The sequence below is a fragment of the Haliotis rufescens genome, unplaced genomic scaffold (assembly GCF_023055435.1).
Source record: "Haliotis rufescens isolate VD_foot unplaced genomic scaffold, xgHalRufe1.0.p SCAF_13, whole genome shotgun sequence".
Lineage (NCBI taxonomy): Eukaryota > Metazoa > Mollusca > Gastropoda > Lepetellida > Haliotidae > Haliotis > Haliotis rufescens.
Genome location: NW_025963813.1, coordinates 11,155,634 through 11,209,531, shown reverse-complemented (window position 1 = coordinate 11,209,531; position 53,898 = coordinate 11,155,634). Strand labels below are relative to the sequence as shown.

General features: G+C 40.2%; 2 protein-coding genes across 6 annotated transcripts; one reads left to right on the top strand and one right to left on the bottom strand.

Moving 5' to 3' along the window:
- Positions 1-1,880: 1,880 nt before the first annotated feature.
- Positions 1,881-30,645, bottom strand: LOC124139085. Of its 5 annotated transcripts, none has more exons than XM_046506094.2 (12): positions 30,418-30,645; positions 26,653-26,943; positions 25,631-25,861; positions 24,705-24,839; positions 23,973-24,638; positions 20,869-21,318; positions 18,529-18,661; positions 14,298-14,413; positions 11,963-12,097; positions 8,134-8,227; positions 6,737-6,792; positions 1,881-4,331 (listed from the first exon to the last, which is right to left on the bottom strand). In XM_046506094.2, the coding sequence occupies exons 1-12, from the start codon at positions 30,548-30,550 to the stop codon at positions 2,389-2,391; spliced, it is 4,383 nt and encodes a 1,460-aa protein (XP_046362050.2). In that variant the 5' UTR covers positions 30,551-30,645; the 3' UTR covers positions 1,881-2,388. The 5 variants fall into 5 exon arrangements, with proteins under 5 accessions (XP_046362050.2, XP_046362049.2, XP_046362048.2 ...); XM_046506093.2 differs by having other exon boundaries at positions 23,973-24,839; positions 26,653-26,748; positions 26,809-26,943; XM_046506092.2 differs by having other exon boundaries at positions 23,973-24,839.
- Positions 30,646-31,049: 404 nt separating this feature from the next.
- Positions 31,050-50,314, top strand: LOC124139084. Its single transcript, XM_046506091.2, has 5 exons — positions 31,050-31,477; positions 36,027-36,296; positions 38,202-38,217; positions 40,210-40,312; positions 49,748-50,314. Exons 1-5 carry the CDS (start codon positions 31,336-31,338, stop codon positions 50,195-50,197), a joined length of 981 nt encoding a protein of 326 aa, XP_046362047.2. The 5' UTR covers positions 31,050-31,335; the 3' UTR covers positions 50,198-50,314.
- Positions 50,315-53,898: the final 3,584 nt, after the last annotated feature.

Here is a 53,898-nt window from a genome sequence, read left to right as displayed (position 1 = left end):
TTGTTTCTCTTTTTCCTCCTTGCCATCTCAGGTAATTTAACCCGGTTGACTCTTCTCAATAATCAGTCTCAATGTGTACTGATCTGATCCTTGCTCGAAGAAAGTGGCATATTTAAAAATAAAGAACATACCAACATTTCTGAATACCGTATTCGACGTAATAAGCGCCCAGGGCGCTCTCAAAATTAGAAATAGGGGGCTCTTATTAGAGTGTTATTTTGGTGAGAGAAAAAACAGAGTTGAAAGATAAATTTCGTGGTTAATGCTGACAGCCTGAAATGTTAATGTACGACAGATATATTTTTCCAGAATTAAATGCCCATAATTAAGGGTGCATATAGCACACGAGTGCGTATTATACGCGAATAAATAAGTCTTGTGTACATTGATCAATCGGAAGGGGTGCTAATTGGGATTGTTCACTAGCCAATATCTTAGCAAATGTCGCCGTGGGCGCTTATTACGTCGAATACGGTAATAACATTATATATACACATCCCACAAAAGGAACATTATATATACATATTCAAACAATCAACACAAATTTAGCTAAACTGAGGCTAAAAGAACCTTTACCTCTCGGTTGATTTATCATGTTTTCATTTAAATTGAAAATATCTTAAGTTAGAAATATTATATCCAATGAATTATATTAAATACACAACTGCTGCATAGTCAGTGCTTAAAGAGTAATTCTTCATGGTTTTATTTCTTAAAATATAATTTGTTTTAAGCTCCAAAACATTCTTTAGAAAATGTTGTCATAATTCAAACTCCTTATGGGTATCTTTGACACCTTATCTTTGAAAATCAATAAATTTGCCTTTTTTCTGCACAAATCATGGTGTGGTTGCAAATTCGTTTCTTTCCCCTGTCTTCATTGAAACAATATATTTTACACAAAATTACTTTTTAACAATAGTGCTCTGAGAGCACAACATCCCCCGCATGATTTTTTTTAACGAGTCAAATGAAGGTCCGTAAAACAGGGGCAGTAACTCTGTCAAAATTAGTCGAAATGAAACGGGACTGCGATATGCTTATTATCAACATGTCGACATCTTGTGTGTAGAGTGTCAGGGATATTCTCTGGAAACTGTAGGAGGAGTTGATTTCACAAGCTTAGTACCCTCTCTCATAATAAGGCAAATGAAGCTCCGTAAAACAGGGGCAGTAACTCGTCAAAATTAGTCGAAACGAAACGGGACTGCGATATGCTTATCATCAACATGTCGACATCTTGTGTGTAGAGTATCAGGGATATTCTCTGGAAACTGTAGGAGGAGTTGATTTCACAAGCTTAGTACCCTCTGTGGGACGGACAGACGGACGGACTGCGCCACGACATAATCCCTCTTCGGCCATTTCTGGCCTGGCGGGGGATAAAAACTGTTGCAGGAATGAGCTATGGTTAAACCGACAACACCAAGAAGTTATCAACAGTTATTTCAATTACATAAAAAAACAAACATGTTATACACATTTTTCATTTTCCGGTTCACGGGTCCACGGTGACATCGACCCGCCCCTTACTTAAAAGCAGTCCACAAAATAAACTAAACATAAAATTATTTATTTTTATCATGTCTCCCACAAGCAATATAGACCCTCTTATATATAAATTCCATATCTACATACTATCAGTGATCAGGAAACCAGCTGCAGTTTCAACTCCACAGCAGAATGACTTTTAAATAAATAAATAAATAAATAAATAAATAAAATAGCTATTTATTTTTATTTCGGCTGACCTTGTGCGGAAAACCTGGAATAAATCTGTGGAACAAAAAATGTGGCCTTACAAATTAACTATCGCAGATAACCTACATTACGACATGTGGAATGAAATGGATGTTTTATTTCTTTTTTGGGACAAATTCATCACTTAATGTAAAAGACAGCAATAATAATGTATGTATGGAATAGTCTGCCAAAAAGTTCATAAAAATAGAAGACCTTATTCATCTTAATTGATTAGTGATTGATTAATGTAAACTTTGTCTTGAAAATATGTTAGATTGCATATTTGTTTCAAAAGCTGCTATCAGGAAATGATCTTCAAATGAACCTTGGCAAAGTTTGTGTTATAATTCCTGCATCATGGCACGCTGACAAGAAAACAAGACTGGTCTGGCCTCATGGAACAGTATGGGGGGCACCAGCAATGCTAAGCAAACTGTGACATCAGAAGAAGCACCACTGTTACCATAATCACAACATCTATGAGTGATTCACTAATATTGTAATAAAATACCTTGAATGCCTCACGAAAATATTGTATGTCACATTTACTTCTTAAATCTTTGAAATCCCATCTAATTTGGGTACATATTGGATAGCCATTTCAATCTCTTCGGACACAATTTAACAACTTCACGTAATCAGACTTCATGGATCATCATCATCATCATCATCATCATCAGATGCATCATCATCATCAGATGTGTGGTCACCACTACATTGACTCTCTGAGAGCTCATCAGGTGTACCTTGGGTGTAGTTATAGTCACTCAAATACACACTCCCCTCAGTTATCTCCCCTTGGAAGAGGCTGCCATCTTGTCCAGGATTTGATGGACACCAAGATCCAGCAGCTTGACCAAGACTCTCCTCGTGATAGCTGATGGTCAGCTTAGGAAAGCTGACAGTGTTGTCTAGATCTGGCATTGCCTGTAACGACATTGATCTGTCCAGTGTACGGAAACTGCTTCCTCCACTCAAATCAGTGGGCCTGGCAGTTGATGTGTCCAGTGTACGGAAACGGCTTCCTCCACTCAAATCAGTGGGCTCGACGGTTGGTGTGTCTAGTGTACAGAAGCTTCCTCCACTCAAATCAGTGGGCTCAGAGACTTGAGTTAGAGACTGGTAGTATGAGTCTGAGAACACTTCACTCCCAGAAGACATCTCTGATGCAGAGGTTTGTCTGTTGTTACTGCTGATGTTGCCTCTGCCCCGAGTCACAGGTTCCTGTTCTCTTTTGCCAAGGACTTTACTAGACGTGACCACCATTAGCTCACCAGACTTCCCCTTCTTGCCAAGAGTTTCAGAGTCATCCTCTTCTTCCTTCATAATGTCTGAAGGCATGATCACATTCATACATGCTATCTTGTCATTTTTCTTTGGTGTACTGGTAGTAGGGCTTACTGGCTGGCTGGAAAAAGATGTAGCAAAGTGCTTGAGAAACTCAGCCTCTTGTTGCTTGTCTTTGACTGACAGTGTCATTGGGAATACATACCGTCTATGAGTTGGGCTGACTGGAGATCTTATTTGGCTTTGCCTGGTTGTGTCTTCAGGAATTCTCCTTGCTTTGGGTACAGGATTCCTGTTCTTTGAAACCATTGGACGTCTCCCCTCTGTCTGTGTGAGGAGCTGTTGTACAAAGCCCTGAGACTCAGGTGGTATTACTCCTCCTTTCTTAAAAGCAGGTCTGTTATCCTTAGCGGGATCAGAAACATCACCAGGTGCTGTGTTCTGAGGGACTCTATTAAGATGTTTAGTCTGCAGATTCGCTGTTTCCTCTCTTTGGGTGGATTTGGTTTTCTTTTTAGGGGATTTTGAATTCACAGCAGATATGTCTGTCATATTGGTATTGGGGTTACCAGGACGTCCATGGGGCTGATATTTATTTGGTCCAGGCGAATCAGATCTCATCTGAGATGAATTCAAAGCTGTGGACACAATTTTTGTTGGATTCTGGGACTCATTTTCGATCTCAACCAAACACTGCCTTGTGAGATTCTTTGCAACAATTTCCACAGCCTCTTGGGCAAGTGCCTCCCTGTCAATAGAAGCTTTTCCTTGTTTTAAGCTAGCTTTGTATTTCATTGTCTCAATATATTCTTGTTCACCTTTCGATGGTGGAGGGTAGAATGGCCTAGCTCTTTGTTCCGAGCTGAGATTCTCATAGAAGTTTTCAATGTTTCCACTGGAGACGTCTTTGAACGCTGACACATCATTGTAAACTCCTGCAGGTTTATTTGGGTGAGTGCTGACATGTTCTGGAAGGGAGTCCATCGGGATGTAATCAAACTCTTTCTGTTCATAATTCTTACCCACATTTTTGTAGGGGGGACTTGGATATTTCAAGAATTTGCCTTCATACCCATCTGAAGCATGGCCACTTTCATAGCCTCCTCTTGGGTTCTTCTCTTCCTGGGGGAGGTCAAAACCATCAAAGTCAACATAATCATGTTCAGTAATCTCGACAAAGGATCCATCGTTACTGACAATGCTTGCGTTGGCGATATCAGCTTTGTCTTCTGGCCTCTCCATGGGTACAGGCTTCCCATCTGTCTTGTGGGGTTTTGTTTTCTTCTCCGTTTGCAGTGTGCCTTCAAGAAGAAATAAATTATAGATTAAGTAAATGATGTTTTCCACCACTGCCACAGCAGTATTCTAGATATATCCTCCGGGTCATATATGATTGATAATAGTAAACACTATTTTGGGATTAACAGGACACTTTAATCACACTTACTGGAGTCACACGTGAGTAGGCTTGTCATGGTGATTAAATTAATTTGTGTAGAGCGCTTCATTGAGAAGCGCTGACTGCACCCATCTCGCATACAAGTGATGCTAGGCTGTTTTTATTACACGTTACCTCTCAGGTTTGAAATTGCAGGAACCTGATTGATCTTGCTTGGGTGAGGTGAAATGGGGTTTAAGATCGCGTCCAAGATTATTGCACTTATATAGCGACGTGCATGTACGTGGGTGTGTTTGTGTGGCTGCTTGTACTAGTCCGGACTGATGCCGATTTATAGTGCTAGCTCACTGAGAAACCATGCCGCAGTTTAACATGAATACCCCACTCAGACACAGTATACTGACTCCGAGCCGACCAGTCCTTGTTTTAGCCAACAACAACTACCGTCTTTTAACGTCTTTTGGTATGACACGGCCGAGGATCGAACCCTGGACCTTCTGCTCTCCAGGCGGACACTCTACCACTAGACCACGGAGGCGGTCATCTTGCTTGGGAAAATCAATAGGTGATTGTTGTGGTACAGTGAACCAAGTGACATTACTTGTTTGTTTGTTGTTAAATGCTGCACTCAGCAGTATTTCAGCTGTATGATGGCCAGACAATCTAGTGATTGATATCATGAACATCGATCTACACAATTGGGATAGGAACCGTGAAGTTCCGGGGTAGAATAGGTCTTCAGCAACCCATGCTTGTCGTAAAAGGGGACTAAGTTTGTCGTAAAAGGCGACTAACAGGATCGGGTGGTCAGGCTCGCTGACTTGGTTGATACATGTCATCGATCCCAATTGCGCGGATCGATGCTCATGATATCAATCACTGGATTGTCTGGTCCAGACTCAATTATTTACAGACCGCCGTCATATTGGGATAGGACCCGTGATGATCCGGGGTAGAATAGGTCTTCAGCAACCCATGCTTGTCGTAAAAGGTGACTAAGCTTGTCGTAAAAGGCGACTAACAGGATCGGGTAGTCAGGCTCGCTGACTTGGTTGATACATGTCATCGATCCCAATTGCGTGGATCGATGCTCATGATATCAATCACTGGATTGTCTGGTCCAGACTCAATTATTTACAGACCGCCGTCATATAGCTTGAATATTGCTGAGTGCGGCGTTAAACAGCAAACCAACCAACCAACCAATTGGGATAGGATGACAGGCATCAACCAAGTCAGCAAGCCTGACCACCCGATCCCGTTTGTCGCCTCTTACGACAAGCATTGTTGCCTTTTATGGCAAGCATGGATTGCTGAAGACCTATTCTACCCCGGATCTTCAAGGGTCTTCTGGCATGAAGAAAATCTGAGGTTGATAATGTTGACCTATCATACCGAAGTTTCAACTTCCAAGATAGGGTGCTTTCTGAGGAAATACATATTGTCAAATATTTGTTTTAAATGTAAATGTACATTTGTGTATTTCTCGAACAAACAGCTTTGGTCATTTCTATCCTTGGAATGGCCTCTAGAATCTGTGCCCAACACTTTTAAGTCCTCAAGCCCAAACATGGCTCCTAGCATCATTTTCAGTGTATTCTAATATCACCATGCAGACTATGTTATCAGGTGAGCATCTTAAACCGAACAGAATTTTACTAGACTCAGGCTTTGGATTTGTGGCTGAAGTCGTGGACTGCTTCTATTGTAAGAATGACACTATTCGAAATAAATAAAATAACATTTCAGGGGTACTGATTGAAATACAAACAGAAAAACAGGAACAGGGATCCAGAGAACCTAGTAATTCCAAGGGGGCACCGGTGGCCTAGTCGTCGCGATTCGCTGTGCAGAGTTGCGTCCCTTGGGCACGCCAGAAACCTATGATTGTGGGTTCGAATCCCGGTTCACCCCGATTATGTTTCTAGGTTTGTCGGCACCATACCCGTGCTCGTTTCACCGAAGTGGTAAACGTCTGAGACTTGCATCACTCCCGGCTTTCCTCCCACATTAAGCTGACACGCCGCGATATAACTGGAATACTGTTAAATGCGGCGTTTAACCCAACTCACTCACACACTCACTCACTAGAAATTTCAAAAACATGTTGTCACTGTAAATATGAACACTGCCTTTATTCATCATACAGAAAATTGAGACTATACACATTCATAGTTTCAGAGTAAGTCCCAACCTCATTTTACACCACTCAGCAAATTTCCACGACATTGCCCCAACCTATGGGGCTCATCTATTTTCCAGCACATTCATTGTGAGACCTGACAGATTGTTTTCTACAAGGATTACCTTCCTTTTTCCATTGGTTTTCTCCTAAGGAATCAATCTTAGCTTTACGCAAGGACCTGGAAATAACAAAGGTCATATAAGAATGTAAAACACAATTAATAGGCTTTGTGAATTTTATCGGAAAATGTGTGAATCACAAGACATCCATTCTTCCTTTGACCTTATCCTCCAAGCAGCTTTGTGAATCTCATAATTATCAAATAACTTGACAGAGGCTGTTGTGAGCAATTTATTGGTGTCACAAAATCAACCTGCATCTGTAAACTGGATTTTGAAAAGGCAAAACAGTGATCGATAACATGAGCATCAATCAGTATGACTAATCATTGGATCACATAGCAGAATTAGGGGTTGTATATAGAGATTATTATACGAGCATGTGTGTCAAATGGATTTTATGAAACAAATTGCAGAATATTTTTATTTCCAGAGTGATAGTGAGGGTAATACATGAATTCTAACACAATATTGTAAAATCAGTACAACACATATGTAACTGAAGCAGAGTTTCCCTTCTTGGACACTGACTGGTTGTCATCCACAATGTCCTATTATCAAATAAGGTCAATGGATGTCAATTATCTCTTGCAGAGTCACTGATTTTAGCCTCACTACATTAACATGGTAAGTAGAGCAAGTAAATTTGTCGAAAATGTGTTATATATATTGTTATAAAGGATAGGTACGTGATACATCACAAAGAAGAATGAAGAACGAAGCATGGTTTATTTCACAATTAATTATTGTTCTATCATGACGTCATTTCTGAAGATTTGAACATGCGCTCGCACTGATGTTATTTTTCAGAGGGAAGTGTCTAGTAGTATGTAGCTGTGCAATGTAGATAACCGCAATCGCTGAACGATCGCATCCAAAAGTGGGAGAGATATGACAATCAGAATTGGGAAAAAAGGTACAGATAATTAATGTGCAAATTGTGATAATATGCGGGAAATACCAAATTCCCCCCCCTCATAAAATGGATTTGTCGTACATTGCCACAGTTGGATTCTATTCAGGGAGTCATCACTGTTCAAATATGGGTAATATTTCTAAAGCTTGTTCATTTTATTAACATCCTGCGCCTCTCATGGTTTATTCTCCGTGCAGTGTTTTATAGTACGATAAACAACTCCCACTCGTCGTTTATTTCTTAAATTAGTGAATGAGTGAGTATGGTTTTACGCCGCTTTTAGCAATATTCCAGCAATATCACGGCGGGGGACACCAGAAATGGGCTTCACACATTGTACCCATGCTGGGAATTGAACCTGGGTCTTCAGCGTGACGAGTGAACGCTTTAACCACAAGGCTACCCGACCGCCCCTATTTCTTAAATTAAATATCCCCAATGACATGTTGAGTTGTGGTGTTGATCTCCAACACTATACACCTACCTTCTCAGGAGGCACAAGGCAAGCCCTATGACGAGCATCAGGAGAATGATTAATATGATGATGGGGCCGATGTATTTGCCTACATTTATTGAACCTGAAACCAATTGACAGTGTCAATAGAAAGAGCGTTATCAAGAGCAACATCAGCCATTACTAAAGCTGAAAAAAATCACTCATCAGTGAACAGTAAAGTACGGTTATAACGAACACGCTTTTAACGAACTGACGGATATAACAAACTTACTTTTTGGTCCCGACTATTGGCTGTTGTTATGCTGTATATATGCTTATAAGGAACTACGGTTATTACGAACTAAAATTAGTAGTCCCTTTGAGTTTGTTATAACCGTAGTTTACTGCATGTTGTTATGCTCATGGTAGTCTTGTGGGATGTTGGCTATGGAGTGATGCAATTTAACCTGAAAGTTTACTGGCACGGAAAGTGATTACTGTATTCGACGTAATAAGCTCCCTGCTCTAATAAGCGCCCACAGTGATAATTGCTAACAAATTGACCAGTGAACAATCCTAATTAGCACCCCTTCCGAATGATCAATGTACGCATGACTTATTTATTCGTGTATAATATGCACTCGTGTGTTATATGAACCCTTAACTGTGGGCAATTAAATTCTAGAAAAATATATCTGTCGTATATAAACAGTCAGGCCGTCAGCATAAACCACGAAATTTATCTTTCAACTTTCAACTTTTTCCACCAAAATAATATTCTAATAAGAGCCCCCTATTTCTAATTTTGAGAGCGCCCTGGGCGCTTATTACGTCGAATACGGTACATATAACTGAAGCTCTACAATCACAGAACATCCATTTAAGGACAAAAACCGATTGTGAGGTCTTGACTTAGAATGTCAGCCCAGGGTAGAGGGATATTGGAGGTTGTGTGTTAGGTGTAGATGTTTGGTATAGTGTAGGCAGTAGGGTGCAGTTTGTTTGTTTGTCTGTTGTTAAACGCCGCACTCAGCAATATTCCAGCTATATGACAGCGGTCTGTAAATAAGAGTCTGGACCACACAATCCAGTGATTGACATCATGAGCATCGATCTATGCAATTGGGGTATGACGACATGCATCAACCAAGTCAGCGAGCCTGACCACCTGATCCCGTTAGTCGCCTCTCAAGACAAGCATTATATACTAAGTCGCCATTTAGGGAAAGTATGAGTTGCTGAAGACCTATTCTACCACAGATCTCGTGCCATGTACTTTGTTCGTAGGGTGTGTGTGTGTGTGTGTGTGTGTGTGTGTGTGTGTGTGTGTGTGTGTGTGTGTGTGCTGTTTTCATTGTGGTTATGGTGTTGGGTGTGGTGTGTTGGTTGTTGTTGTGGGTGTTGTGTGTTGGTCGTGGGTGTTGTGTGCGTTGTTGGTAGTGGGCTTTGTGTGTTGTTGGTAGTGGGCTTTGTGTGTTGTTGTTGTGGTGTTGGGTGTGGGTGTGGGTGTGGCGTTTGGTGTGGGTGTTTGATAGTGTTGGGGTTGGGGTTGAGGTTGGGGTTGGGGTTGGGGTTGGGGTTAAGGTAGTGTTATGTGTTGGGTATGTTGTGGGTAAGCACACACAGATCTAACAAAAACACTTGACAAATGCATGCATGAAAGCTTATAGAACAGAGACTTTCAGAGAGTGATCTATTGTTGTTTTCCAGTCAGCAATATTACAGCCATATAAAAAGCTCCCTGTATATGATCAAACCTGGGCAAAACACACCAGTGGTTGATAGCTAGACTAACCTTTAGTCTCTGAAATCTTATATTACACAATATCCTTCTTGACTCTAAAAATAATTAATTTTTTTCCCTGTGCTGATTTCAGAATAGACCTAGCTTGAGCTGGCTAGACTTGCTTTTGTATGCGTTTCTAGATTTTTTTTCTTTCATAAAATAAATATATTCCACGGTGATGGTGCAGGACTAGTTGATAGCATGACAATAAAATAACAAGAAATCAGGCAGGTCACCATATATACCACCTGGTTCTCAATCAAGTCAGATAATGGGACAAGAGTTGGTTTTGGATACAACTCCCCGTGGGAAGGAGGGTTAACTGACATGTTCTGATTGAGGGCTGGGACGGCTGGGACGGCGGGGACGGGAAACTCGGGTACACGGGTCAGGGGGATACTGAGTAGGACCCGGGTACCCACAGGACTACTCGGACCCATGGTTAGTCACGTGATATATTGTTTAATGACAGAAATATCTAGAACTGGTAACACTACAAGTCACTAATGTTTGCATTTCTTTCTGACTATGCACCCATTCCTTCTTAATTTTCATTTGGTTGAATAAAGATATAACTTATTTCAACTTCAGTATATGAATGACCAGATTGTTTAATACATGTATCTAAATACGTTTTGCCAGGGCTATGCTAAAAATGTTTGCAATTGGACATTTTGAGACATCTCCTGAGACCTACAGTGGGTACCTGGGTAGGGTCGGGTAATAGGGAGGTGGGTACCCGGGTAATCAATTTGGACTCGTCCCAGCCCGATTCTGAATCTATGGATTGATGTTAGGGCTGGGACAGGTAACTCTGGGACTTGGGTCAGGTGGGTCCTGAGTCGGACCCGGGTACCCGCAGGGCTACCTGGACCCATGGTTAGTCACGTGATATATTGTTTAATGACAAAAACTCACTATAGCTCAGTGTTTACACTATAAGTCGCTAATGGTCGCATTTCTTTCTGACGACGACATTCCTTTTGACTTGTATATGTTTGAGTAAAGATAAAGCTTCAGTCAACTTCAGTGAACGCATGATCTGATTTAGTCCTGCACCATGACCGTGGAATATATTTATTTTTTGAAAAAATAAATCTAGAAATGCATACCAAAGCAAGTCCAGCCAGCTCAAGCTAGAAATCAGCATAGGGAATTTTTTTTATATTTTTAGAGTCAAGAAGGATATTGTGTAATATAAGATTTCAGAGGCTATATGTTAGTCTAGATCTGATTGTTTGATACATGTATTTATCTTCTTCTTTCTCTCTGTATGTAAATAGTTTTGGTCAGGGCTGCTGTAACACATTTACCAATCAGACATTTTGTTCCCAACTCTTGAGACTTGCAGTGGGTACCCGGGAGTAAATTTGGACTCGTCCCAGCCCTAAATGATGTACAGTGTCAGGTGGATTTCATATCTGCCAGACATTACTGAATTACACCCTACTCCACTCCTCCTCAACACAGACAATCACACACACAACAGTTGTCAAAATGCTGGTACAGTAGAACATGGATATAACGAACACGGATATAGCGAACAAACAGATACAACGAACTGTTAAAAAATCCCTGATTAATCTCCTATATAATATCATATATAATTTACGTATATAACGAACTCTCTACAGCGAACTAACGGATACAGTGAACTGATATCTGATCACCGACAAGCCCATCTATTACTCATTACAACGTGTATAGCGAACTGAGAAATCTCACTCAGTGTCAAGTGTCACTGACAATTGGCTGTACGCAATCAGCGGCGAATCAACACAATGGCGGCGAATCAATACAATCAGCGGTGACGGATCAACCTTGTAAATTTGCATTGTGTCAATCTTACCTGTACATGTAATCTTGTCTGTAAAACAAACATTAAACATATACGCTGCTAATACAAGTAAATGCTGCAATTACGTGTATTGTGTGTTTGTCTTATCCAAGATGGCGGACGTTTCCGTGCGAAAACGTGTATAACGAACAACGGATATAACGAACTGATTTCTCTGGTCCCTTGTAGTTGGTTATATCCGTGTTCTACTGTATTTACTTGAGAACAGAAACGTGTTTCCACTGAATACATACGAATCACACAGAAGGGGGCCTGGTACTTTCCAGTACAACTGCACTTGTAGTTCATGATGCCATCAAACTCAGGGTCGCTTGTAACCTTGCAGGCTCCACCATTCTGGCATTGACGGGTTTTACATGTGTCCACCACTGGAACAAAAACTCCCTTGTTGGTTTGTTGTTTTACGCCGCAGTCAGCAGTCAGGGGTAGAAACTAACATTTTTAGTCCACAAGTCCTTACAATGAAAACATATAGCAAAACACATAAAATTGGCACATTTCTACTTGTCCTTACGATACCTTAAAGGGGAAGTGTACACGCAAAAATCACTTTCTTTCTTTTTCTAAACAAAATGCAATTTTAGAATTAGTTAGTATCTGTGTTTGAAAATATACACTCATTTTTTTTCACAGTGAAAGTAGGAAGCTCACAATAGTGTTAAAATGATATGCCGTTATGAGGCCTTCGTTTTACGAGCGAAATAGGCCTGAGTTATCCCCCTTAGATTATGACGTAATTGGTGCCAATTCAACTGGGTCCCTGTCTATTCTCAACGCAAAAGATATCAAGGACCAGTTTGCGGTAAAACAACATGGTCTACGACACACTCCGGCGCAGTGGTGACTCAGCATAACACAATTCTGGCTGGCATCTGAGATGCTAGAATCACAAAACTGTACCTACACCACGTGAAGCGGCTCTAACAAAGCATGATGACATCATAATGTTTATCAATTGGCACCAATGACGTCATATTGCAAGGGGCATAAGCCATGGTGTTTTTGTTATGGAAATAGAACACTTGGTAAATGTGAAAAATATAAATCGTTTTAATGCAAAAAATATGTTAATTAAATATGATGTTTTTATATTTTTGTCTATGACACTTCTATGTTAACACTTTTAATGTGGAAAAAGTACAAGAAAAATTGGTTCATTTCCGTGTGAACTTGCCCTTTAACTGTTGGCCAGTTTGGCTAGGACTACAGGACTAGTGCCAATTTCTAACACTGGCAATGTTTCATCTTTGACACAACAGCTTGTAAATAATTAAGTCTGGCAAACCAGTGACATCACACTAACAGTATTCAACGATACAACGTTAATATTGTAATAACACTTTAATGCTATAATGATTCATGTTTTATGCAAAGAAAAAATGGAAATAAATAAGAGGGTATCAGTATAATCTCATTCTTGCTGAAACAATGGTTATCTTTGTGTTAATAAGACTTTTTCTTTCTCTCCTTAGCTAGTCGAAAGGATGAGGAGAGAAGATGTCTGAAGAATCAAGGGAGATAATGCAGCATTATGTTGTAAACTTCATATCATGGGAAGATACAGATTCTTAATTTGGAGTGTTAAGAACTGACATTAGATACTCAACATCAGGAGACCGTTCAACAAATGTTCAAGGGACGGACCAAAAGTCTCAATTGTGCCAAATCATTGTGCCAACTGGTTGGCGTTACCGGTATGGTGAATTTGTTTTGTTTTTGTTTTTTTGTTGTTTAACGCCGCACTCAGCAATATTCCAGCTATATGACAGCGGTCTGTAAAATAATCAAGTCTGGACCAGACAATCTAGTGATTGACATTATGAGCACTGATCCACGCAATTGGGATCGATGACATGTATCAACCAAGTCAGCGAGCCTGATCTCCCAATCCCGTTAGTTGCCTTTTACGACAAGCATTGTCGCCTTTTATGGCAAGTATGGATTGCTGAAGACCTATTCTACCCCGGAATCTTCCCGGGTCGTATGGTGAATGATGAAATCTTGTGAATTTGTGAAAATTGAAACCGTAATGGATTAGCAACTTCACATAGTGAATTGAGATTACCCTGTGGGTATCCTACAGACCAATAGTGACAGTAGCCTTTTACGTTTATGTTTGCGTATGTTTGGCCACAAAATTGAAGGTGGCAGTCGAAAATTATTTTAATAATATTAATTCCAATTTCAATTTCCTCCAAATTTTAGGTAAGAATTTTTCTTGAGCAAAATAATGGAGGGGCAGGAGTTTTGAAGATATATTTTCAAAGGGTATTAATTATCATATTTCATATAATTTAATATACTGAAGCTGGTGATAGCAACAATAAAAATGTTTTTTTTTTAACATTTTACCTATTTCTGGTCAATGGAATATAAAAAACCTACTGTTTTTGTGTTTTCATTATTTTTTCACATTTAAATTTTTTAAAGCCATAGGATTCTTAAACCAAGTTTAAAAAATGAGTCTGGACTAAAAAAAAGCATGGGGTACCCTGGATCTGTTCTATCCCTGAATCCCTAGAGACCGAGAGGCAACTGAAATATATATTTGACATGGAGAAGACTTACGAAGTGTAGTTTCTACCATATGGTGAGAGCCCTTGATCAGCAGAATACAACTGTATATCCCCTGGTCAGCATATCTAGCATCATCAACAAGGAGAGAAGATCCAGACATATGTATCCTGCAAGAAAATATATCTCTCAATAAGGCATTTATTTCTTCAATTCAATAGTTCATGGATCATCAACCTTACGTTTTGTAAAATCTGTACACCAAGTAAAAAGATACCCATATCTTTTGTTATCTAATATTTTTTAAAAACTCCATACTAATAAAGTAAAGTCAATATCAAAATTAATGATTATATAATTTAGCTATCAATAATAATCACATCTTGTCCACACAAGTATATAAAATTTCAGGATATATTATTACCCTGAATCCACTTGAACAAAGACACTTTAGAAATACGACGGTTGAAAGTCAACGTTGAATATGGGAGTTGCAATTCTTTGGGGTCTCCGAGCTAAGATTCACAAAGCTTCTTAGAATTTCCAGCCAACTTTAATTTGAAGTAATTTCTTGAGTCGCATTCACATAGCATCTTTGTTCTTCGCATAAGTTTAAGATACCACATGTGCTTACTTAATTCCTCACAAATTTTCTTAAGATATCCAATATGGCTGCCGTATGTTATCAACAAACAAACACTAGATGAGATGTGTTAAACATGTCGGTATCAGTTCTAGGTTCCATAAAACATTCTCTGAATTATGGTCAATAATTGTTTTATTACATAATAAATAAAACAACACTACCATATTCCACGTAATAAGCGCCCAGGGCGCTCTCAAAATTCGAAATAGGGGTCTCTTATTGGAATATTATTTTAGTGAAAAAAACAGAGTGGAAAGATAAATATTGTGGTTTATGCTGACAGCCTGAAATGGTTATGTACGACAGATATATTTTTCCAGAATTTAATTGCCCATAATTAAGTATGCACATAACGTGCGTATTATACGCGAATAAATAAGTCTTAATCGGAAGGGGTGCTAATTGGGATTGTTCACTGGCCAATATATTAGCAAATATCGCTGCGGGCGCTTCTTACATCGAATATGGTATTTCAAATTCAACAATGATTGAATCAGATGACACAGGAAATGTTGCTTCACTTCACGCCTTTTGTTACGCTCTCACTGATTGGCTGGGGGAGGTGGGAAAGCCTAGTGGGTAAAGAGCTCGTCACGCCGAAGACCCGGGTCGAATCCCCACATGCACACAATGTGGAAGCCCATTTCTGGTGGCCCCCGCCGTGATATTGCTGGAATATTGCTAAAAGCGGCGTAAAACCATACTCACTCACTAACTGATGGGCTGAAAATATTTCCCTCCTTTGAGTCCAATGGCTTTATCATGCAGGGCAATACCACTTTTGATCACTTCAGGGCAGGGTGGGTCTCAGGGCAATACCATGTTTAAAGAGACCCGTGAAGATCCGGGGTAGAATAGGTCTTCAGCAACCCATGTTTGCCGTAAAAGATGACTATGCTTGTCCTAAAAGGCGACTAACGGGATCGGGTGGTCAGGCTAGCTGACTTGGTTGATGCATGTCATCGATCCCAATTTCGTTGATCGATGCTCATGATATTAATCACTGGATTGTCTGGTTCAGACTCGATTATTTACAGACCGCCCTCATATAGCTGGAATATTGCTGAGTGCAGCGTTAAACAACAAACCAACCATGTTTAAAGAAGGTTATGCGAGTGCTGTGACCCTTTCTCAACCAATGAAAATACATGTACGTATATAACTTTTGAATGTAATAAAATATGTCCTAGAACCTCCCATTCTCCTGCCATGACAGCAACTTAAAGGTTGTAGCAATGCTACAGTATTTTGCTACAGGCACAATACAGTAACGAAATGGGGATGATTTGGGGCTTTCCCAATCATTGGTCAGTCGTGCTGAAGATCAGGGCCCACTTGCACAAAGCGATCTTAGCGGCTCGAGAATTCTCACTGGATCCAGACTGAATATGCTGTTTGAACAACAAATTGTGCTAGCCGGATGTCACCTATTTGGAGATCGTGGCTAACCCTGCAGAAACTGCCTGCTTACTCCTTACCTGATAAAAAATCATGGCCCACAAAGCTCCTGAATAACAATCGGTAATATTCTGTTACATTGTGAACACACACATGTAAGAGAGTTATTCTCCTTCAAACATTAAAAAATTAAGAATTGGTTATTATGAAAAGTTTAAGTGTCCAAATGTGAAAAATATATTTGGTTGCAATCAAATGAAGACATTAAAAACCTGACCCAAATAAAAAAAAAGACTTGAAAAAGAAATCCAAAAAAATTTGTTCTACAGATAATGCTGCACATTTCTTTCCCTAAAATTTCCTAATAAACATTATTATAATATATTTCCAAAATAATCGTATCTGTAAATTTGAGCTTGAAAAATATCATGATTGAGTCAAGTGAGGAACTGGTTTTCCAGTGCACATAAAAGGCCCCTGATTGTAGTGTAAAGAGGAACATGTTCCATGTCTTACAAAGACTGTCGGCCTTTCTCTTCAATCAATACATGTGACGTGATGTGGAATCCTGCACAATATGTACAAGATGAAGAATATTCCAATGCCCGAAAGTGAATCCAGGGATAATTCTAGGGTGGGGCCTTGTGCTTTTAAGCCCCTATATTTGAAAAAAAGGCCCACATTTTCAAATATAATGGGGCATTTTAACATTGTGCTGTATGGGAAAGTGTTGGGGTACTTGGGCTGCAACGAATACACAATGACACATATACGATACGTATCACAAATATAGGGTATCGAATATGAATATTTATTCACGAATACAACAAGCCAGCACTTGATGTATTATTTATAATATTCAGAGAAAAATACAGTGATCGCTTGCTACAATGCTACCTTTGGGGTCCAAATAATTGATGAGCGGTATGGACAATCAGTCGTTTAACTGAGCTGGAGTTGTAGATGACCTACAGGGCAGACTACTGCATGGTATATATTCCATTTTGCATATCTTGCTTTGATAAAGAACAGACAACTTCAAGTAAAAAACACTTTTTAAAATTTCTTTTTGTGAATATTTGATTCCAGTGACCACGAATAACAAATTCAATTCATGAAGGGATACGGTTCGATTCACCGAACATGCGAGTGAATCGTAACAGCCCTTGGGTGTACCTCTTGAATATTTGAAATTGTCTCATAAAGGGTCCATGTGAGAACATTCCTTGAGTGACCCTGTGAATCTGGTGACATAACAGAGAGGGAGATATAGAAGGACCAGTATTTCTGTACATGGGAACAGTGTTTCAGTGCATAGGACCAGTATTTCAGTGCATGGGACTAGTATTCCTGTGTATAGGAACAGTATTTCAGTGCATGGGACCTGCATTTCTGCATATGCATATCCAGAAATACAGGTCCCATGCACAGAAATAGAGGTCCCATGCACTGAAATACAGGTCCCATGCACTGAAATACAGGTCCCATGCACAGAAATAAAGATCCAATGCACAGAAATACAGGTCCAATGTACAGAAATAGAGGTCCAATGCACAAAAATGGAGATCCCATGCACTGAAATACAGGTCCCATGCACTGAAATACAGGTCCCATGCACAGAAATAAAGATCCCATGCACAGAAATACAGGTCGAATGCACAGAAATAGAGGTCCCATGTACAGAAATACAGGTCCCATGCACTGAAATACAGGTCCCATGCACTAAAATAGAGGTCCCATGCACTGAAATACAGGTCCCACGCCTTTTTTGTAGGCACAGAAACCACTCATGTCAAACATGTACTTTTTTCAGGAAGTATGAAAAACAAGGCATGAAAAGATAACTTCAATGTAACGTTTTTGACCTGGGATATAGAAGGAGAGAGGCGTCCGTAAAATATTGCCTCATTGGGGCAAGACAAAAACCATCCCTCCCACCACAAAAACAAGAGTTTGCAACTCACGTGGCTATATCCCCCGCCCCTGTTGCAGAATTTATGACATAATTAAATCTAAACAAACCCTAACCTTTTTTAACCGAGGTGGAACTTGCCATGGAAACGTTTAAAATAAAAATTTCTAAAATTTCTAAATAGCAAAAAGCACCAGTTCAGCATGTACATGACAGACCTGCAAAGTTTGATGAAAAAATATTGAACGGTTTATTAGTTATGCTCCGGAAATGAAATGTGACGGACGGACGGACGTACAGACTTTGTGGGGCGGGGGATAAAAACCCACCTTTTGTTGTCACTGTGGGGCCGGATGCGCTGCTTCCTGGGCGTGATCCAGAACACCAGGGTAGGAACCGTGCCTTGAGGTTTTGGACATTTTAATTCCACAGACTGGCCTTCAGACACATACACAGCATTATCTGAATATTCAAACAAAACAACATTAATAGAGGCATGGTCAGAGTTTTAAAAAGAAATATTTGTTTGGAGGTTACAGACAGGTTATATCAAGGTGAATCACATTTGAAAACTTGTACTGAATGAAGTTTGTTAAAACGGACATGATGATTGGGCAAATCAAAGGTCAATTGGACACTATGATCGGAAACCATTTTGAATGGGAAAGCTTACGTCCCTTTGCTAATTTTGCTAATAGTGAGTGAGTTAAAATTTTAAGTCATGTCGGCAATATTTTAGTCATATTGTAACTAGACAAAGAAATGAATATGTACTTTCTAAATCCCTGTCATCAAAGGAATGTAAAAACAGCATTAGAAACTAACCCAATCCCGTTAGTTGCCTTTTACGACAAGCATAGTCGCTTTTGAAGGCAAGCATGGGTTGCTGAAGACCTATTCTACCCCGGATCTTCACGGGTCTCTAGTCCTTTTAATGATAACATATTGCAAACCCCTTAAAAAGGGCAAATTTCTACAAGTCATTATGATACCTAACTACTGGGCAGTTTGGCAAGGACTGCAGGACTAGTGCCAATTTCTAACGCTGTCAAATACGTATCACGATATTTTACTCATGATCCGATTATTTGTGGTGTGTAATAGGGCTGCAACGAATAACCTATGAGGCGAATTCGATTCGTATCACGAATATAGGGTAATGAATACGAATATTAATTCACGAATACAATAATAAGTTAGTTGATGTATTATTTGTTATATTCAGTGAAACATTACCAACATAAATTATTGACATGGTTTGTTAATTATCTATATTATACATTCACATACTGCACTTGTCCAAGTACCAGTATCTGCTTAAATGCTACAATGACCAGTGACCAAATTCCTGTCAAATAAAATATTAAAGTGTTGTCTTTAAAGAAATCTATGCATATCATATGTTCTTATGGATGTTTTAGGTACAGGGTATGTAAATGCACGTGATTGCATATTCATAAATATTCGATTCTAGTGGCCACGAATAACGAATTCGATTCATGAATGGATACGGTTCGATTCACCAAATACGCGAGTGAATCGTAACAGCCCTAGTTTGTAAGCCATCTTATTCATAGACAGGATGGCCAAATACCTGGCACACTGATGATTTGCAGTTGGCAGTGTCAATTATGTCACAACAAAGGAAAATATTGATGTTTTCACTATAACTTGCTCTACTAATTAGTGTTTAGTGGAACAGTTATTAAATCGAACATTTAAGGCCAGAATCGATAGTTTTACTTACGTGTGTGACTGTGATCGATACATGTATCAAGAAGTAAAAAATCACGATCAACCGATGCATCAGAGTATCATCCCACCACAACACAATACCGTATATCACTGTGAATAAGACGAGTTTTTCGTACCTAGAATTAGGGGGGTTTCAAGGGTGGTCACACTACACACAGGATAGAAGGGTTTCATAAAGTAAAGATTTGAGGGGAAGGGAGTGAGTGAGTACAGTTTTATGCCGCTTTTAGCAATATTCCAACAATATCAACAGAAACGGGCTTCACACATTGTACCCATGTTGGGAATCGAACCTGTGTTTAAGGCGTGACAAGTGAACGCTTTAACCACAAGGCTACCCGACCACCCCTTGGGTGAAGGAAGAGGGGTCCTAAGATTCTCATCAATCTCATTAAAATCAGACCTCAGTTCTCACTACCGCGAAACAAAGATCTGAAGACATCCCATTAGGGGTCACGTCAGAACGACCTTTCATCCGACCAATCTGTGCGTCGCTTACCAGATAATGAAAGTGATAGTCGGTATGTGATTTCTAATCATGCAATCTCGAAAACTTTAACATGGTGTATTCCGAACGGTAGTTAGGGGTTTAACAACTGAATCCTTACAATCTAGAACTTCTTTTAGCCATTCCAGAACGTTTTATTGTTCAGGTTTCAAATTTGTTATCGAGAATTTGTCAAAATATGTTTCGAAGCGAAGTTGCCAATTTGAAATTTGTGCCTTAAAGCACGAGAAAGCTGCCTTCTGATTGGTCATTCCATTGGTCGGTCAAAGTTCGCGCCAAAAAGGTCAGTCTGACGTGACCCATAATGTGATGTCCTCAGATCTTTGTGTAGCGGTAGATATAATGAGATTGGATTCTCATGGACAGTATTTATTGCAAAGCTCTGCCTATCATGCTGACAACATACCATGGTTGCATGCTGGACCAACACATGGCCCAAATTCTGCATCAGCTCCAGGACACAGGTTTTTGTTGTCCGGTTGCTTCCGCGAATTCACACACATTCTCATCCGTTTCCTGTTACCCTTCCAACACTGTTCGCACGTTGTCCAGCCACTCCAGGTCGACCACACATGACCTGATGATGTGTTAGTGGATTTGGATGGCTCATGTGTATGCAGATTCATATGAAAATGGTCCTTGTTGCCCAACTTGGACTCGATGTGAATATGTCCGTTGATTGCATTGTTGTGTAAGTCCTTGCAGCTGTGTGAAAAACAAACTTTCATTTCGGATATGGATCCTTCACAATGAACTTTCTCAGATGAAGTCAGACACATTCTGCTTCTCATTTGGTGGCCATTATTACCACATGTAGCTGAGCAGGAAGTCCACTGGTCCCATGAGAGCCACGTTGCTGAAAGAACAGTAACAAATAAATGTCTATCAAAGCCTTCAACAATAAGAGAAAAAGAAATACCCTATTCTACATAATAAGCGCCCAGGGCCCTCTCAAAAATTGAAATAGGGGGCTGTTATTTGAATATTATTTTGGTGGAAAAAAAACAACAGAGTGGGAAGATTGTTAATTTCGTGGTTTATACTGACAGCCTGAAATGTTTGTATACAACAGAAATATTTTTCCAGAATTTAATAGCCCATAATTAAGGGTGCATATAACACATAAGTGTGTATTATACCCAAATAAATTTGTGTCTTGTGTACATTGATCAATCGGAAGGGGTGCTAATTGGGATTGTTCACTTGCCAATATATTAGCAAATTTCGCTGTGGTCGCTTATTAGAGCGGGGCACTTATTACGTCGAATATGGTCGAAAATTAATTTCTAACCCTGCACAATGGATTGTTTACACGAAGCTAAAATAGCTCGAATACTTCTGTTTGTGGCATAAAACAACATGCACTCTATTGTTGAGAACAGAAATTATTCTTTGGTCACGGAAGTTCAGCTAATAATTGTCCATTATAACAAAACTAAAATCTACTGAAAATGATGTTAATAGCCACTTTGGGCAAGAAGACTCAAAAGTTTTTGTCACACGTGCAAAAATAAAAAAGTCTTTACTGTAAGCAGAGCTCGATTTCGCTATAATTATATATATATATTACATACACAAGTGCAACCTATTCATGAAAAATGCAACCTTATGTTTATGTCTTAGTGCATGTAAAAAACGCTGTCATATAGCTGGAATATTGCTGAGTGCGTCGTTAAACAACAAACAAACAAAACAAGCATGTAAAAAACATTCAAATTTGTGTCTTGACTAACCGCTATTTGTCTGCACAACATCAATCTTTGAAGACATTCGATACCTCTAACTTTAGTTTACCCTTATTACATCACTAATCCCTGTGTTATGTGTAATATGTCATGCTTTCTTGGGCTTGATGTAAAAAAAACTGTGGATTCTTTAAGAATATGTACTGTCCCTTCATCTTTCACTGATGTTGACCACTGTATCATGTTACAATATTTACATTATCCAATCAGGGATAATTCTAGGGTGGGGCCTTGTGCTTTCAGCCCCTAAATTTGAAAAAAGGCCCACCTGAGCACCTGACTACGTTTGTCGACTCTTACAAAAAGCATAGTCGCCTTTTAAGGCAAGCATGGGTTGCTGAAGATCTATTCTACCCCGGATCTTCACGGGTCTTTAGTCCTTGTAATGATAACTTATAGCAAAATCCTTAAAAAAAGGCAAATTTCCACTGGTCCTTAATGAAACCTTAACTATTGGACAGAGTGGCATGGACTACAGGACTGGTGCCAATTTCTAACGCCTTGCAAGTTAAATAAAGTTGCTTAAATTAAGCCCTATATGAGGGTAATGCTGTTTTTCAGGCCACTATCATTTGCAGAACCCCGAGGTCTGCTATTGGCTATCCAATACCCATGTTATCACTGGACTATTACTTTGTTTGTTTGTTTGTTTGTTGTTTAACGCCGCACTCAGTCATTGACATCATGAGCATCGATCCACGCAATTGGGATCGATGACATGCATCAACCAAGTCAGCGAGCCTGACCACCCGATCCCGTTAGTCGCCTTTTACGACAAGCATAGTTGTCTTTTACGGCAAGCATGGGTTGCTGAAGACCTATTCTACCCCGGATCTTCACGGGTCCTGGACTATTACTAATTGAACCCACCAGATTGAGACCGAAAAGAATTTAACTTGACTCGGGCATTGGACTAATGGCTGAAGTTGCTGACTGTATGCCTGAAGTGACAGGAACACCTTAGTTTGATAAGACTTTGATGTATTCAATGTAATTGGGAGAAATCATTAGCTGTAGCTGATCTGGCTCTTATTAAAGGCCCTTATTGACACACCTTAGCCGAGACTAGCCTGTAACAGAGTCTGAACTAGTTACAATACTCCAGCGGTAGAAACTAACAATTTCAGTCCACTAGTCCTTATAATGATAACAAATAGCAAAACCTTTAAAAAACAAAACAAATTTTTACTAGTCCTTAGGATACCTTTACTATTGGGTAGTTTGGCAAGGACTATAGGACTACTGCCAATTTCTAACCCTGTACTCAGTGCTGGAAAAAATATTGAAACCCAACAAGACAGTTGGGCAGGTGACCTGTCCATTTTCAAAGTTACTTGCCCACATTAAAATATTATCAATATTGAAAAATGGCTTAAAAAAAAGAGACAAACAGCTCTTGATTAAGTTCAAATAATACAAACAATTACTTAAGATTCTACTAGGAATTATGATAAAACTAAATACGTCAGTCAGCTAAATATTATCTGCAAGACAGTCAGGTAGGTGACGGAAAATTTCATGCAGCCCGACAGAAAAATTACCAGCCAGGGGCAGGTGGGCAGGCAGTCATGACACTGATAACACTGCATTTAACTAAATTACAGGGTTATAACTTAACACCAGCCCGCTAGTCCTGGGCAAGTACAAATTCCCGTGGGCTAGTACAAATTTCTCCATTGTTTTAACATTACACAGGCATCTGATCTTCACCCAGGCTAGTAAAGCTTTTGAGTTTAGTTCTAACCCTGCTAATTCTGATTCATACCTGGACAGTTTTGAAGCACACAATGAGAGAGGTCAAAGTTGTTGCCAAGACACTGGTGATGAGATGTTGACTGGCACTGACGATGTCGCAGCTTGTAGCCTCCACTCCCACAAGTCAGGGAGCAGGTCCCCCAGGAGCTCCACGCCGACCAGGGCGGAATGCTGAGACTCTTCTGTATGGGTTCCAGGCACAGTTTCCGTACAGCTTTCTCCGTCTTCGTCATTGTAACTTGTATCATGTGACTCATTGTAGAAGGAGCAATAGGATGCACCCGGGATACCATTTTTGCCATTTCATGCATGTTCTTCTTAATGTTACCAAGCGTCTTTCTTACAAAGCTTGATATCCTTTTGACAGCAGCGTCCAAGTGTTTCACTTCAGTGGATATGTGTTGAATATCCTCATCTTTTACTGTATCTTGAGGAATAAGAAATGACTCGGATGAGTGCATTCCTTTTGCTCCATCAACTTCAGCTGTTTTTGACTTATTGTCATGCCGATCTTTTTTCTTTTTCAATTGGCTCTGAGAACCTTGACCAAAATGTTCCTTGTCCTTCCAAATTTCATCATCAGATTCTTCAATGCCACTGTCATAGCTTTGGGCTTCATGTATTTCATCCTCAGGTCTTCGGGTGTTGGAATAATATTCTGCATCATACATAGGTCCTTGGTTGTCCTGTTCTTCGCTTTGGCCATGTTTTCTTTTGTTTGTTAAGAATACTTGGACAGGTCCTTCTTCAGATTCATAGTCATTGTCTCTCATCACATGCTGTCTTTGGTTGTCATCAAGTTCATTGTCCTCCTTTACGAATTCCTGGTCAGATCCTACATCACCAATGCTGTCTGTCACACTTTTATCTCTGGAATCTGTAACATTGATATCATAAAATGAAGGTAAAATGGATGCACAATAGATCTTATGTCCAATACACTATAAATATGAAATTGGAATATAATTGTCTGATCGTATATGAACCTGTGCCAGCATCTGGCCCTCTGCATGATTCTGATATGGTAACTGTGTTATAGAGTAATAAAGCTTCAGAATGACCTAATAACATCTTTCACAAGTACACAAAGTTTGGGTGTGGGCTTTTATCAGCAAGAGACTCACAGGGGAAGACACCATTGGTCATATCCATCTGTCATGCAGCTCATTTCAGACTTGTGGCTATGTGAAATAACAAGATTTTGGGAGGAAGCAACTGGTCCTTCCATATTGTCACTAGTCTGGGATTAACAGAACCAGGATTAGTGTCAATGTCTATCCCTGGATTCCACCTCTGTAGATTTTATCTAAAAAACTAAATTGTCCCTGAAAATTCTTAAAAAATAATAATTTTGCTTCAGGTCTTTGAAAACAGAAGAAATTGCTGACAATCAAAAAAAAAAAAGGTGCAAGATGTTTTTGTCATACACAAAAAATAGGCTCATAGTTTTAAATAAAACAATGGACAGGATTTGTTTGGTCCAAGTTTTCATCCATGCCATTTTTTAGGTGATGCTTTTTGCACTTCAAGAATACATGGGCCCACTTGCACAAAGCGATCTTTGCGCTACAACTATTGTAAGCCTATGTTAAAGAATGGGAGTTACGATCATCCTAGCGCTAAGATCGCTTTGTGCATGGGGGCCTTGGACAGGATCTGTTTCCTTACCTTTATCATGGATGCCACTGTCATAGCTTTGGGCTTCATGTATTTCATCCTGAGGTCTTCGGGTGTTGGAATCATATTCTGCATCATACATAGGTCCTTCTTCAGATTCATAGTCATTGTCTCTCATCACATGCTGTCTTTGGTTGTCATCAAGTTCATTGTCCTCCTTCACGAATTCCTTGTCAGATCCTACATCACCAATGCTGTCTGTCACACTTTTATCTCTGGAATCTGTAACATTGATATCATAAAATGAAGGTAAAATGGATGCACAATAGATCTTATGTCCAATACACTATAAATATGAAATGGGCATATAATTGTCTGATCGTATATGAACCTGTGCCAGTATCTGGCCCTCTGCATGATTCTGATATGGTAACTGTGTTATAGAGTAATAAAGCTTCAGAATGACCTAATAACATCTTTCACAAGTACACAAAGTTTGGGTGTGGGCTTTTATCAGCAAGAGACTCACAGGGGAAGACACCATTGGTCATATCCATCTGTCATGCAGCTCATTTCAGACTTGTGGCTATGTGAAATAACAAGATTTTGGGAGAAAGCAACTAGTCCTTCCATATTGTCACTAGTCTGGGATTAACAGAACCGGGATTAGTGTCAATGTCTATCCCTGGATTCCATCTCTGTAGATTTTATCTAAAAAACTAAATTGTACCTGAAAATTCTTAAAAAATAATAATTTTGCTTCAGGTCTTTGAAAACAGAAGAAATTGCTGACAATAAAAAAAAAGAAAGTTGCAAGGTGTTTTTGTCATACACAAAAAATAGGCTCATAGTTTTAAATACAACAATGGACAGGATTTGTTTTGTCCAAGTTTTCATCCATGCCATTTTTTAGGTGATGATTTTTGCACTTCAAGAATACATGGGCCCACTTGCACAAAGCGATCTTTGCGCTACAACTATTGTAAGCCTATGTTAAAGAATGGGAGTTACGATCATCCTAGCGCTAAGATCGCTTTGTGCATGGGGGCCTTGGACAGGATCTGTTTCCTTACCTTTATCATGGATGCCACTGTCATAGCTTTGGGCTTCATGTATTTCATCCTGAGGTCTTCGGGTGTTGGAATCATATTCTGCATCATACATAGGTCCTTGGTTGTCCTGTTCTTCGCTTTGGCCATGTTTTCTTTTGTTGAATGCTTGGACAGGTCCTTCTTCAGATTCATAGTCATTGTCTCTCATCACATGCTGTCTTTGGTTGTCATCAAGTTCATTGTCCTCCTTCACGAATTCCTTGTCAGATCCTACATCAGCAATGCTGTCTGTCACATTTTTATCTCTGGAATCTGTAACATGATATCATTAGCTGGATCATAAAATTAAAATGGATACCAGGGTTAGAAACTAACAGTTTTTGTCCACTAGTCCTTATAATGATAACATATAGCAAAACCCTTAAAAAGGGCAAATTTCTACTGGTCCTAATGATACCTTTACCACTGGGCAGTTTGGCAAGGACTATAGGACCAGTGCCAATTTCTAACGCTGGATATAGAGTAGGTTTTATGGCCAATACAATACAAACATATAATTGATCGTAATAAATTGTTACCCACATATATGGGTGGAGTATAGGTCTTCAGCAACCCATGCTTGTTGCAAGAGGCGACTTTGCTTGTTCTAAAAGGCGACTAACGGGATCGGTAGGTCAGGCTCGCTGACTCGGTGTGATGCATGTCATCGTATCCCAAAAGCGAAGACAGATGCTCATGTCAATCACTTGTTTGTCTGGTCCAGACCTGATTATTTACAGACTGCTGTCATATAGCTGGAATATTGTGGAGTATGGCGTAAAACAACAAAGAAACAAATAGAGACAGAAATAATAACTAAAATAATAATCATGAGGTTTACAAGTTTTACTTCAATCTAATCCTAAATAGACATCAAGTAAATTTTACCTTTCTCCAGAATACACCTTTGATGCTTATCATCTCCTCATGCTAACAACAGTTTAATAGCAAGATTAACTCAATTTCATCTTATTGTGGATTAAGGATTAATATAGTGTGGGACAGGCACTTACAATTGTCTGGTTATTACTCAAATGAATAGTGACTGTTAAGTTAGTATAGTGTGTTTACAAACACACATCTTCCCAAGGCAAGGGAGTGGACTGACTATAAAAGTCCCTTTCCAAACTAGGCCATCTTCCCAAGGCAAGAGAGTTAACTGGCTATAAAAGTCCAGTTTCAAACCTTGCCGAACTAGGCTGGTATTATTGAGTTACAATTTGGCTGGACTACGAGTCTATGCATAGTCCAATCAAAATCGCGAAACCGAAATCTGGTTTGTAAACTGTCGTACAGATTTCGATCGATTGCAGGATTTGTAAAGCATGTGCACTGCCAATTGTTGTCAGCAGATATTTTCCAAATCTTTTCACGTTTTTAATCAAGGTGCTCACGTGATTTGATGCATTTCGCGATGTAGGACCCGTTTTATTACAGAATAGATCTTGTTTATCGATCAGATCGTCCTGACTGGGCGCCATCATTTTGTGTGAAGCAAACGCAAGTGATATGAAGGGTGAAATCTGATTGGTCCATAGACGAGAAGGGACATAACTGGTAATAGCCTCTGGTGGCGCTATGATCGAGTCCAGTAATTCCAGCCTTGTTCGGCAAGGGTGGAATTACTGGACTTTTAAAGTCAGTCAACTCTGTTCCTCGGGAAAATGAACTAGGCTGGAATTATGAAGTTACATTTTGACTGGACAAATGAGTCTATGAGTCTGGTTCATGAACAACATGGCGACTGACGTGCAGATATTGGTCGATTACAGCATTTGCCGAGCATGTGTATCGTCAAAATGCATCGACACATATTTTCCAAATATTTTCATAATTTTAATCAAGATGCTCATGTGACTTGATGCACCTTGGTTAGACCCAGTTTTTTACAATAAAGACATTTTTAATCTATAAGATCCTTATGGCTGGGCGCAACCCTTTTTGTTCTAAGCAAATGCAAGTGATATGAGAGGTGGAATCTGATTGGTCATTAGGAGGGACATAGGACATGACTCAATAAAAATATTTTTATCTATAAGATCCTCCTGGCTGGGCGCAAGTTGCCGCGCAACCCTTTTTGTTTTTAAGCAAATACTAGTGATATGAGAGGTGGAATCTGATTGGTCATTAGGAGGGACAAAGGACATAACTCGTAACAGCAACTGGTGGCGCTACCATTGAGACCAGAAATTCTAGTACAGCAAGAGTTAATGCCCTTGCCCTGGGAAGATGACAGCCTCACTAACTGCTCTTCTACTGAAGTAAGAATTACTACGTAACATGTGACCCATGAAGATCCGGGGTAGAATAGGGCTTCAGCAACCCATGCTTGCTGTAAAAGGTGACTATGCTTGTCGTAAGAGGTGACTAACGGGATTGGGTGGTCAGACTCGCTGACTTGGTTGATGCATGGCATCGATCTCAATTGCGTGGATTGATGCTCATGATGTCAATCACTGGATTGTCTGGTCCAGACTCGATTATTTTACAGACCACCGTCATATAGCCGGAATATTGCTGAGTGTGGTGTTAAACAAACAAACAAACAAACAAACAAACAAATGTAACATGTCTCTGAGGACATAAGACAGAAAATAATGACAATTATATAGTGAGCATGCCAGGACCAAAGGAAATTATCTATACATGAGAGGTTTTTGCACTTAAACAGTTTCTACTTTGCGAGAATTAACTCTATGTGAAAATGATGCTCAGCATAGCAAATATGGCCTCAGAAACAGATGGCATTAGTATAATATTATTAATTTGCCTATGATTCATATAGCCAAAGTTTTAGGCTAGGCTTTTATCAGGAAGTGATTCCAGTGATGGACACCAGTGGCCATATCCATCTGCTACACAGCACACTGAAGACAAGACATTATGTGAAATAACTAGATTTGGGGAGAAAACAACTGGTCCATCTAAATTTTCACTTGTCTGGGATTAATGGATTAGTGTCCGTGTCTATCCCTGAATTCAATCTCTGAAGATTTTATCTAAAAAAATAAATTGTCCCAGAAAATTCTTGAAAAAAATAATTTTGCTTCAGACCTTTAAAAAACCCACCAAATTGCTGTCCACAAAAATAACATTGTTGCACGGTGTTAGGAATATTAGAAAATTAGACTCATAATTTTAAATAAAAATTGTCTGGTTTTGCAGCTGAAGCTGAAAAAATGTTTATCCTTAACCAACAAACAAACAAACACCTCCCCCTAGAGTTTCAAATGGTCCCTAACAGTGAATAGACAAATATCGCAAAGAATTTTTTTGGCACATATTCTATTTTGAACTTTACAGTTGTTTTGCTTATCAACTAGCTTGGGTAATCAAACTATAAAATTAACATAATTTGTGTTGGTCAATATTTTTTCATAGTTTTTGAGGGTGACAAAGTTGTTTGAGTTAGGATTAGTTGAAAGAGCATAGCCCAAATGTTCATTCTGTTTCAAGTGCTGGATGTCATACATTTTTACAATACAACAGGGGCCTATAAACGAATTGTCAGAAATATGAATAGAGTTACGAAGTTTCATATTTTAAGGTCATGAAATTACCAGGCTCACGAACTGGGTACGAACTCGTTTGGGTTACGCCATTACATTCACCCGTCACCACAGGGCTACCAATAACAGTCGGACCCTGATTACTTATATGACTAACGACAAATCGTATAGCTGTAGGTAGGTTTCAAACTTTAGTTTTTCAAGCTTGGCATACTCTTCGTAACATCGAAAGACTTACGTTTTGATTCTTTGAGTTCTCTTTCAGGACCTTTTTTAGGAATTCCTGAGCTTATAAACGATGGAACGGCAACTAAACTGATAATAAAGACTATTAACAAAGTGTCATGTCGTGGAAGAATAGAAAATCTCATCTTGGTATTCTATCTATTCTGTCATGGGCAGCAGAAGACCATTTCTGCAATATAACGTTCATCTTCACTACTTGAACGCCATTTTGTCTGCGAGCGTTGCTATGATACTGACATGACGTCATATATTTGTAAAATGACGTCACAAGTACCAGCATTTTATTCATTGAGCTTATTTCTGTATATTTCGAGTTTCAACGTTATTTCATATATTTGTCATGTGAGTTTAATCTCACCTGTATTGATATACCCTCCTACAAGTTTGATAATACGAGCATTTAGTCTTCTACAAATCTCAACTTGTACAGAATGCGTTTTCCCGCCATTTCGCTCATGCTTCTTTCCGGTTGTCGTTGAATCTTAATAACGCCGTGTTTGTCAGATTCGTACGCGCAAGACACACGTGGGTCTCAGAAACCTCATAAGTACATATAACAATTGTTCCGAGTGTAAAAATCTTCATCCTTAAAAATGTGAATGTAAATCACGACTTCTATGTTTTGAAAAACCTACTTTCGATACGCGGACGTGAAACCGTGAAACCGGGGTCGAAAAATTTACGAAGTCGTTTTTGTAATTTGGTTAATGGCAAATTGCCGACATCCCCACTGTTATGAATTACAAGAACACGTATACAGCTTGAATTTTAATATATTTTCTAAACCTTAAAAGGGATATGTGACGTGAGAAGGCACGGAGACAGAAAGCACATGTTCACATCGTCACACTGGACAGCATGGAACTTCCTGCTGTAATATGGGCGTGGCTTAATAATATACGTACTCGCGATGTATATTGATGTCATAACTGACAAACTTGCGACTGTTATCGGGTGCGTTTTCAACAGAAGAATGAACGGAAAAGATAAGAAAGACAGACCTTTCTTCAGCATTATTACATCGTACTTTCATTCATTATTTTCCTTTCTTGGTGAGTGTTGATCAACTAAATTAGATTTCTCAGTATTCAATTTAATCAAGTTTTAATTTCTGTAATGTTTACTCATGTATTGTTTATTCGTTTATCACATCTAAGTGTATGTATTATGTGTTTCAGAATTTGTATTTAACTATTTATTATATCTATTAATGAATTTATTTGAGTTAGATTGATCTACATAATGTATAAAAATTGATTTAGAAGACTACGAAAGTGGGTTTTACACGACTTCAATTTCTACGACTGTCAGTAGACATGGGTCAAGCGCCCCTTAAACTTTTTAATTACATTTTCCTTACATTGTATGTAGTTATCCTGAAGCAGGTGGGTACAATGTGTGAAGGCCATTTCTGGTGTCCCCCGCCGTGATAGTGCTGGAATATTGCTAAAAGCGGCATAAAACCATACTCCCTCATATACTCAACCATATCATATTTAAATATGGGTCCTGTGTTTCTGTAATATCACTATCCCAGGCAGCATTACACAATTGGGCCAATGCTGGCTGAGCGTTGCCAGTATGGCCAGTGCCGGCATCGCTCTCTCAGAACTGACCCATCAGCGGGCCAACGTGTTCCAGCCAATGCTAGATAACAACTCGGCTGGGTTCCACTCAATCTCATTAAAATCCCATTACGGGTCACGTCAGACCGACCTTGCGCTTACTTTGACCGACCAATAGAATTACCAATCAGAAGGCAGCTTTCTCGTGCTTTACGGCACTAATTTCAAATTAGCGACTACGCTTTGAAACATAATTTGACAAATTCTCGATTCTAAATTTGAAACCTGAACAAAAGAACATTCTGGAATGGCTAATAGATAGTCTAGATTCTATGGATTCAGTCGTTAAACCCATAACTATCGTTCAGAATACCACATGTTAAAGTCTTTGAGGTTGCATGATTAAAAATCACATTCCGACTGTCACTTTCATAATCTGGTAAGCGATGCTCTGATTGGTCGGATGAAAGGTCGTTCTGACGTGACCCCTAATGGGATGTCCTCAGATCTTTGTTTAGCGGTAGCGAGAACTGAGGTCTGATTTTAATGAGATTGTGTTCTACTCACACCCTCGCCAGGCGACAGTAGCCCCATACAGTGCCACGCTCTTATCAGTAATCTGCCCTGAACACTCAAAGTTGATATTAAATACCATCTTTTATAGGATGAAAAAAAAAATATAGATATAAAGTACCAAAATAAGGAATGTATACCTCTGGTAATTATTTCCATAAATCACATACCATATTCCCTGTAATAAGCGCCCAGGGCCCTCTCAAAATTAGAAATAGGGGGCTCTTATTAGAATATTATTTTGGTGAAAAAAAACAGAGTTGAAAGATAAATTTTGTGGTTTATGCTGACAGCCTAAAATGTTTATGTACAACAGATATATTTTTCTTGAATTTAATCGCCCATAATTAAGGGTGCATATAACACACGAGTGCGTATTTTACGCGAATAAATAAGTCTTTTGAACATTGATCAATCGGAAGGGGTGCTAATTGGGATTGTTCACTAGCCAATAATATATAAGCAACTTGGAAACCTTTAAAGTAGAGACATTTATTTCATAACTGTGTTCATATTCACATCATTAATGTTCTGTGAGGCATATTTATTCAAATATTAGCATATTTATTCAAATATTAGCTATTTACATGTAAATAAACAAGGAGATGGATCACCCGGTTGTTTGTTACATTTTTATGACTATGCAGGACTTGATGAATTGGATTTGCATTGTTCACTGTTTTGTGGTAGACTGACCAAGAATTTCTTTAGTTCATAGCTTTTGTTTTTACTGACCCGCTGAACATCTGTTTGACCTTTGATTCAGATTTTGGTTTCATCAAACAAAATTAAAAAAACTGACAATCTAGATTTAAAGTCCCTGATAAACAAAATGATAAATAATTATTGATAATTCCTATATAGCAAAATATGTAACAAATTCAGTTGTCATCTTCTCTTAAATCTCCATTCATTCGCACCAGCATGATCAAATTTGTAATTCAATTTTAAACACTGAGGTGACACTGCTAATGAGTTTCTGTGAAATCATCATAAATTCTTCACAGCCGCATGCATGACTGTGAACTACTGACCATAGTTTGAACTGACAGGAAAAGTCATTTTAAACTTGCCAACATTGGGTTTAGTGCGGCATTGGCCCAATTGTGTAATGCTGCCTGGGATCCCCATCTTCCCGAGGCAAGAGAGTTAACCGACTTTAAAAGTCCAGTTTCCACCCTTGCCGAATCTGGCTGGAATTACTGGGCTCGATTGTAGCGCCACCAGTGGCTATTACCAGTGATGTCCCTTCTAAGCCTCTTCTATGGACCAACCAGATTCCACCTCTCGTATCACTTGCGTTTGCTTCAAACAAAATGGCGGCGCCCAGTCAGGACGATCTGATTGATAATCAAGATCTATATTGTGATAAAATGGATCTTACATCGTGTAATGCATCAGATTACGTGAGCACCTTGATTAAAAACCTGAAAAGATTTGGAATAATATCTGCTGACAACGAGTTGGCGTTGCACATGCTTTGCAAATACTGCAATGGATCGAAATCTGCACGACAGTTTACGAACCAGATTTCGATTTCGGTGCGCGATTTTGATTGGACTATGCATAAACTCATTAGTCCAGCCAAAATGTAACTCCATAATACCAGCCTAGTTCGGCAAGGGTGGAAACTGGACTTTTATAGTCAGTTAACTCTCTTGCCTTGGGAAGATGGGGATCCTGCCTCCGGGCCTGTTAGCTGAACATACAAATAAGTCCATTTGATATTTATGTATGCATTAATTATATCTACATTCTCTGGTACATTATTTAATTTTCTTACCAAATGGGTGAGCATGTTTTCTTGTTTTATCAAATATCTGTGATGTCATGTGATTGACAGGACACAGTTGTTTTAATTCCGACCATTTTATAATATGTGAAATTACTTTTATATGAGAAATTGCCTTTTTCTCTACTTTCCTGGATGCAATCAGTTTATAATCACAACCCTATGACAAAAAGACCCTATTCATCAAAAGAATGTCTGTACTACTACTGTCATAACACCCCCCCACCCCCCACCCCCGTGTTAGCCAACAGCTGTGATGGGGTCCTACAGTCAAGACATGACCCTACATCTTGATTGTCATCTTCCTGAGGCAAGGGAGTTAACTGACTCTAAAAGTCCAGTTTCACCCTTCCCGAAATGGGCTGGAATTTCTGGGCTCAATCGTAGCGCAGCCAGTGGCTATTATGAGTTTTGTCCCCTCTCTTCCCCTCCTGTTGACCAATCAGATTCCACCTCTCATGTCACTTGCATTTGCTTCAAACAAAATGGCAGCGCTGAGTCAAGACAATCTGATTGATGATGAAGATATAGATTGTAATAAAACGGGTCTTACTTCGCAAAGTGCATCAAATTACGTGAGCACATTGATAAAAAACATGAAAAGATTTGGAAAATATCTGTTGAAGCCCAGTTGACGGTACACATGTTTTGCAAATCCTGCAGTCCACCGAGATCTGTACAATGTAATCCATGTAGTTTACAAACTGGATATCGATTTCGTTACACGATTTTGATTGGACTAAATTATGCACAGACTCGTTAGTTCAGGCAAAATACAACACCATAATTGCAGCCTAGTTGGGCAAGGGTCGAAACTGGACTGTTATAGTCGGTTAACTCCCTTGCCTCGGGAAGATGCTTGACTGTAGGACCTCATCGCAGCTCTCCGCTCTTGACTTCCCAAGCACAAGACTTTTTTTACTTATTTACAGATAAAACTTGAGAGTAGATTGACCATTTAAATGTAAAATACAGATCAATAATGCATGTAGTATTAATAAGGACCCTACAACAGTCTATGCTTGTCGTAAGAGGCGACTAACGGGATCAGGTGGTCAGACTCGCTGACTTGGTTGATGCATGTCATCGTGTCCCAATTGCGTGGATCTATGCTCATGATATCAATCACTGGATTGTCTGGTCAGACTCGATTATTTACAGACCGCCGTCATATAGCTGGAATATTGCTGAGTGCGGTGTTAAACAACAAACCAACCAACCAACCTACAGCAGTCACAGCACTAAGTTTATTTTATGAACTGAGTATCAGGACCCTGGTGCACTGAAAGTGGTCTAAGCATTAATTAAATTGACATGCAACAATCTTAGCACTAAGATCATTTTTTAAATGAGGACCATAAAAGGTGACTATGCTTGTCGTAAAAGGCGACTAACGGGATCGGGTGGTCAGGCTCGCTGACTTGGTTGATACATGTCATCGATTCCAATTGCGTGGATCGATGTTCAGTATGTAAATCACTGGATTGTCTGATCCAGACTCGATTATTTATAGACCGCCGTCATATAGCTGGAATATTGCTGAGTGCGGCGTTAAACAACCAACCAACAAACAAACAAACTGAAATGAGGACCTAAAAGCTAGACCTGATAGGTCATGTTTATCTTCCCTGTTGTCAGAAAAATAACACATCTCCTCTTTCTTTTCCACAGCATCATTCCTCATTCGGCCAGTTATAGAATTTACTGTCCAAGGGATCAATTTGAGGGACAACCCTCTCAAGGGCAAGCCTAGATGTCCCGTGTTGTCGGAGAAGAAGAAGAGGGAGGTCGAACACGCAGTATGCTGTTTTGTGACATATGATGCTGAGAATGCAGATAGTGTGCTCAACTTTAACCCAATCAAGCAACACACTGAGTGCATCTTTGCCAAGCAAGCGAAAGTCTGGGGTTCTACAGGGTGGAACACTTCTCTCAGTTTAGGTATGCTTTCATTATTTTCATGGGGATTTGTTACTGTAGGTGTTGAGTATACGATGTCAGACTGGTAGGCAATCTCATTAAAATCAGATCTTAGTTTTCGCTGCCGCCAAACAAAGATCTGAGGACATCCCATTACGGGTCACGTCAGACCAACCTTTCACGAACTCTGACCGACCAATGGAGTTACTGACAAGAAGTCGACATTAGCCAATCAGAAGGCAGCTTTCTCGTTCTTTACGGCACTAATTTCAAATTGGCGACTACGCTTCGAAACATATTTGGACAAATTCTTGCTTAAAAATTTGAAACCTGAACAAAAGAACATCCTGGGATGGCTAATATATGGTCTAGATTGTATAGATTCAGTGGTTAAGTTCGTAACTATCGTTCGGAATACCCCGTTTTAAAGTTTTCGAGGCTGCATGAGGAGAAATCACATTCCGACTGTCACTTTCATGATCTGGTAAGCGACGCTCTGATTGGTCGGATGAAAGGTTGTTCTGACATGACCCCTAATGGGATGTCCTCAGATCTTTGTTTAGCGGTAGCGAGAACTAAGATCTGATTTTAATGAGATTGGACTGGTAGGCGATAGAATACACCAAATCAGATCATTCCAATCAAGTTGTACAGGCCTCAAAGTTACGACTAAAACGGTCCCCAATGCGACCTAAATTTCAGTTTGTCTACTGTCTAAAATTCAGAGGTAGCCAAATGACTACCTTGAAAAATATATTGTGGCGACTTAATTCTGTTGCTACACACAAAAATAAATAACAGCTGATCTTGTAAAACATGTCTGCCTATAATTGTACTCGCAAATAATTCCTCCTAAAGTCGACAATGAACCAAAATACATAAGTATTAATATAATTAGTACTTTAATTAAGTTGACAATGCTCATTGGATAAGCAAGGATATACCTATATAATCGAGTAACATAAACTGCATCATTGTTCAAGTCACAAATAACAAAATCAAGTACACTTTCCACTAATATACAATTCCAAGACTAGTGCTATGACTTGTACATATTATAATAGTTATTTGATAGTAGATAATTTCAAATGCTTTTGGCTACCTACAATATTGGCTTGACTTCTTGATTTTACCACTGGCTACCTGGAAAAAAATACTTGTAGCCATATGGCTACTTGGTAAAAATTTACATTTTGAGGCCTGCAGTAGGGCTGTTATGATTCACTCACGTATTCAGTGAATCGAACCGTATCCATTCATGAATTGAATTCGTTATTCGTGGCCACTAGAATAGAATATTTATGAATATGCAAGCATATGCATTTACATAAAAAAATACCCATAAGAACATATTTTATGCATAGATTTCTTCAAAAGACAACTAGTGCAGATACTAGTACCTGGATAAGTGCAGCATATAAATGAATAATATATGAATAATATATTAATAATATATTAAAAATTAACAAACCATGTCAAATAATTCATGTTGTTGTTGCCTCTCTGAACATGACAAATGATACATCAACTGCTGACTTGTTATTGTATTCGTGAACTAATATTCGTATTCGTTAACCTATATTCATGATACGAATCGTATTCGCCTCATAGTGTATTCGTTGCAGCCCTAGGTTTTACAATGTTTGGTCATGTCAAGACTGATGATATATTCCATCCTTTCCTTTGCTCTCTGGCACTTATGTTACAAGACCAGATCTTGGTAATTCCCTTTAACTCTTATTAAAGCTATCAATGTTAAAAAATATGAACTTTAAAAAAACCAACACTTTTGAAAAACATCATGTATTTTTTCTCAGTTTGCCTGCCAAGGGCACTTAGTGTGGTATCCTAGATAAATTCCAGTGTCAACTCCATATACTGCAGTATCATTTCTTTTCTTTCCCCTCAAACACAACCATGGAACAGAGGAGAATGTTTACAGGTAAGTTTATGTTCAGTATTCTTTAACTCACACAATTTTTACTTAACAGGTGTATTTATGTGTTGTTTAATCGGCTCACCTCAACATATTCAACAGTTCGCCCTGATTATGTTTCTGGGTTTGTCAGCACCATACCCATGCTCGTGGGTTTCACCGAAGTGGTAAATGTCTGAGACCTGATACTTGGGGCTTTCCACCCACATTTAGCTGACACGCTGTGGAATAACTGGAATAATGTTAAAAGTGGCGTTAAACCCAACTTGCTCGCTCGCTTGCTCACTCACTCACTCACTCACTCACTCACTCACATGTTCAATGTCAGCTGATATCAAAAGGATATAGTTGATGTGATAGTTCAAGAATAGTTTATTCCCATAGCTTACATGTGACTGTTGCCATGTGCTCTCACTGGATAGCCATCTCCGGATGCTCTAATGTGCATGACATAACAATATAGCGTTAGCCTTACGACTACTCAATAGATAATCCACATGAGGATCCGTTTTTGGTTTTGTTTGTTGTTGAACACCACACTCAGCAATATTCCAGCTATATGACGGCGGTCTGTAAATAATCGAGTCTGGACCAGACAATCCAGTGATTGACATCAAGAGCATCGATACACGCAATTGGGATTCAATGACATGCTTCAGCCAAGTCAGCGAGCCTGACCACCCGGTCCCATTAGTCGCCTCTTACGGCAAGCATGGGTTGCTGGAGACCTATTCTCCCCCGGATCTTCACGGGTCTGCATGAAGATCTGAATTTGATCTCCAGCAACCCATGCTTGCCGTAAAAGGCGACTATGTCGTAAGTGTCGACTAATGGGAGTTGGTGGTCAGGCTTGCTGACTTGGTTGATGCATGCCATTGTATCCCAATTAAGTGGATTGATGCTCATGATGTCAGTCACTAGATTTTCTGGTCCAGACTTGATTATGTACAGACACCAGTCACATAGCAGGAATATTGCAGAGTGTGGCATTAAACAACAAACAATCAAACACAAGGATATTTCTGTCATCTGTCTAGTAACCATGGTAACCAACTGCTTATTTCTCCAAATCCAGTTCCTATAGGGATAGTTTTCAGGTTTCTACAGTATGTTGCACTGGCAAGCATTTTGAAGACAACAATTATTTTCTTGAAATGGGATTTTTTATAGTTCGTATTTTGAAAATTTAGATGAATTTTAACATTGTATTTTGAGATTGTGGCCTTGGTCCAGTCAGACCACCACTGGGGTCAGGTGCTTGGGTCCTTGTACACTTTAAAACTAGAATACATGTATATATATATATATGTCTTATGTTATATTTTTTTAAAAGATGCAGCAACATCATATTGGACATGATGTACTTTTTGGTTGTCAAATATTTTTTTATCTCATCAATCGGCATTGTGGCTAAGGCTAAAGAAGAATTATTGTCTTCGTTCTCAGGCACTGTCCACATCATCATAAAGTTCATTGCACATTTCGTTTTTGTTTCCATTTTCCATTTTTTGTGCATTGTATTTAAGTATTAGGATTTTTAATTTTTTTTGAAAATGGAAATAAAAACATAACATGCGACAGACTTTATGATGATGCGGGTGGTCCCTGAGAACAAAGACTTTTATTTTTTTAGCCTAAGAGTGGGTTATTTACAGGCTGTATTCAAATATATGATACAGCTGAAATATTGCAGAGTGTGGCGTTAAACAACAAACAAATAGCTTTATAACCATAAGGGGTGGTGGGGTAGGCTCGAAGCTAAAAGGTTTTGTCGTCACGCCAAATATCCGGGTTCGATTCCCCACATGTGTACAATTTGGGAAGCCCATTTCTGGTGTCCCCCGCCGTGCTATTGCTGGAATATTGCAAAGAGTGGCGTAAAACTATACTCACTTATAATCATGATGACAGTCACTCACTTGCAGATGAGTTGATTTTTCTGGCGCTTGCCTGTGTGATATGTTTTAAAATGGTTCAGCTCACGAACATGTGTTTCAGATCACTTCCCACTCTGTTGAAATTCAGCATGGTCTGTGAAGAGCTTGGATTGGATATGTTTCTGATAGAACTTCCTGGAGAGGAATATGGAAGGGACGTAAATGTAAGTCCTTTATTGCAATTAAGTCCTACTGGGTCGAAGCAAATTTATACACCGCTTGGGACGAGTCCAAATTTACTACCCAGGTACCCGACCCGCAATTGCCTGACCCTAACCGGGTATCCACTGCAGGTCTCAAGAGTTGGGAACAAAGTGTCTGATTTGGAACTGTTTTACCGCAGCCTTTTCCAAAACTGATACATGTATAGATCATGCGTACGCTGAAATTGATTGAAGCTTTGTCTTTACTCAAACATATACAAGTCAAAAGGAATGTGTGCATCGTCAGAAAGAAATGCGAACATTAGCGACTTGTGGTGTAACCACTGAGCTATAGTGAGGTTTTGTCATTTAAACAATATATCACTTGACTAACCATGGGTCCGGGTATTCCTGTGGGTACCCGGGTCCTACTTGGGACCAACCCGACCTGATTATCCAGTCTCCGAGTTACCCGTCCCAGCCCTAGCTTGCACGTCTCCATTTTTGTTTATATGGGGTGAGTGAGTGAGTTGTGTTTCATGCTGTTTGCTATTTCAGTTATTATTATGGAATGTTTGGTTCTGTTCGGATGAACAAAACCTTCCAAATGGCGTGCTGGTTTTCTTGGGGGAATTTGTTACCAAAGAGCCGGAGTCACAGGAGACTAATCACAATTTTATTTACAAGAACAATTAACAATGAACAATTTACAATTACTTAGAACATTGTAGAATATAGCTGAGGGTGCCACAGAGAGTCGGTTCAACTCTCTGGGCTGTGAGAGAGAGATCTGCTTGGTATGAGCGTCAAACCCCTTCTCTGACTGACTGATATAGGAGATTTAACGTGTGCTTTCCGACTGTAGCGTATTTCGCACACTGGCCTGGCCAGGCCATTTAGTGTATTGCCAAAAGGGTGAAAGTGATGTGTGCAACCCAAGAGGGGGCTTTTAGGGGTTGCTTAATTATATTGAATTTTTGGAATTTTAAAATTTTTTAAAACCCCTTCTCTCTGGGCCAAGGCTTATATAACCAAGGTCACCTGACATTAAGTAAGTAATAAATATAAATGTAAACAGTAAATCATCCGTGACATACTTGCATATCTTGTTCAGGATGGCAGACGGCCGATATACACAAAAATGGGGATTAACAAATAGGATTAGCATCTTATAAATAACAGCAATTAAGTGTTTCAAGGCATATAGATGTCATGGCTCCAGGGTAATGAGCCTTTGCAATCAAATGTCCTTCAGACAATGGATGTCGTAAATCAGTCGCTATGACATACACATTGATGTGGGTGTTAACGATTTGGTGAATCCCACGAGCACAGGTGCTGACAACCAATTACCAAAGTTCTAATGATTGCAGTGCAAGCTATATTTAGCTATATTGTTTGATAAGCATTTCTTAGAAGTTGACGAATGGCAAAGTAGACACAATGTTTGGATAACGACTTCTTTATTTTAGGCGATGTTTCGGTATAGATCCTTATGCCATTGTCAAATAAGTCAGAATGATATGTTTGTTTGTTGTTTATCGTCACACTATTCAGCTATATGAATGCGGTCAGTAAATAATTGAGTCTGGACCAGACAATCCAGTGATTGACATCATGAGCATCGATCCACGCAATTGGGACAGGAAGCCAGTTAAACAGGATTAAGTTTTCATGGGTGGGGTGCTACTCGGTATATGGTCACGTGACCCAGTATCAATGAGCCTCGTTCTGGTTATGAGAATGGCGTCCTACATGTAGCTACCACATGGTTACATTATATACTGAAATAATGTCAAGTACTGTGTCATCCGTTATTCCCCGACAAGATAACAAACATTACAGTTGGTGTCAGAAATGAAGTGGAACACCTAGACATAGATTTAAGTTGAGTTTCTGCACTTCAAATGACAGGGAGTTGGTAAATATCCTTGAAATGCCAATTTCACGGTATGTGGATCTCATGTTTGCCGGATTCTTAATGGCAAAGTTGTAGCAGAAAGAAACCAACAACAACATTAGCACAACACCAGAACCAACAACTGTACAACACCAGTACCAACAACAACACAGCACCAGTACCAACAACAACACAGCACCAGAACCAACAACAACAGCACAACTCCAGAACCAACAACAGTACAACACCAGAACCAACAACAACAACAGCACAACACCAGTACCAACAACAACACAGCACCAGAACCAACAACAGCACAACTCCAGAACCAACAACAGTACAACACCAGAACCAACAACAACAGCACAACTCCAGAACCAACAACAGTACAACACCAGAACAACACCAGTACAACACCAGAACCAACAACAACAGTACAACACCAGAACCAACAACAGTACAACACCAGAACCAACAACAACAGCACAACTCCAGAACCAACACCAGCACAACACCAGAACCAACAACAACAGCACAACTCCAGAACCAACAACAGCACAACTCCAGAACCAACAACAACAGCACAACTCCAGAAACAACAACAACACAGCACCAGAACCAGCAACAGTGCAACATCAGAACCAACAACAACAGCACAACTCCAGAACCAACAACAACAGCACAATTCCAGAACCAGCAACAGCACAACTCCAGAACCAACAACAGTACAACTCCAGAACCAACAACAGCACAACTCCAGAACCAACAACAGCACAACTCCAGAACCAACAACAACAGCACAACTCCAGAACCAACAACAACACAGCACCAGAAACAGCAACAGTGCAACATCAGAACCAACAACAACAGCACAACTCCAGAACCAACAACAGTACAACACCAGAACCAACAACAGCACAACTCCAGAACCAACAACAGTACAACACCAGAACCAACAACAACAGCACAACTCCAGAACCAGCAACATCACACCTCCAGAACCAACAACAGTACAACTCCAGAACCAACAACAGCACAACTCCAGAACCAACAACAGCACAACTCCAGAACCAACAACAACAGCACAACTCCAGAACCAACAACAACACAGTACCAGAACCAGCAACAGTGCAACATCAGAACCAACAACAACAGCACAACTCCAGAACCAACAACAGTACAACACCAAAACCAACAACAGTACAACACCAGAACCAACAACAGCACAACTCCAGAACCACCACCATCAACAACAGCACAACAACAGCACAGCACCAGAACCAACAACACCACAACACCAGAACCAACAACAGTGCAACACCAGAACCAACAACAGTGCAACACCAGAACCAACAACAGCACAACACCAGAACCACCACCATCAACAACAGCACAACAACAGCACAGCACCAGAACCAACAACAGCAACAGAACCAACAACAGTGCAACACTAGAACCAACAGCACAATGCCAGAGCCAACAACAGCACTGGAACCAACAACAACAATAGCACAACACCAGAACCAACAACAACAATAGCACAACAGCAGAACCAACAACAACAATAGCACAACACCAGAACCAACAGCAGCACCAGAACAACAACAACAGGACCAGCACCAACAACAGCACAACACCAGAACCAACAGTACAACGCCAGAACCAACAACAACAACACAGCACCAGAACCAACAACAGCACAACACCAGAACCAACAGTACAACGCCAGAACCAACAACAACAACACAGCACCAGAACCAACAACAGCACAACACCAGAACAAAAAACAGCACAGCACCAGAACAACAGAACCAGAACCAACAACAGTGCAACACCAGAACCAACAACAATAGCACAACATCAGAACCACCACCATCAACAACAGCACAACACCAGAACCAACAACAGCACAGCACCAGAACAACAGGACCAGCACCAACAATAGCACAACACTAGAACCAATAACACAATGCCAGAACCAACAACAGCACCAGAACCAACAACAGTGCAATGCCAGAACCAGCAGCACAATGCCAGAACCAAAACAGCATTCATTTCCTGTTCTGATGTGTTTTATCATTCTTAAAAGAATCATGTAATAACTGCACCTTGAAATAATTAATAATCCCAAGGCAAGAGTGTCCACTAGTCTATATCATACTGGACTTTTTAATAGGCAAGTAGACACTCTGCCACGGGAAGATGTTTCCCGACAAGTTTGCCTTTTGCCAAATACACGTATCTCTTTGCTATTGTACTCTTGACCGCCTCCGTGGTCTAGTGGTAGAGCGTCCGCCCGAAGACCGGAAGGTCCGGGGTTCGCCTCCCGGCTGCGTCATACCAAAAGACGTTAAAACATGGTACTTGTTGTTACCCTGTCTGGCGCTCAGCATTAAGGGGCTAAAACAAGGACTGGTCGGCTCGGAGTCAGTATACTGTGTCTGAGTGGGATATTCATGTTAAACTGCGGCATGGCATCTCAGTGAGCTAGCACTATAAATCGGCATCAGTCCGGACTAGTACAAGCAGCCACAGACACACACACACATGTGCAGGCACGTTGCTATATAAGTGCTATAATCTTGGACACGACATTAAACCCAATTTCACCTCATCTCACTATTGTACTTTGAGGCGATTGATGCGAACGTAAAATATGAAAATATGATCTGCATGAAGCCAGTGCATTTTATACCTGTTCTATTGTGATAAATACACTGGCCCCTTTACCTCCGTTGGATCGTATTGAGTCTGATCCAATCCATAGTGATATTGTTGCAAATGGATTCAGATATTATTCATAATACATAGGCGGATCCTGGAAAGGGAGGGGGAGGGGGAGGGGAGGGGAGGGGGGTCCAGGTGGTCTGGACCACCACCACCCTTTTATAAACGAAATGTACTATGTTGTAGAGGAATAACCCCTCACCCTACTGAGAGAGGTGCTTGTCGTTAGGGGCGACTAACGGGATCGGGTGGTCAGGCTCGCTGACGTGGTTGATGCATGTCATCGTATCCCAATTGCGGGGATCGATGCTCATGCTGCCAATCACTGGATTGTCTGGTCAGGCCCGATTATTTTACAGACCGTCATAAAGCTGGAATATTGCTGAGTGCGGCGTCAAGCAACCAACCAACCAACCAACCAACCAACTGAGAGAGGATTCTGTTATTGGACCCTCCCGTACTAAAATGCTGGCGAAGACCCGGGTTCGATTCCCGACATGGGTACGATGTGTGAAGCCCATTTCTGGTGTCCCCCGCCGTGTTATTGCTGGAATATTGCTAAAAGCGGCGTAAAACCATACTCACTCACTCACTCTAAATTGCTGGATCCGCCCTTGTAACAGAAAGTTTATATGACCCGTCGGATTCGGCTTTTTTCCTTTTTGCAACTTTTCTTCACCAAATTTCACTTGGAATTGATACGATCGGAATACATAGATCGTCGTGAATGGTTAGCGAGACAGAGTCTCACTGTGTCCTTTGACATACAACCAATTACCGCAATCCAACGCAGCTTGCAGTAATCAGCGCCAAGGGGGTGCGTCTAGGTGAACCGGCAACCCAGTGTAATGTCAGTGGGTAATTTCTCATCAATTACAGTCCACGGACTAATTTTTCCCGTCAACATTACATATATCCCATTTATGGTTAATATTGTTTATGACCGTTAATCTATGTTGTTACGTATCAGGGTGCAGAGCTCACATGCCTATCACATTTAGCTGTAAGCAAAACCATTTTTGACTCGTTATTTATGTGTTGAAATTATTTTGTGATTACATGGAGATTTTTGTTTGACGTTGCAGTACATACAGCATCGTGGCTAATGGGCAGAGCACGAGTGCAGACTTGATAGGTTAACGTTATGCGAGTTATTATGAAACTGTTGTCGCACAGAGTAGAGGATCGGTCGTTTTTGTATCGAGATTGGTTATATTTTCAGCTACACCTACAGCTTCAAAACCAGATATTGTTTAATTAAAATCTATGAGCTATATTTTTTTAAAAAGAAAAACACCTTGCAACAATATGTTTTTGTGACAGGCACTTTTTCTTTTTTTAAACAGTCTGAAGCATAATTATTTTTTTCAAGAATTTTCCGTGACAAAATATGTTTTTGCTAAAATCTCAGCCTCCCCGACCCAGAATATGAATTGGTCGGTTTCTAAAAGTAGCATAAAGCAGTAATTGTATACTTATCACAGTTTGTTAATCGTATTATGATCTTCCATCGATGTGATGTAAAACAAAATGATCGTAATTTAACCCCATGTGAGAGTCAATAATGGGTAGAATCATTCGTGGTGGGACCCGTGAAGAACCGGAGTAGAATAGGTCTTCAGCAACCCATGCTTCTCCTAACAGGCGGCTATGCTTGTCGTAAGAGGCGGCTAACGGGATCAGGGGGTCAGGATCGCTGACGTGGTTGATGCATATCATCGTATCCCAATTGCGTGGATCGATACTCATGATGTCAATCACTGGATTGTCTGATCTAGACTCGATTATTTACAGACAGCCGTCGACCCGTGAAGATTCAGGGGTAGAATAGGTCTTCAGCAACCCATGCTTGCCGTAAAAGGTGACTCTGCTTGTCGTAAAAGGCGACTAACGGGATCGGGTGGTCAGGCTCGCTGACTTTGTTGATGCATGTCATCGATCCCAAATGCGTGGATTGATGCTCATGATATCAATCACTGGATTGTCTGGCCTAGACTCAAATATTTACACACCGCCGTCATATAGCTGGAATATTGCTGAGTGCGGCGTTCAACAACAAACCAACTATGACACCGTGAAGGAGTGGGCAGCGAATGACTGAGCGTCATGTGACTAGTTCAGTACTGGAGAGGGTACACTCCATGATCACAGAAACAGTGAAGAAAGTATCAGCTTGTTGGGTTCCAGACCTTCAAAAATCTGATCAAAAACGTACAAGGCACAACATGTTCGTGATTATCAAGCCTTGATAATCCAGAACTGCTCTTGCAACTATTTGTGACAATGGATGAAATCTGGGCTGACCAATAGCAAAGAACAGTGGAAGCATTTGACATCAAAGAAGACAAAGACTGCCCCACTAGCTGAAAGGTATGGCGTCCTATTCTGCATCTTCCGGAGGCAAGGGTTGTTAACTGACTCAAAAAAGTCCAGTTTCCACTTTTACGGTCAGTTAACTCCCTTGGTGTCATTGTGGTGGACTATCTTTCAATAGGCCGGAATAAACGGAGCTTTTTATGCTGCACTTTTGGTGCAATTAACTGAATGGATGAAATTTATACTAAGAGACGTGGGAAGCTGAGAAAAGTTGTACTCTTCCATCAAGAAAATGCGCCAGTGCATAAATCAGTCATTGCTATTTTTACAACCCACGAGTGCGGCTTTAAACTACTTCAGCACCCACCTTAAAGAAAATGACTCTATCGGTCGGTCTGTCACATGCACAGACATTAATCCACAAACTTTGCCGCCATCTGGATTGTTGCCAAGGAAACGCCACTAACGTCATCTTTCCAAACCAAAATGACGGTAGAGAATGGATATTATTAAGGTCATTAAGGGACCGACCTTTTGATATTCTACGGGGCGCCTGGGATTTTTTATGGAGAATGGATATTTTTTTCCATCATTTCAGCTACAGCTGCAAAACAAGATACTTTGTTTTAAATACAACGTTTAATACTAAATATACTTTAATATTTTGACAACTGCCGATATAGGATAAGGCGGTTCGTTGTAACAGTAAGCAATCACTGGTGGTTGGTCTCAGCAGCGCCTAAATGCCACAAGACTCCGCGAAGCTGATCTTTGACGCTTAGAAGTTGTATCTAATAATGAGGTCTCGTTACTGAATGGGCGTGGCACTAAATATTTAGCTCACCTGACAAAGTCAACAGAGCTTTTGTCATGGCACGATGTTCATCGTTTTTTGTTTTGCTTTTTGTTTATTTTTTTCAATGTGGACAAATTTTATTGACCTTGCAGTCAACAGTTAGTGTCAACCACTCACGAAATACAGACAAAACGCATTTCGGCATCCGTGTCTTCTTGTGTCCGTCAGTCTGTCGTTAACGTTTCCATTATCGACAACCCCTGTGAAACTGACAAGTCTATGAAGCCGCACCTTTGCATGAATGTTTCCAGCTATGTTGTTTCTAACTATAAAACGTGCTCACAAAATTCCCATTAAATTGCCTCTGTGGTCCAGTGGAAGAGCGTCTCGGGGGTTCGATCACAGGCCGCGTTATACCAAAAGACGTTAAAAGAGGGTACTTGTTGTTACCCTGTCTGGCGCTCGGCATTGAGGGGCTAAAACAAGGACTGGACGGCTCGGAATCAGTAAACTGTGTCTGAGTTGGGTATCCATGTTAAACTGCGGCATGGTATCACTTGAACCCACGTTATACCCTATTTCCTCACCCTCGCTTCTCTTTCAAACGCATCTTCCCGAGGCAAGAGGGTTAACTGACTTTAAAAGTCCAGTTTCCACCCTTGCCGAACTTGGCTGGAATTCCTGGGTCAGGTCGTAGCGCCACCGGTGGTCATTACGAATTATGTCCCTTCTAAGCCTCTCCTATGGACCAATCAGATTCCACATATCGTATCGCTTGCATTTGTTACAAACAAAATGGCGGAGTCCAGTCAAGACGATCTGATCGATAATCAAGATCTATATTGTGATAAAACGGGTCTTACATCTCGAAGTGCATCAAATCACACGAGAATCTTGATTAAAAACATGACAAGATTTGGAAAATAACTGTTGGCAACGAGTTGGCGGTGCACATGCTTTGCAAATCTTGCAATCGACCGAAATCTGCACGAAAGTTGACGAACCGTATTTCGATGTCGTTGCGCCATTTTGATCTGGCTATGCATAGACTCGTTAGTCCAGCTGAAATATTACTCCATAATACCAGCCAAGTTCGGCAAGGATGGAACTTGGACTTTTATAGTCAGTTAACTCTCTTACCTCGGAAAGATGTTTCAAACGATGACATGCCACGAACCAAGTCACCTTGCCTGCATGACCACCAGATCCATTTTCTCGCCTACTGCAAGGGTGACTGGGGCCACTACTTTCCCTGAATTCTCAAATGATATATCGTGATAAATATCTTTTATCGCTATCTGCCTCGTCTACATTACATCGGGCTTCCCTCCCAAATCAAGCTGACAAACCGTGATATAAGTCGAATACTTTTCAAAGCAGCGTTGAACCCAACAAACTCACTCCGGGGTAGAATAGGTCTTCAGCAACCCATGCTGGCCGTAAGAGGCGACTAACGGGATCGGGTGGTCAGGCTGGCTGACTTGGTTGATGCATGCCAACGTATCCTAATTGCGTGGATCGATGCTTATGACGACAATCCTTGGATTGTCTGGTCCATACTCGATTATAAACACACCGCCGTCATATAGCTGGAATATTGCTGAGTGTGGCGTTAAACAACAAACAAACAAACAATACAATGTTGTTAAAACACAGACATTCATTTGAGTGTCAGAGTTCAGTTGTTCAATATTAAATTTTGTTTTGTCTGTTTCAGATATTTGGAGACGCAGTGAGGCGTGTGCTGAAACAAATATCCGACCACGATCCAACCGGGTACCGGTGTATGGACAAGTCCTACATCGCCAGGAGGGGATGGGTCTTTGAATTCAATAAAATAACCTACTTCATCACCACATTCGCACCGTGTTACCCGGTCGATAATTCCCGATACGGATTTGAGTGTGATAACTGTAACGTCGCCCTCCAGCCGGAGATTTCGTTTGCTCAACATGACTTGCCACCCGACACCCCTTCAACTGAATGGGAATGTCCCGTAACCGTGCGCGACAAGATTCGTGTTGGATTCAGGAATTCTGGGAGAGAATACCATATAAGGAACACGATATATTACCCAATGGCCGAAGACGTGGTAAAGCCGTTGGGAAAAGATGACCCGATTGTAGAATGGTGGAAGAAAAGAGACATGGGGATGAAAACAAACTAAAATAGACATACATTGCCTCGGCCTCGGACTTAACAAGAAGAAGACGTTTTGAACAACAAAAAAACAAACAAACAAACAATAGTGGGCCATGTAGAGAATGTAATACCCGGCCATAAATATACTAAAACACACAAGCATACATAATACATTAAAATATCTAAAAATAAATTATTTGATAAAATTACATCATCTCTTAGACATTTTACAACGCATCACTAACGTATGTGTTAAACATTGCACAGTTATTCATAATGAAAACATATTTTTGTAAATTGATAAAAAAATAATTTAAAAGTTAAAAAATAATTAATTACAAATTATATGTCGTTGATCGTCATAAAAAAGGACAGGTTATGATTAAATGTACCTCATTTTCAAACCCGTGAAGATTCGGGCAAGAATTTGTTTTCACCAACCCATGCTGGTAATAACAGGCGCCTAACGGGATCGGGTCGTCAGGCTCGCTGACTTGAATGATGCATGGCGTCATATCCCAATTGCGTAGATCGATGCTGATGATGTCAATCACTGGATTGTCTGGTCCAGACTCGATTATTTACAGACCGCCGTCATATAGCTGGAATATTGCTGAGTGCGGCGTCCAACACAAAAACAAACAAACCTCATCTTCAACAGACAGGACAAGAGGGCATGCATGCTCTCTGCATAAGGGGGCTTTTGGAAGCTGTGTGGTAGCCAGGGTGCTGTTATACAAAGCGATTTTTTCGCTAAGGTGACCGTTTCTCCCATACCTGAACATAGACTTACCTTATAGACCTAACGGAACCCAGTTTCTATTCGCAGGGTTAATCAACCACACCGAAACTGTGGTAGATCTTTTCATTGGGACGTTTGTTTTGTCTAGTGCGTCTCAGTCGCGTTTATTGGGACGTTTGTTTTGTGTAGTAAGCTGTGATACTGTTATTTGAAGTGTTGATGAACGGTAAATAAAACACGTATTTTGTAAGGTTCACAAAATTATTATTTTTGGCGTGCTGCGACAAATGTCATGTGTATTGAAAGCAAAACAGCAGTATTGTCAGAATTGTTCTCAAATGTTGTTTAAAAGTGGGCGGTGGGGCAGCCTGGTGGTTAAAGCGTTCGCTCGTCACGCCAAAGGGGCGGTCGGGCAGCCTGGTGGTTAAAGCGTTCGCTCGTCACGCCAAAGGGGCTGTCGGGTAGCCTGGTGGTTAAAGCGTTCGCTCGTGATGTCAAAGGGGCGGTCGGGCAGCCTGGTGGTTAAAACGTTCTCTCGTCACGCCGAAGACCCGGGTTCAATTCCCAACATGGGTACAATGTGTAAAGCGCATTTCTAATGTCTAATGCTGGAATATTGCGTAAAAACATACTCAAAATATAAGGTTTGCTGGGATAGGGTGGTCAACGGAAGGCTAACCTCCACTCGAGTCTGACGTCGAATGTCCAATCTCTCCGTCACTGTCGGTCTCCCATATAAATCTAATCCGAGGCACCTCTATACAGTTATTGTACAAGGGATATCTGACCCGTGAAGATCCGGGGTAGAATAGGTCTTCAGCAACCCAAAAAGGCGACTAACGGGATCGGGTGGTCAGGCTCGCTGACTTGGTTGATGCATGCCATCGTATCCCAGTTGCGTGGATCGATGCTCATGATGTCAAAATTACTGGATTGTCTGGTCCAGACTCGATTATTTACAGACCGCCGTCATATAGCTGGACTATTGCTGAGTGCGGCGTTAAACAACGAACAAACAAGGGATATCAACAACTAAAAAAGGTTAAGGATCACCCGATTCTTTCACATCAGTACAGTTTATCCGTCATGCCAAGCTCCTTTCAGAGATGCATCAATCCTTAATTTGTGGGTTCGAATCCCAGATTCGCCGCCGCTATGGTCCTGTCAACACTATGCGCATGCTCAATGGCAGACATCTTGGAACCCAGTACCGGGTTAGAATTAATATAGATCGTGAGTGAGTGAGTCAGTTGTGTTTAACGCCGCTTTTAACAGTATTCCAGTATCACGGCGTGTCAGCTTAATGTGGGAGGAAAGCCCGAAGTGATGCAGGTCTTAGACGTTTACCACTTCGGTGAAACCCACGAGCACGGGTATGGTGCTGACCAACCTAGAACCATAATCGGGGCGAACCGGGGTTCGAACCCTCAATCGTAGGTTTCTGGCGTGTCCAAGGGACGCAACTCTGCACAGCGAATTGAGGCGCCTTAGACGACTGGGCCACCCGTGCCCCCTGTAGATCATAAGGAATGGTAGTAAGAGATAGACTGCATTTCATCAAGTGGTCTCCCTCTTTGACTTCGCTCACTGTGTGTCATCATGCCCCGATGACGTGGACTGTTGCTCATGTTATCAATCACTGGTTTGCCTGGTCCATAATCAATTATATATCACAGGTCGCTGTGATGAAGCTGGAATTTTGCCTGCCTGCGGCATATAACAGCACTCACTCACTAAATGTTGTGAGATTAGAGCAAACAGGAAACAAGATGGAAGCGGTGCATGTTTGACAACACTGCAAATGTTGCTTTAAGAAACTAAATCTCTTGGACGATATTCTTTTTGTTTTACAAGACAGAAATACAAACAAAAGATTTGAAAAGACCTTTTTTTATTGCCGATGTATTATGTGACCTAGCATATTCGAGTACCATAGCCAGCTACAAAACAGTTCTATCTACTAGCCGTATGATAACTGATAACATATATTATGGTAAAATGCACATGATCAACCGAATCTACAAAATCGATAGATTAAAATGGCTTTCATATTCAGAAACACATATCACCTCAAGACAGAAGTTCAACATCTAATTATTAGTCCATACCTGTATGTACAGACGGCGAGAATCGGGATGGTGCCATCATCCGGAAAACCCTATCTGCTAAACCCAACATGGTTATTGCGTTTCGTATATACAAACTATCTAAAGCTTCTATTCTGCCTTGGTGTAGCCTAATGGATAAAGTTGTTGCTCTTAACACACCAGTACTAATACACTTAATAGACAATCATCGTTATAAGACCCATATCAGGTATTGGACACTTAAATTTGCAAATTAGTCTTGACAAGCGTTTTAAAACAATGCCCAAATTTATACTTTGCAGGCGTGTATTGATCAGCAGATTTGGTTTTCTAGAACATATCATAAGAATACAAATCATGAGTACGAAGTAATGTTCACTTGTATATACACGTTCTCAACGGAAATAGACCGGACACTTTCCTGATAAACACACACACGGGGTTTAATTGTATAACTATGAACAATAATGCGTTTACATCTTGACAGTTGCATAGCTCATAACTGATAACATATTCTTCAGCAGAATCACATAAAAAATCGACACACAAATAGATAAAATATTAGCATTGTATCGGTGAACAGGACCGGGGGATATATAACGGGAGTTTCACGAATATACGAAACCTGTAGTCAGTCACGCTCCGGGTCAAACCGAAAACTCGTGTTACACAGGTATTGACAAAAACACCGCATCAACAAATTGCCTGATGATAAAGTACTGAATATAATTATTTGCAAACTTAAAATCAACACCTTCATTTTTTTCGTCTTTGAAATAAAATAAAACTTACTTTAATTTCTTATATGGTCCCTGTATTAAAAGTACAATTAGTTTATATTATATGTACTATCGATTCCTATGTTTGACACATTCATTGAAAGTCAAATGTCAAATG

Bases quoted from the DNA above. Each gene is read 5' to 3' on its own strand.
- LOC124139085 (XM_046506092.2), bottom strand. From the start codon at position 30,550: ATGAGATTTTCTATTCTTCCACGACATGACACTTTGTTAATAGTCTTT. The intron at 26,944-30,417 runs GTAAGTCTTTCG...ATCATGTTACAG, and splicing joins AGAACTCAAAGAATCAAAAC to ATTCCAGAGATAAAAATGTG. The intron at 8,228-11,962 runs GTATGTATTCAG...AATTGGTTTCAG, and splicing joins GGCCCCCTTCTGTGTGATTC to GTTCAATAAATGTAGGCAAA.
- LOC124139084 (XM_046506091.2), top strand. From the start codon at position 31,336: ATGTATATTGATGTCATAACTGACAAACTTGCGACTGTTATCGGGTGC. The intron at 31,478-36,026 runs GTGAGTGTTGAT...TCTTTTCCACAG, and splicing joins TTCATTATTTTCCTTTCTTG to CATCATTCCTCATTCGGCCA. The intron at 40,313-49,747 runs GTAAGTCCTTTA...TGTCTGTTTCAG, and splicing joins AATATGGAAGGGACGTAAAT to ATATTTGGAGACGCAGTGAG.